General features: G+C 37.9%; 1 protein-coding gene and 1 long non-coding RNA gene across 2 annotated transcripts in view; both read right to left on the bottom strand.

Annotated features, from left to right (window-relative positions):
* The window catches only part of LOC115928799, a 10,774-nt gene extending 6,227 nt beyond the window's left edge, over positions 1-4,547 (bottom strand). The window contains exon 1 of the mRNA XM_030996716.1: positions 3,499-4,547. Within this exon, the coding sequence (XP_030852576.1) occupies positions 3,499-3,684 (186 nt within the window). The 5' untranslated portion in view covers positions 3,685-4,547. The remainder of the gene's footprint in view (positions 1-3,498) is intronic.
* Positions 4,548-32,405: 27,858 nt separating this feature from the next.
* On the bottom strand, positions 32,406-60,743 carry LOC115928659. The gene is made up of 3 exons (XR_004066148.1): positions 60,425-60,743; positions 57,570-57,626; positions 32,406-34,709 (listed from the first exon to the last, which is right to left on the bottom strand). It is a non-coding gene; the product is annotated as an uncharacterized LOC115928659 (long non-coding RNA).
* Between the last annotated feature and the right edge of the window lie 9,468 nt (positions 60,744-70,211).

The following is a 70,211-nucleotide window of genomic DNA, read 5'->3' on the forward strand; positions in this document are numbered from 1 at the left end:
GAGAAGTATGTGTTTTGGTATTAAAAGATTATCAAAAATTTGTGAGCTTTCTAGTTATATTTAATATCAGTTTGAAAGAATAACATGGTAGTATATCCTCTGAAAGTGGAAAGGGTTACCTTTTCAATACCCTCGTACTCAAAATATGACAAGTAATAGCTGGAAATATTGGAACAAACTTTCTTGCCATATGCTGTTGTTGTTGTTGTTGTTGTTGTTTTTTTTTTTTTTTTTTTTTTGGGGGGGGGGGGGGGTAGTTCCATAAACCCATTTCTGTGTTTGTGACATGTGATTTTTCAGCAAGACTGATGCCATTTTTTGTCACTGTGATCATTCAAAAACCTCAGAGTTAACATCAATTCTTACATTGTAGCCTACTAGTACATGTAGTTGACACTTCTTGGTCGATTTGTATTTCTTCTACAATGTAATCACATGACCAGTTCTCCACTTTATCTTTAAACAATAAAAGTAGGTTCAACGGACCATGAGAGATTGATTGGCTGGCTGGCTGGCTGGCTAGCAGTGAAAGGGACATGTTTGATTGACCGTTGATACAAAGAGCTAGATGAGGAGAGATCGGCTTGAATCAACATGTAGCAAATATCATGCAGAGCTTATTACAACTGATGGTAGTCTAGAGAGAGAGAGAGAGAGAGAGAGAGAGAGAGAGAGAGAGAGAAAGAGAGAGAGAGAGAAAGAGATAGACATACAGACAGAAATAGAGACAGACAGACAAAAGTGAGAGAAGGGAGAAAGGCAGGAGACAAAGATACAACGAAATAGAAGATGTGAGAGAGAAATAAATAGTGGCAGACAGACATAGACAGACAGAAGATACAGGTAGAAAGTGAGAGAAAGCTATGAGTGCGGAATTGAGGGCTTGTTAATGTTAAATCATTAACTAGGGGTAAGTTATTGATTCAATATAGGAAAAGGACTATACATTTCCTTCTTTTATTTTAACCTTTAAAATAATGTATTGAAATATTGAGGTAGATCAAACAAAAGCAATGAAATGAAGTAGGGCAGACAGAGGCTTTTTCATTTGATCTGAAAGCAATCATGTCGATTCAGACAGGAAAACATACAAATATGCCGAGAAGAATGAGAGTTCCTGAAAAACAATGGCAATATATTCTACAAAGAGATAGAGAGAGGGACAGAAAGATACAGTTTATAATACATCAATACAGCATTGTCATTACAGAGTCATCATACAAGCATTGTTTGCCCGTTATGGGGCACAGGCTATTTACACAGGCTTTCAGGGTATAGACTTAAAAAGTCAAATTAAAAGGGGCTTATTAGTCCTTCCATCATGGTTTTCGTTCTATTCATAGGAACCCAGGGCTTAATAGCTGGATGGAATTCAATTTAAGCTATCAACTCATCTTGCCAGTCCCCACCATGTGTGTGCACAGTTTAGAAAAGTCAATTCTTGACGAGCCAGGCAAACAAGAGAAAAGCACTTATGAATTTTTAACCATTGCATCCATTTTGTAATTAGGTTTTACACTAGGGCTCCCCCCCCCTTACTCTCTCTCTCTCTCTCTCTCTCTGTTACCCTCCCACTCTCATTCTCTCTCCATCTCTCTCTCTCTCTATCTATCCCTCTCTCTCTCGACTACCATCAGTTGTAATTAGCTTCAATTTTTTGTTTGTAGGGGCTATCGGTGTAGGAAAGCAATTCATTTATAATTGATGACAATTTGAATATGAATATTGATCTCCCAAGTCCAGCTGCATTATGCCTTAATTGGAAGCCAGCATTTAACGCTGGGATGCTTCCCCTGTAAAGCGCCAGAGTGCCTTTTTCTATTTTTTGGTCGAGACATTCATTCTCATGGCCGTTAGATTTTTTTTCTCCTCTCGCTCTTTCTCTCTACGGACGGACCATTGTTTGTGGAAAATATGATGACAGCATGAATATGAGCTTGGTGAACGTATGAAAGTATTATGCAGGTGTTATAACCCTCAATCCTTCGTATTTTGTAATCTTGACGCTACACAAATGCTTCAAATTTCACCATACTGCTTTCCATTCTCCATTCCGTACCCTCCTTGCTACGAGCTCTAAATTGCCCCCTTCTTTTGGTTCATAAATAATTACAGATAAATAATTTCGAAATATTATTCACATTTCTTGAAATTCAGGACTAATTTCAAAACTGGTCAAGGGAGGAGAATTTACCCATTGCACTAAACATGAAGATACAGTCAAACCTGTCTATAGCGACTACCCAAGGGAAACACAAAAAGTGGTCTTTGTAGACAGGTTCCTTTAGTACATGTTCCAATGAGAAACAATCTACAAGGGAAACTACAAATGTGGTCTTTATAGACAGGTAGCACTAAAGCAGGTTTGACTGTATCTATGCTAGAATATCAATATGTTATATATTAAACTTGCCGTTCCTTTTAATACTATTATAACCTTTTTCTATTTTTCAAAGTCCTCTCATGAAGTAGCTGGAGGTTTCTGATAAAATTCCTGAGGTAGGATGTATTGAATAAATGTCCATTTAAGAGTAAAGGAAAGGCAAGTTTAATACATAATATGGTTAATTAACTTTTTGCCTGTTTTTATAATCTTGTAACATACATGTAGGCATTCAATTCTATTAGTAAAATGGTGGTCTTAATAGAACATTAATAACTAATTATGATTAAGTGTCTCTCAGGACATGTAAATTTCCATCTCGCTAACGAGGGAAAATGCATGTACATTTATATCACTGGAAAAGTCCTCTAAATAATTGAGTTCGTAGACTCAGTGATCTCTCTCTCGAAAGTACAATGTGATCAGAGATGGTATGAGTGAAATAATTAATAAGAACGGTTACATAAAGGTCTTTAGAAATAATCGCAAGTTGTCATTGCATGATATGCCCAAACCGTTATCACATGAACAAAAGTGTAAGTGAACACATATTTTGCTTTAGAAATATATACGTCACAAGAAATACAAACTAACAAATAAAATGAATGAACATGTATGTAAATTGATGAATGCAGGCACGCCAAGTTTTTAGATTTTCATAGAAGCTTTAGATAGAAGTACATGGAGTAGCTTTCAAGCAAGTATGTTATCAATTGATGTATGCATGTAAGGAGAAAATGGGAACACGTGTAATGCTTAATAAAGCACACGTTTTGGGAGTTACCAGACTACTTCAATCATTGAATGGCATACAAATGCATGACGAGAGATCATTGAAAAGTCCCTTTTTTTGCCCCAATTACAGCGGCTTTATGAATTCTTTATGGCAGTAGAGGCAAAGAGAGAAAGAGAGACATGTACACATGCTGTCTTAAAACCAATCCATACAGTGAATGGTCGGTTGAGTACTTTCAAAAGAGTCTAGCCACACGAGCCATTCAAACTACATGTATTGTACTCGTAACACGTCGAAGCATGCATGTTGAATGGACGCAACAGTACGAGAGCGTAAAAGAGAGAAAGAGAGAGAGTAATAAGTGGTCATGGGTGCTTACCAGAGTTCGTTTGCGAGATGTATAACCAGCAAAGGGAAAGGTAATGTGATGAGGGTTGGGGATGCCGACGGGTACGGAGTAGGGTACGGTGACTGGTACGGTTCCTGTATGTCCTAGAGTCAGTGGGTGGGGGATCATAGACATGGGAGTTACGCCTTGCAATGCTGCGACACTAGCAAAGTCCATGGTGGTATCTAAATCAGTAAGGTCTTATGCTCACAGTCTTATGTGAACCAAGCTGGAGAGCATGCACTGAGAGACAGCCCCGGAGGAGAATAATAGGCCAGCGAAGGCAGGCAGCAGTGACGAAGGCACAGGTAGACAATGGTCCAAACACTTCAAGGCTACCTCGCTCTAATCTGTCTCCTAAACACCTGCAGATTTCTATAGGCCAGGGCACTGAATAATGCTTGCCGTCACTAGCCCCTGTGTCAATCCACCTCAGTGTACACTGTACATACACGGCGATTGGGTGGGGGGGGGGGGTGTATCCAATACAATAGATGAATGGATTCACTTTCTCTATCTCTGTCTCGCTTCGGGCATGTGTACACATGAATCTGTGTGCTCGCATTCAGGAGTGATCGTTTAACCAACTGATAGGTCAGATCGTAGCGTCCAGGAGCAAATCACCACGCTTGCTGCTGCTTGACAACCAACCACATTAAATCACTCTCGGTCCCTCGTAACTTCACTCTCAACCTCAGATCAAAATTAATAAGCCAGTCATCTCCTGCCCGACACAGTCCGTTAAATGGCACTCCACCCGGCCAGAGAGCACTTTTTAAAGTGTCGAACGACGCAAACAATTAAATCAATCCCTGAGCGGCATGGAGCACCTGATACCTCTTGTTTACGTGTGTCCTACGACTCCTGCCGATTCTCAGGACACTCAGAAGGAATTTATCTTCTGGAGAGCCCTACTGAGCTGGGGTAACTCTGTCTGCTAGATTTCACATAAAGGCGAGCGACGGAGTGGAACATGCTCGTCGGCCGGAACCAAACCAAGGCTTTGCCACTGCTCGGCTGCTACGCTGCTGAGCTCCCTGGCTGGGTACACTATCAAACGCCACCTGCTAGCATGAGCACCATATTTTACATGCATACACATTTCTCTCTCTTTCTCTCTCCCTCCCTCTTTCTTTCTCTTCACCCTACAATGCAAGCAAACCATTTCAGGTACAATAGAATGCTTTTGTTTGGGTAGAAACCTGTACAGAGAAATGGTTTGCAACTATACAAACATATTCCTTTTCTTTCTATTCTAGTCTATTTCAGTCTTTTTCTTTGCACTGCAGGAGAACTCTTTTGTACCCGGATTTTCTAGCTTGAAGATTTCAAGGGAAGGTATTAACAGAATAAACCACAGGCAATGTTCTCCTTTAATGGGACAAACAAGTTACACCTAGTAATAATCATACCATGACATTTGTTTTATCATGGGTAGATGAATACTCATAAATGAAATCAATACAAAATTAAAAGAGAAGGTCGAGATTGTGAGTACTACTTTTCACCTTCAGGCAGTAGTGATGTCACATACAAAATAATCACTCATGAAAATAGCTCTTGAGTTTCAGTTATGACTAGAGATATATGTACCTTCAAATTAAGAAATGTTGATGCCACCTGTTAGATACAGACACCTGTGTTAAGTGGTCTTGTCTTGTTTTGTTAACATTAGGAATTATTAGCCAAACTAAGTCAATTTTGGAAATGCTAATGATTAAAGAAACTCATAATACACCGTAGTTATTCTTTAATAAACAATTTAGTAAGTGCAACAACACAGTCATTTCAAGCTATCTATACTCTCCCCCCCCCCCCACCACCACCACCGAACCCCCCCCCCCCCCTCCCCTTCCTCACAAGCTCAGTAAGATAACATTACATTCTTCTTGGATCAAATCTAAGCTTTTCGACCAACAGTCAAATATTGAAACTTCGCTACCTGCCAAACAGCCAACACTCCAACCCATATTTTCTTATTCAAATTACGCACTCTTGATATTTTCAAAGAAAATATTTGCAGTGGGTTTCAGTTTTGCATAACAAGGGTGGGGTTCTCGTTCTCTATTATTAAACCCGTCTTCCCTTCCCTTCTCTTTACTCTTCGTAGTCGGCTCAATGCCATATTTCTCCACGGGGCAAATTAGGCTTCCCCTCGAAGTGATTTGCATAAAGCTTCCCCTGTGGGTAAGCAGCGGCCAATTTTTAAAGTGCAATCCATAGGTCTAATTAAGCATAACAAGACACAAAGTCATGAGAAAAAACACTTTAAATCAAGCCAAGTATATAAACAAGTGTAATGCACTTGATCTTTACAATGAATGGTAGTTCCCATGGGAAGTTTCTTCATAACAATTTGTAGTACTGAAAGGATTCAAATTGCAAATGACTTGATATAGTTTTAGCCTTATCTATCATCCAAAGTAATGTATGAACACACATACTTCTTCTTCTTTTTAATACCTGTATGTAACACTTACTCAGAAAATAAAAGATATTTGCCTGGTTGTCTCATCACTCTGATAATAGGGACAAGGACAAGATAATGACTAAAAATGATTACCAATCTTGTGATCTCATATTCAGTGTCACGCCACAGGGTCAGTACAACTATTAGCCTTGATCAAGTTATTCCAACCCAAGACTCTATTAGTGTTTACATCAGAAGTGAACCTTTCTTACAGTTTCTGTTAGAAACAATGCTTACACCTCTCTTTCTCTACAGAATGTTTCATTACAACATGTTCAGACTGGAAAAACATCATTTCTTTTAGTTTCCATTATGAGATAGCTATACCCATATAAATTTTGCTTGTCTAAACAAAAGGTTGAAAGAAACCTAATGAGTTTGGAAGGGTTGTGCAACACATGCTCCAACAACAACTGTTCCATGGTTAATATCATAGGCTATGCGAATTCCTAACTTTAGCCCTGGCACTTTAGACCCCCACACCCTACGTCTTGGACAAAACAAATCATGTAGCAATTGTCACAAGAGCATACCTACGTCAGAACACCTTTAGAAAAGATGATGAGCACTGATATCACAGTCCTTTTTGTTTTACCATTTCAAAGTTTATCTTTTTTTCTTTATCATTGTAAATCAATTCTATTATAGTTATTTCTTTCAGAACTGGAGCCAGAATTTTCAGAATTTCAGAATTCTCAGCGGGAAAAAAAAATCCGCGGAGGAATTTTCACCAGAGCATACGTCAGAGCACCTTTAAAAGTGATGTTGAGCACTAATATCACAGGCCCTTTGTGTTCTACCATTCCACAGCTTCTCTTTCTGTTTATAAATTTTGGTTCTTTATCATTGTAAATTGATTTTATTATACTTATTATTTCTTTCAGGACTGGAGCCACAAAGTTAACCTGGAAAATGAATAAAGTTGTCTAAAACATTTTGAACATTTTCTTCAGAGAATTGATCCAGTGTTTTTTTTTTATATCATGGGATAAAAAGGAAATGATACTGGTGTGGGTGAATTTTCAATAGTTCGAAATATTGATCCGAAGATATTATCAAAAACTAATCTGCTTCATAGCTTTGTGCATTGTGAGTTCTTGACCTGTTTACTATTGTATAGCCCAATTATTACGATCAAAACTACATAACATTCAAACACAATTCACATCTGTTTGTTCTCAATCTAAAACCACTGAACAAGTACACGAGAGGGAGATAGAGATCGAATTGCAGCCCTTTTGATTCTTATTGATTTTGACAAGTTTTCCCAGTTTTAATTTGCTCTAGTCTACTTCACACGAGGGCGCTATGACGTGCGAAGCGCAAGCATCCTATCGTTTGCGCTTCTCACCCCCAAACTGGAGCAAGAGGTGTTTCAGGGAGTGAAACTCCCAGACGGAAAAAGTCGAAATGAAGCTTATCGGGTCCAATGGGAAAGCCATTGAAATTACACTTGGGGGGCAGGTGGATAGGGATAATAAAAAAATGACTTAATATTTCCATCTCTTGTTTGTTCTTTTCAATTCGGAGAATATGAGGTAATGAGCTGTCCGACAAGGTCCCTTATCACATCGACCGTTTTGTTTTTTTCTTCTTTCTATTCAATACATTATCCTGTAGTCAAAGCCTGGATCGACATGCATGAATTCACAAGCTTGATTATATATGTAATTAAATTTGGTAAATTGTTTTTTTTTCTAGGTCAGAGTCACTCTAGACCGATGGCTTATTTTACCATGGCAGATTAACTTATCCCATCCCAAACAAAAGAAAAATCTAAGAAACATTGTAACTTCCACAACTATGTCATTCAATTACTCTAAAGCAGTATAGAAAATATCATGGCATAAAAGGGTTGCTTTTATAATATCATAATTTCGAGCAAAAGAAAATGAAATATCACTTCCTGACTACATTTGTTTATTTTCTTTGATTTATCAAAATGTAAAGAAAATGTGATGTACAAAATAAGATTGTCAGCCTTGAGGGTAGCATTTCAATCTAACCCGCTCTCCTTTAATAGCACTCTCTTCCAATATACAGACTTTAACCACCCCCTCCCATTTTCCCACCTTCTCCCCATCCTTCCCCTCCCCCATTTTTCCAACCTCCTACCCCCTCACTTGATTACCTCCATTTCAAATTACACCCATCCGCACTGCTCCCTGACACAATGGTCCATATCTCGCTTTCATATCAGGGGTAATAAAATATTTACGCCCGCCACGCCACCATGATGCTTCTCTCTTTTTGTCTTAACATCAGCAGCAGTCATCTTCGTGCAACAGTGGGAAAGGCTAGACAAAAAAAAAAGTGCAGCCCACCTCGTGCATGAGAGAGAGAAAAGATGCACACGGCATACATATACAGATGGATGCAGCATCCATACCAATGGGATATTGTTTTGTGGTGCCTCTCCACCTCTCTCTCTCTCTCTGCAATTGATCCCGTGACTAATGGGGATGCAGTATCGCCATGGCGACCACAATTCAATCACATTTGGGGTGGCGTATTCGGAAGCAGGACCTCGGAATGATATCAAAATGGTAATAACAATTTCAATTTCATATATGCACCCTTGACAATAGGAGGATTGCTGAGAGGTATTATTCATGCACTGGAAATAGCAAGAGTTTATTCCATCGCTGTCGATGTAACATTGGACATCCCTGAACAATCAATTATTTCAGGTTCCCCCTAAGGTAGCTCAGAATAGAATTAATTGTTAATTGTAAAATTAAATTGACGTACGAGTACGACTGCCACCGTCTGTGCTTTGCATTTGAAATGTTGAGTGAGTTGACAAGGGCTTAACCCGTGTAAAAAAATACAGATCATCCAAATAGGAGAGGGAGTTTTGATGGGGGTGATGGGGAGAGGGAAGGATGGAAGGGAGGAAAGGGGGAAGGACTGAGTGAAGTTGCATGACTAGCAAATAATTATCACACTATCACTGGACAAAATTTGATACGCATGTATTCTATAAACTTCATCTGGAAGTTCAGTCAATTAATTTGGACGTGGTACATAAAGTATGATGTGTTGCTTTTCGAATGATTTCAAATAGCTTTTTTCCCTGCTACAAGTAGAAGGCGCAATCAAAATGCTAATACCATCAATAGGAAATGACAAACCAAGGCACTTAAATCCTTATTTCTATAACTGCAAGTCCTCATCATCTCCTGAGATCAAAAAAGACATTAGCATGCTGTAACATAAGAGTTAACATCCTTCTGACTCTACGCCAGAAGATGTTAACAACTGCTAGAGGAGCTCATTAAATTAATTGCATTTCAAGTAGTGAGATCTACAGATGTTTTGCGCTACCATCCACACCAAGTTTGACCAATTTAAATGGAAGCAGAAGAAATTAGGGTCTCCAAGAAAGACTACCAAACTCCTTGAGAACTCCCGCCAAAATGAGGATGCTCCGCCCACTAGTGAAACCCTTCAGCCAAAGAGTACACAACAAGAGAACAAACAACAAACAATAAGTTCCCCTGCCCTCTCCCCCTACTATACAGTCTCACCATCGCTCTTACTTCACTTCACATCACAAAACATTCCAACATGATATTCACACTTTCTTCCAGTCTAGTCTCATCACCAGACGCCACGACACCTCGTTCGAAACACAGTTTGGCAAGTTTTTCTACAATCACCTGAAAATGGGTAGGTCTGATTAAAGAAGTAGCACACAATAGCATGAATATGGCATAAAAAACTTACATCGTACATGACGTTGTTGCGCAAGACGTTCCAGGAGAATTACACAGGACAGGAATTTAGAGTGGGGGAGAACTACCACCGGAGAGAGGAGAACCGTATGACTGTCGGGCTATTCATCTCTGCATGTAAATTTTGCAAGCAGCTTTCTAGCAAACAGATCAATATAGTAGACAATGCGTTTCAGACCCGGGAGTCCCGCTGTCCCCCTTTCATCAGCTCTTTTCAACCCTTTCATGATCACTTTTCATTTCTTTTCTTTCTTTCAGACATGCATGCTGTCTGACTGTCACTTCAGCCTTGTCTAATTTGGTCATTGGCTACATTTAAAATTTAAAAAACTGTGCTCCTTGTTCTTTCCGTTACTTTCACAATTACTTTTCTTTTCTTTTGTTTTCCTTACAGACATACTCTTTGACTGCCACCTCACATTTGTACATTTTGGTGGGATCTAGAATATTTCTAGTACTCCTTATAAAATTGAGGTGCTTAAAAAGAGACAATTCTGTCTACTTGGAGCCAGCAGGGCCTTTAACTCATACATACTTTAAGTAAACACAGAGTTAATGCCTGAACTGATAACTTCTTCTCCAAGACAAATACAATTCAACAGACACTTACGTCTCTTCGAAGCCAGAAGGGCATTAACTCATATACTAAACACAGTGTCTTTCTGGCTCTGAACAGATTTCTTCTCCAAGAATGAATGAGTATATAGCAGAGACAATTTTGTCTACAGCTTTGAAGCCAGAAGGGCGTTAGCTCGTATACTAAACACAGTGTTAATGCCCTTATGGCTCTGACCAGACAAGATTTTCTTCTAGACTGATACAGTATAGCTATGAACACGTGGTAGAATCCAATCCACCTTGCGATTGATAATCAATGCCGTCTTTTGATGAATCTCAAAGAAGAGTCTGGAGGATTATTTCGGTCTTTGAATGAAAGCCCTCATCGTATTGCAATGCTACAAAACCACAGTCTAGTCAGCAGTGATAGGTGTAGCAATGATCTTCATTGCTAGTCTGGCTTTGAAGACCCATTTTTTGGTATCATTTTTGGTACAACCTGTCCATGAAGATAGGCTACCTGATGGAGAGTGGTCCAATGGCCACTACCATCCTACACTTGCAAGATACAGAATCTATTTGCCAGAAGTAAAAAAAATCATTCAGGAATCCAGAGGAAATAAGCCTTTGAAAACTCATAAACAGCTGTGGGGAATTTGTTTAAATAACTGCGGAGGGGGAAAAATGGTATTACAAACATTTCTTTCAAAAAGTTCATTTCATTCAATAAGAAAACTGCTAATCCCAGGTCCATATATTCTGAAATCAAACACAATATCAATCTTTCTAATTTGTCAGGTTTTTCTGAAACTTGTTATGAATGTGTTTCTCAGCGTTTTCTTCTAATTTCATTCAAAACAACATTGTGTATCATCATACACCTAGGACAAAAAGATAAAGGGTTTCATCTTCTCTCAGTCAATGCCTCAAAATACTTGCTTACACTCATACCCTAAATTAACTGAAGATTAAGTCTGCTAGCAGAATTTCGTAAAGCAGAGCTCACTAAGGGTTTCTGAAAAATTGAAGGAAAAAAAGAAGAAGATTGTTCTGTGAAAATTGAAGGAAAAAAACACAGATTGGTCTGTGAATAATATATGCGAGATTGCTTCTGCCCTTTTCACTCTGCAGATTTATCCATCAAAATAATTACAACTAGAGGCTTCTGGGCCTTCAAAGAGACTATCAATCAATGTGTGGATGATAGTTTAGGAATTCAGACCTTTTCATCATTGAAAGTTGTCAAATGATGACCAAACCTTAAAAGGAGACTAAAAGAAACTTCTCTATATGCACTCGTTATCGATGCATTATCATTCCTTTGAAATAATACTAACTCAACATCAAATGTACATGTAGCCTTCTTCAAGCCTCATTTGAATAAAAAATTACCTTCTTTATTTTCTGGCATTAAACTGTTTCAAACCTGGACCATTCCAAAAATGTTCATGCAGTGGAAAGTTTCTAATTTTAGGGTTCATGACGTTTAACAGCCTGCAAACTACTCTACAGTGTCTGGTTGTTCAAGACTATACATCCACCAAACCTCAAGCTTCTTCCAATTCAAATCGATGTCCTCGCGATCTCTCCCGCCATTTTGACATTGCACCCCCTCCTTCCTCCTTCTCCCTTTTCCATCACAGACCGATTGATCTAGCATGGATTACAGTCGACCTTGATAACTTCTCCTATTTGTCCAAGGTACGAAAGATACAATATAAAGAGCGGTCATTGATTGAAGATCCACACAAGAGAAATAATCTACGGTCATGTGACCTCAAACCATGGGTAGTCTTCCTCAATACAATGTCCATGTATCTCATCATGGATACAACTCCTAAAACAGCATTATTTTCTATTTGATATTCCTTTTCTCCTCTTAGTTTGTTCGCTGTTTCTTTCTTTCACTCTCTCTCTCTTGCTCTTTCTCTCTCTTTTTCTAACTCTCTTGCTCTTTCAAACTTTCTTTGCATCATTTTAACACACTTCATCTTTCTCTCACTCTCCTCTGGCACATCCCTTCCCCCCCCCCCCCTCTCCTCTCTCTCTCCCTCTCTGTAACTCTCACTGTTTCTCTAATTTAGTACCTCTTATTCCATCACCTATCAAGTATATTTTAATCCACCCTTTTCTTCTCTTTATTCATCAAATTTCTAACTTGGAAGCTGATGAAAACCAGCTTATAACAAAAATTAACAGCTTACCAATAGCAAGAAATATTTATGTAAAAGCACTTTCCTACCCCATAAAACAAGCAATAAATATCCTATTTCTATGACAACCCTACTGGGAATGAATTTCAACAGTAATTAATTCTAATGAACACAAAACTCAGTCTCACAAAACTGAGGCTCATCTTCCTCCTTATCTTATTAGTTGTTTAGAATTTTGTCTCATATTGTATGGGTACTGAAGAAAAAGCATCATATTTTGGCTTATATCTGATAAGACATCAAATTTTATACATTCTCATCAGTGAAACATGGTCTTCCTAACTTCAATGTCACAGAAAAAAAAAATCTCACAGTTGGTACATTTTATCAGATTCTTGAGTTTTTCTTGTAACTTTTATCTTGACATAATGGAGTTTGACATACTGTCATATGAATATAAACTGTGCTCGGGATAATGCAGAATAATGCCTCATGGGAAATGTATATTGTCTGCTGAGACTCAGAAAATCATTAACAAGTGTTAGAGTATAAGAGTCCATGTCATTCTGGCTCCAAACAGACAAAATAAAGTAGCAGATATTTTAGGAATACATTACTCATAATAATGTAATTTAATTCAATAAACGTTTTTGTAGGTTTCCACTTGAATCCTTTAAAATAATACAGAAATACGGCAGGTTTAGGAAAAGTATGAGAAATGCAAGCAGTTATAACAAAACTATCTGTAATCTGTTTGTCATCACACAAGACTTTTTTTGACAATTTCATATCTTTAATACATTGTATAAAGTTAATCTTAAAAACATGAATTCAATAAAGTGAAATATATTAAGAGCAGACAGCATCCATAGCAACCCAATTCATCAAATAAAATCTATTTGACTGAACGTGATTTTGTTAAAAGATTGTATTACCTATATTCAACAAATCTTCTTCAGATAAAAACTACAAAATGGTCCTTTTTATGTTTTAACAGATTTATATCTCATTGCAATCTATCTGACTTCATGCGACAGAAGCCAAACATTTTCATCGCTCTTTTGTGAGAAAAAATCACATCACTTTGTGGGAAAATTTGAGCTATTGATCGAGCTCCACTGATTATATTACAACCTGACAGGTCAATATCAAACAGAGAATTCAGAGAAGGACAAAAGAGGTTTATTCATTCCTTTCATCATGACTTTTATTCTTGCTCTCAATGGATATATCGATTGTTTGGTTCCTTCGTTCTGGAACCCATTTCTTTTTGCGGCGCATTGTTCTCTGTTTGGATTATATGTATAGATGAGTGAGGGCAAAAAATGAGCATATTTATGCAATATTGTTAATTAGATCGGTACACTAAGTCTTGATTATATATTTTTTCTTCTCCTTTTTCTACCCCTCCTTCTCCTACTCCTCCTCCTTCTTATCGTCCTCCTTTGCTTTGCCTTCTACTGTAATTTCTACATCTTCTTCTCCCTCATACACTTTCCTTTTCTCAATCCTAATATTTGGTGATGAATATCATCACCTGTGCAATTGCTGAATGCTAATGTTTTGTTTCATATTTTAACTTGTTGATCTAATTTGGCGCCACTTGGACTCCTTTCTTTTTCTTTCTCTTTTTCTTTCTATCTTCCCCCTCTCTCTCTCTCTCTCTCTCTTCTTTTTTCTCAAGCCTTTAGCGATAGATATCATCATTTGCACAGTTGGTAAATGCTTTCACGATTTCATGATCTAATCATCTTTCAACCTGTCAGTCAATTTTTGCTCCGAATAAATGAGAAGCTCTTTTGCTGCTATAATCTGATTTAATCTTATCACCTATTGATCGTAATTCACAGAGAAATAAATCATTTGGACACAACTCGATCAATTTTCTCATTATTGTTCCAATAATTCCAACGGCATAATGTCTGACTGAAAGAGATGCTTATTTTGTTATGCTAGGGAGATATTTTTTTCAGAAAATAAAAAAATTAGACCACCCCTGGGAAATCAACTATTAATCATTGAAAATTGTTGTTTGTTTTTGTTCTTTTACATTTGTTTATTTGTTGGGCGGTTTTTCAAAAGTTCAAATCGATGGTGTGCTTTTGTAATGATCTCTGTACCATGTGATTAAATTCAAATAAAAAAATGTTTGGTATTCGAACAGCTACATGTATGTCAAATTTGTTATATTGAACACAAGAGAAAGGTAAGTTTGGTGTCATAAATGATATGTTAAGCTTTGTCTATTAAATAAGTCACAAACTTGCTTCAAAAATATTCTTTCTTCCATATTTTACCCATCTTCTTATTTCAATTCTTTTCCATGTCAGCTCCTTGAATATGTTAGTAAGATGCATGAAGCATATACCGGTATGCCTCCATGAGGCCAGTCATAAAACTTAACCATCTGATACAAATCTTTAAATTGGCACCTGCTGACACTTGGTAGGAATTCCTTTTCTCAACCTGTCTCTATCTTTGCTTTGTCTCTTTTTCTCTCCCTACTCTGTTTGTCTGTAGAAAAAAGGGTTTTAGGTGCTTGCTAATATACTTGTACCACTTTGCATCTGCATTCAAGCATTTCAAAAATCTGTACTGTGATTTTCTTAAACTAGATTTGATTTGTTTTTAAAATGTTGTTCGTTTCGGTCCTCTTTTCTCTGCACTTCCTTCTTGTCCAAAATGCTTGATTATTTTGCTTCCATATGATCATCAGTGCCTAATAAATTTCTAAGAAATGGCAGTAAAATAAAGCAAGCTATGAGCAAGCTGAGAGCTTTAAAGAAAAAAGCAGACAAACATGAAGTCAAGTTACATGATGCAACTTTGAAGGAACATCGCCCATAATGTATTCAGCCTTTCTTGCTAAGGGTATTCCATTTCTTGCACAATCTATCACCATCTTCCCCACCAACGCAAATAATGGGACAAATATATCACCCGCTACCGTACACCCAACATACTCTGCACTTCCGAGCCCCCTTCCTATCATAACTCCCTCACCGTGTAGTATGGACCTAGCCGTATCTCACGAGACGCGTCCAAACGCATGAGATATGAGAAGCGATCTCTCACGCTCGTGACCGACCCACCTCCCTAAATCCTTGGTGGGATGTTCCTTCGTGACTCCGACAGTATCATGTGTCATCGTCCGACTCGCAAAATTAAAAACCTCTCCATAACCTGAGATCGCTTTCCCTCTTCTCGCTCATTCCATGCACCTGTTCACATAAATGGCTATCAAGTTTATGTTACGTTGCATGTGCAGCATGTGAAGTATCATCAATGCTGGAGGGATTAAGGAAAAAACAACTATACAATCTGTTCAGAAACAGAAGGACATTAAATAACTACCTCCATATTAAACCCTAAGATCTCTTTCTCTTCTCACTCCTTCCAAACATCTGTTCACATGCATGGCTATCAAGTTTTTCTCTCATGTTTCAAGAGCATATTATGATCCATTTTCCATACCCAAACTGCTGGTGAGAACAAGAAGGGCATTTACTTTTAACAGACAATTATCACAAGGACTTAAGATATCCATGTTACGATGTGCTCGTTTTTAAAACATGGTTTTTAATCAGTCGGAACCAATCCAAACAAAATGGATGCAAGAAAGATGGATGGGGTTTTGTCGCCCTCGACTACTCTTGCGCAGCCATCGGACGATTGGATATATATCAGGTAGTGTCATCGCTTTTTAGAGATCAACTTTTACCATCAAGAACCAATCAGCTCATTAATTAGCCAAGCATTGCAGCCAACAGTAATTAATCAAACATGAACATTGGATTTCATTAATTCAAGCTAATTTGCCTAATTGTCAAAACTCTACAGGGAAATGTGAGAGATAATTGCTTTAATTCAATGAAAGGGTAATGAATCTTGGACACGATACATGTTTTTTCTCTAATTGAAATTGTAGTCATATATAGCATCATTTCATGGTAAAATTGTGCATTTTACGATCAATACCATGCCTCAAACAAAAATATAAACTTTTTTTCGCCAGAAAAGATTTTGAAACCTTTAAAAGACAGTTCTCCTTTCAAACCCTACATTACAGACCTAATACCACTAGATGGCAGTATACACCTTTCATTTCTTAAGAATTCTGAATATCTCTTGAGTTATTTCTACATTTACAAAAAGGTGAATAACCATAAGTTTGACATACATGTACCTTGTACACTGGATGTAAAATAATATCTTCCTACTATAAACTTACACACAGATAAAAGTGTGCTCATCTTTATATTTCTTTTTCATCAACCATAACAAGTACATTTTACAGGTGTCATGAAGTTTCTAGAATGTAACAAATCTACAAATAGGAGCTATGAGAGAAAAATACACAAGACACTGCATCATATCCTGTCATATTATCGGCAAGAAGCAATAAAAGGGTAGTTTGGGGGAAATCCTTTTAAAAGAAGACGACTATACATCAAATTTGCTTCTTTCCTCTTAAATTGTTTGAGATGATAAAAGCGATAGCCTTTGATGGACAGGGTTTGCGATCCCGTTATTAAAAAGCGGTGCTCTCCACCGTCGATGAATTATTGACATGAATCCTAGACCCCATTGCGAATAAATTATACCTTCAATGTAGGTTAATGGATGACCCTCTTAGTCTATCAAATCAGACCCCATTCCCTGGAGGACCGTGCAAAGGGATTTTCCAAGAAATAGTTTACCCTCTCTGTGGTTATAAAAATGATGGGGGTTTAAGTGCTATGACAATCATTATAGAAATCAAAACCAAACTACAGTATATTGCGATGAAATACCACAAAAACATTCCACAAAATCGTAATCTTATCAAAAAGATTATAACTATTATAGTTACCAGGTAAGAGCAGGTAAGACTAAGTAATAATGCAAGATTTCCTCATGTAATATATCATTGCAAGTTGCCTACATCCATGTTTTTGGAAGTAACTAACATACATTTTGTTATTATTTTTTGTAAAGCTGTTAAATGTAAAGAGGCATATTCTAGTAGATTAGCCACATCCTGATATTTACAACTTTGTGTTTCTTAAAGGAAAGTCCACCCCAAAAATAAGTTTGTTTCGATAGAGGCAGAATAATAAGAAAATCAGGTGAGTGAAAGTTTGAGCAAATTCTGAATGAAAATAAGAAAGTTATGAATTATTGAAGTTGTGATCAATCAAATACAAATTGGCAACTCTGTGACTTACTATACGAGCTCTCCTTCATTTGCTTTGTGCATAATATTCCATAAAATCGTGTTTTCTTCGTTATTGATGACGGAATATATATTTGTTCCTTGCAGGGGGAGTATAGAAACATATTTGCAATTATTATACTTAGGGTGCATGTATGGTTGAAATTTTTCTTGAGGGAAAATGAAAATTTTTGATTTTTTTAGTACTGAGCAAATGGAAGTTGAGCTCGCATGATACGTCATAGAGTTGCCAATTTGTATTTGATTGATCACAACTTCAATAATTCATAACTTTCTTATTTTCATTCAGAATTTGCTCAAACTTTCACTCACCTGATTTTCTTATTATTCTGCCTCTATCGAGACAAACTTATTTTTGGGGTGGACTTTCCCTTTAAGTAAAACTGTCTCGAACAATATAGTTAATGAAGTAAAAATATATCCCATGTACACATTTGAGTTATCTTACTAAGATGTTAAACTATCAAAAACAATTCATGATTAAATGACTCAAGTGATTGGTTCTGAGTATGCGATAGATGCTGGCATAATAGAAACAACAAAAAGACATCTTTGACTTTCATCAATTTAAAAGGTACATGTAGATCAGAAATGTTATAAAATATCAATAAGATGGGTAATTTTTCCTCTAAAAAATCAAACTATGGACTTTTAAAATATGTACCATGAGACTTAGTGAAAGTTAAGGACTCTTAGTGGCCAGGCAATCAAAAGGATGAACAATGTCTGATGAGACACAGAAAGGCATGAACATATCAGTTCACACAGAGTTGACGCCCTTCTCGCTCTATCAACAAACAATATCTAACATATTAAAAATTGTTTATCAAAAAAGTGACCCTTTCCAGTTTCAAGGGATCTGAAATATATTCTATTACTGTGATTAAAATACTGTACACCAAACAGTGGCACTTCAAAATGTCTATCCTATTGATTGAATATGAATTCAATGGTGGATGAAATATTGAAATGGACAAGACATACAGTAAGAGCCAGGACAGACTACATGGCATCGACCAATGTCATATGAACAATAGAGCTCGGCATATGAAAAGCAGCTGGCCAATTAGAATGGAGGAAAAGGTTACGACAGGAGAACGCAGAAGAGTCAAATTCAGAGAGACGTTTCAGAATAACAATGGACAACGCTAGAGATGATGGAGGATTCGGAAGGTCTTGTCACATTTTGTAAGCATCTTTACTTTCTATCGCAAGAGTAATATTCTCAAAATTTTTATTAGGCTAAAAGATTCAAACTTCATTCAATTTGAGGACAATGATCACAGAGTAGCACAGAGTAGCAATTTTGTCCAGGCCCGAAATAATATGATGATTTGTATTGTAAGGCTGAAACTCGTGTTTTTAGACTTCATAGAAAATATAGACGTCTTCCACTGATACCTCAGAGTGGACTTGATCTTTCATATGAACTGGACGATAAAGGGGATAAGGTGGAGGGGAGGGGAGGGGAGGGGAGGGGAGGGGAGGGGAGAGGGGAGAGGGGAGGGGGAGGGGGGAGGGGGGAGGGGGGAGGGGAGGGGAGGGGAGAGGGGAGGGGAGGGGGAGGGGGAGGGGGAGGGGAGGGTAGGCGAGGGTAGGGGAGGGGTGTAGGAGGGGTGCTGCAAGGTGGTAGGATGACACCATGGGTCACCTCTGATCATTTCCACAGGTAGCCAAGCCGGCACTTGTGTGAGAAGTGCGAGTGAATTTTGAGAGTGGGAGTGAATTTTGAGAGTCAATGATGTCTCTTTAAGGAATGAAGGACTTTGAGACAAAGATATGGTATCACAACAGTTGTCCAGCATAGAAATAACAGGGCATTTGTAATGTAAAGCCCATGCTTCCCTTTCTTCAGCTTCAAGGTACATCTCCAGCCGCAGCTTCAGAAATACTTGATCTCTAAGACAATCTGGATGACAAGGGGGTAAGGAGGGTCAATGTCAAGGGGGTAGGACGACACCTAAAGTCACCGCTGATCGCTTCTACAGGCAACCCCGCCACTTAGATGAGAAGTGGGGTCGAGTGCGAGGGCAGCCTCAGTGAGGTTTAGAATGGGGCACTTTGCGTTACAACAAATGTTAGCCCTTTTCACAGCAAGAAAATTGTATTAAAGCCCCACTGCACTACTTTTATCTACTTGTGCCCTCTATACAGCAAACAATGCCTTATCGTGCCCTCTGGTCCCCCATGATCCCCTTTTTCTTATGTTAATTGAGAGCTGATTTGATGAGATAACCACCTATCGGTGACCTTGCAGGGAGGTCTAATCCCCTCTGGCCAAACTATTACAGACAGGCTTTAAGTTCTAATCTGCAAGTCCACAAGAAACTGTATTATTATACAGCGATATTGTATATACTTTTGTACAAAATAAATGCTTGGCAACATCCGAATTGGAAGGGGGGATAACTGAATTTCGATGAAGTAACTCTTCTGTTTTAAAGAAACAGATGGAAGGTACATGTATGATGCAGCAAGAAAATCACACGAAAAAAGAGGCAATAAAGTAAGAGTCTGAATTCGCAAAGAGACAATAGATTTCCTGAGTGATTTGTTCAATACTGCATCGAGTCATTCATTCAAAAGAGGACTTCTACTGTTCATTTCTTATTGCTAGTTTTTGCTACCAGTACATATTGCAATTTTTTTTGTCCACAGGCACTCTTGTTGAATTCTCATCTTGCAATACAATTTTGACTTGCAGATCACAAAGACGGATTTGCTTTCCTCATTTACAATGTATGATTTTTACTTGTTCATAACCCTCTGCCAAAACTCTTCAGACTCAAATTGTGCTAGTTCATTTTCCTATTCCTATATCAAATATGCGCTGAGAGCCAGAAGGATTTTCATTCTACCTGTATTTAAAATCATGCATTGAGTTTGTGCCCTTCTGTCTCTTGCAGACGATACATGCATGTAATCATACAAATTTACTGCGCAAATTCTACATGTATGTACATGTATGATATCTTGATCTTTGTCTGTCCATCCCTCCTTCCATCTCTCTCTCTATTTGTCTTTCTTCTGTCTCTTTCACCTTTGACCCTTTTGCAACTCATCATCTCTGTTTAATACTGCCTTTCATGTAGTCAAACATGTGTATAAAAGCCACCCAAGAGAAACAGGGTAAATGGTCACTGTAGACAGGTGGCCTTTCTATACAGGTTTTACAACACACATTTCTGCCTAGAGAGAAACAACATAGATGACCACTATAGACAGGTAGCCTTTATAGAGAGTTAGTCCTTAAGACAGGTTTTACTGTATTCACAGCTCACTACCATTCTCTCTCCATCTCTCTCTCTCTCTTTTTCTCCCTCTCTCTCTCACTCAATCTCTCCTCACTTGACTTTTCAACCATGCCTCCTTCCTCTTCCCAGCTGTAACCTTCACTGTACAAAATGTCAAAAACCTTATCTTTGGGACAGCTCTCAACGTCCACTTGCTCTCCTTGCGTTTTACAAGTACACCACAGCCCAGCAACATATTCACGATGATCAAACTCTCACAGGCAAACAAGTAGAGAGAAGAGTTTACATACTTACCAATTTACGCAACACGTGTCAACTGGAAGAGCCTGTTGTAGTTTTCTTTTTAGTCAGGAGTTTTTTTTTTCTCCTCGGCAAAGGAATTAACCCGCAGCTATCGAATGGGAAGAACAGCTTTTCCTCAATTGGCGGCAGGATCTGCCGTTGCCATTAGGGTAATGGTAGTTTGCAGTAGATTGCTACGTTTAGGTTCATTATTGGCTTGCACTGGCGTAGCCGCCATTTGCATACTGCTTTTATGGGCTTGCATAAATTATGAGTTTTGAGCAGGAAAACCTGTGTTGCTGAGATCCTACACCTCCCCCATGGAGTATTTCACATCAATAAATTAAACCTTATCCTCTCTCTCTCTCTCTCCCTCACTTTCTCTCCCTCACTTTCTCTCTCTCTCTCTCTCCTCTCAACCATAGCCACTCACACTCTGCGTAACATGAAATGCGCTACTCATGTTTTGCGACGATTAAACAATGGGGCATAGGGGTAGAAAATTGAGAGAAAAAAAAGAGTTAATGATCTGTTCATACTTTAATACAGCTTGCATCTTCATGTAAACATACATGTATGCCTCAACTCTTTCGTTCCATATGTTCACCTTGTCTTCTTCAATCTAAAAGTTCCAAACATTTGACTGAGGATGGCTCATGTAAACAAATCAAATGAAGTTATAAAATGTGCATGGATTGACAAGAGGGGAAAATGCATTTTCCTTGGTGTAGGTTAGTGAGGAGTCAAGAAACTGCATCCAATGATTTTATGCATAACAGACGTCAAAGTATCATTTTTAACTGATCCACAGCTATGTTTCAGATATATAGTTATGAGCATTTCATCTTCGAACAATATTATTGTTGCATTATTTAGATTAAATCTATGAAATATGGCTCATGCCCCCCCCCCCCCCTAACAAAAAGACTGTATTCTCACAGTAACATTCTGAAAAGAAAAGGCTGATATTTTTATCTTATTTAAAGAAATACTTACAGGTGCTCATTCATTTGTAATTAAGATCTCAGTATTAAAACATGGAAAGCAAAAGATAATATGAGAATATGATGGAACAGATAGGTCAATAAAATGATGAGCAGCACCTACTATCACGACCCTTCCATAACCAAAGGTGCAGGGGCACGATGGATCAACAAAAATCAAATACCAGCCACCTTGCGTGACGGATGGCATCTATTTGATGGGATATTCTACTGACTTGTCTTCTCGCTCCATCACGACACCTCTGACGGAACGGTCGAACACGGTCCCAGGCTTTAATATCCTCTCCTATAAAGGAATGTCACACAAACGGGCGACGAAGGAGCTTTATGTCAATGCGATGCCGTCGCTTCCAGGGTCTGCCGTTTGCTTATAATCCAGAGTAATTGATAATCGGATAATATCGTCTGCAGAACCTTGGAGAATAATCAACAAAATTAGTTAATACTGTTGCCCTTTTCCTCTCTATGTTTTGCTTCTATTTCATTATCAATTTCCCATTTGATTAATTTTTATTAACTTTTTATTCTTATCAATTACCTGATGGGCTGGCATTTGGGAAATTAATCAATTTTTCAGCACCATTTAATGAAATACCAGCTTTGATCGTTTAATTGAAAATATCAAAATGGAAATAAATAATTAATTTCCTGGATAGTGAAGCGATTGACAGTAGAAGTAATTTCTTCAAATAGGTTTGCCTACTGAGCTAGCTTCAAAATGATATATTTAGTGACAAGAAATCGTTTCAATTGAACTATTTGAACTATTGAAGTGGGGAAATTACTCTTATCCCACCAACAATCAAATGTATACTAAAATGTTTGAATTGCACAGACAGCAGATATTTATTTTCATTTCATTGTGTTTACTTTGCTTTCCTGGATTGTGATTGTTTTAGTAGTTTGAAGGAGACCCAACATTTGCTCTTACCACGAATGCTCTTGCCTTCATTTTGTCAATAGTATAGGGATGCAATAAAGTTTGAAGTTTAGGGTTGATGATACCCTTTGAAAATATTTGTTATTCCTTCATATTTGTATTATATATTAATTCAGCTTCCCATTGCTATAAATTTGTATTTTCATCGGATAGGATCTTTAACTGTGATTGCTTTATAGGGGTTTAGAATAATACCCTAGCAACTTAAAAATGTTGTGCATAGCCCCTCCCATTCCAAACTATGTTGGGATGGATCAAATAATAGCATCTTCGCTCCCAAGCCTGTTTGCCTCCATATTGAAGAGGGCCGACTACCAATATTTGCCCTCTGTCTAAAGCCTGCTATGCTCTTTCTCTCTCTCTCCCTATCTTTCTCTCTTCTCTCTCGCTCTCTCCTGGCCAATTGTCATGTTGGTTGCTAAGAGATACCCATTTCAAAAGATTGGACTATGGTCCCGTTTAAGATCTAAAATCCATGATCCTCTCTCCCTTTCTCTCTATCCATGTTTGCTCTCTACTTTCAGGATTCCTTTTCTCTTTTTCCTTTTTTTTTCTTGAATGAAAAGTTTGCTCAGGGATTTATGGCCTCTGACCTCACTTGAATACAACATTTGTCTAAGATTTCAACAGCTTTTAGGTCTCTTTCCCTCACCCCCCCCCCCCTCCCCTCTCTCTCTCTCTCTCTCTCTCTCTCTCTCTGCTCCCTCTGTCTACTCTTTTTCTCTTTAGGTTCCTCTATTTTTTCAACATCCCCACACCCTACCTCTCACTTTCCTCTTCTGTAGCCAACTAAAAAGGTAATTATAAATTAGCACGGTCAAATATACCATGAATTAATATAAAAAATTGATGCTTTCTTTTGAGAACATCACGCTGTTCATAGTTTCTAAAGGAGATTTCACAATATGGCTAGCACAGTAGACTATAACTCTCATTGAAAGAAAATAACACAACACACAAAGAACAGAGACTACTAAACATGTACCTGTAGCTCTGGAATTAGTGGAAAGCTTTTAAAAAAAAGAAATTACTCCCCACATTCCATTCCACATGTTTGAGTAGTGAGTGCTATGAACATACAGGGAGTTTTGCAATGGTATATCCACAGAATATTGTTATCATGAGGGGCATTTCACAGCCGTCAATCATTTCTTAATCCATGCATTGTACATATTTGTACAGCAAACATAAACTATATCTCACCCTCCAAAATAATTGGCATTATTAGAAAATGAAAATATTGAGGCTCAAAGAATTGGAAATGTACATGTAAATGCATCCATGAGACTAGACATACAGACATAAAATATGTGATGGTAAATCAATGTATAATAAACACAAAAACTACCAGGATTTGTGTTTACATTTACAATTGAAAAAGAGCCATTATGCTCTCATTCTATTGGATGTTATTTTTTCTTACCAGACCCGTTTCTTATTTAGCTTTCAAAAGCAGACATGCAGACTTGTGATGGTAGTCAATGTACAATAAACACAAAAAAACACCAAGATTTGTGTTACCAGTTACAATTGAAAAAGAGCCATGATCCTCCCATTCTTTATAATGGATGTTACATCTTCTTAATACCAGACCTCTTTCTTATTCAGCTTTCAAAAGCTCTTTTGGAGTTTCCAGAGTCTTCTCTGCCCCCCCCCCCCCCCCATTTTCATTTTCTTTATTGATGGTAATGTTGCATCATGCACATACATAGGTAAAATCAAACAGCCCCACCTTCATCAATAATAGAACAACATACACGTAAGTGTTTATTCTGCAAGCAGTGCCATGCAACCTGAGCTAACAGGCAAACAATGAACTGTATGCTCCTTATTGTCTCTCCCTTTCTATTTGTCATAGACTGAAGCCTGGGGGAGAATCCCTTTTGTCATATCTTCTGGCTTGACTTGTGATTCTCTGTCCTACTTTCTCAAGCTACTTTACTCCTCTTTGCTGCATGGTTGACCATGGAGGTGAATCCAAAATGGAAAGCTGAAGTCATTTCAGTTTAGCGCAAGATAGGAAGTAATTTTTCTTGTCATTGATTCATTCCACAATCACTTTCCATCTCTCCTGAAACCCCTGTCTCTTTCATTTGCTCATTTACGTTCTGAACTTCCCTTTATCTCTATAATCCTCCTTTCTGTTTGTTCTTCTGTTCTTTCTTTGCCCCCCCCCCCCTCTAAAAAAACCTTTCACCCCCTTCCCTTATCTCTTTCTCCTCTATCTCTTTCTCCTCCATCTCTTTCTCTCTATCTCTTTCTCTCTATCTCTTTCTCCTCTATCTCTTTCTCCTCTATCTCTTTCTCCTCTATCTCTTTCTCCTCCATCTCTGTCTCTCTATCTCTTTCTCTCTATCTCTTTCTCTTCTATCTCTTTCTCCTCCATCTCTTTCTCTCTATCTCTATCTCTTTCTCCTCTATCTCTTTCTCCTGCATCTCTTTCTCTCTATCTCTTTCTCTCTATCTCTTTCTCTCCTATCCCTATCTCTCTCCCCCTCCCCCCCCCCAAAAAAAAAAACACCCAGATATCTCTCTCTCTTTCCCTCAATCTGTGTTCCTTTCCCCTCCTTCACTTTGTACCAAATTAACGGGATACTTTTTTTTAATAATCTAAGTAAAATTTACTTTGTCTTATTCTGAAATGTATCAGTTGCTATCTACTTTAGATCAACATGTTCTTTCCACTTAAGTGCCCTGGTATTTTCTAGGGGAAAAAAGTGTACATTATGTAAAGTATGGAAAATAAGAACTAATACATAAGAAAAGCTTTTAAAAGCTTTTTATACACCTGATCAATCAGTCTGGCATACTTCCTTCACAAACAAACATAAGATGATCCATCAATTTGTCTCTATTTAGGTTAGAGGGACCGAGAGATTTCAGCCTCCACAAAATGCAATGTGGTGGGACTGAACACATTTCTTGCCATGACATCTTTATTCCTCGTGACAGAATCATGACGTTAAAGGATTCACAGTAATTATTTTGCAATATATTCATTTTCAGGTATTATTCAATTTCACTGAATTTCTGATTAATATACCTCAGATAAAAAAAAATTCACTATGCTAAAAGGAATGATTTTTTTAATTTTAATCACAAGAATATTCAGACCAATGTACGTGATATACATGAACTGACAGATTAAAAGAGGTGCTGGAAGCTTTCAGGCGTCTACCACGACACCAAAAGGATAGGATGGGACTGAATGGCCAGTCATAATCCATACACCCAGGTCAATATGATGGGACTGCATGGGATAATCAAGCTTGTCATAGCTGATCCCTTGTCATAAACACTGTTTTCTTTTTGTAATTACCTTGGACAGGATTTCTGGATTGGTTCATCTGGAATAACCATTACTATCTCCATCTTTTGAGGGGTGGCGACTGGTGAGGCACAAAGACCATCTGTGCTGTAAATTTTGGATTGGGCAAAATTGACACCTCTTTTCAAGAAAGGATTTTATTCTTCTCTCACTTTTCATCAATGTCTCATTTCTTACTTATTCATTTATTATCCTATCCTCATCCTCCACAGATAACTCACATTATTTTACAGATGAAGTATCAAACTACAAAAGAATTCAAAGTGTTTATTCCCATGTTGATGAATTTCTCTAAAAGGTACATGTAATCCAAGAGAATTTGTAATTTTCAAAAAGTATTTATAAAATGACCAAAAAGATTCAAAACCTGTAAAAGTCATCATCTTCCAAGTTTAATTTCGTTCAAGTGCATGTCGATTTCATGTTGTGGAAATGGTACATTTTGATATTTGTCATGTCCAAACAAAAGACCTAAAAAAATAGGCATTCAGGGCCATTCACCTTTACACATACAATACTCATACCCAAGTAGTACTTCTTCAGGCAGTATCTACCCGACAGAAGTGCTTCTTGATATGATAATTACCATCTTATCTTCACCCCAGCCCATCACCCATCCTGCCAAATCAGAGCACTCATCACCCACCCATCATCCACCATCCAAGGGACATTCAGACATGGGATGCTTACAGACGGAAGACAAAAGAACCCTAAACATCTGTATCATGTGTGGACGACCCCGCGGGGGATCAATCGCGACCACTTTAATTGCAATTTGACGAGACATCTTACTCCGTCGAGCACATGTCAAGCCTGGGTAGGACCCGCGGTTGAGCATGGCCGATCGTGGGGTCCCAAAATTGCAGCCGTGCACCGCTTCGATGCACACGGCCGGCTCATGGGTAAAATGGAAAAGCAGATGTTCAGACATGATCATCATATTTTGGGGGGTAGCAACATGACCAGAAGGCACATACATGTAAAGATACTTGTGGGACTACACCTATGAAATGTATGCATGATCTTTGGTTGTTTAAGTGTACAAGTGTTCAATACCTTACACAGTCAGCATATCAATATCCCTCTGGGTGCAAATCAATGATATGTGTATTCATTGTGCAATTACTGAATAAATTGTTCAGTTGATACAGTGCACAGGAGGGAGGGTTGTGTATTAGTATTCAAAGGCTTCTCAAGTGAGGTACGAGAAAGCACTTACGGTAAATCTTTCAATATATTCACATGCCCAGTTACATATTTCATCAGTCTCATAGCACTTTCCATCTACAGGTAATAGTATCAACTCAGAATGGTGATCTAACAAAATTCCAAGATTTAAGTGGGACTGCACTACTTATACTGTACATGTAGCTACTTGCGCTCTCTATATATGTAGCAAACAATGCCAAAGCGGTACCTGTTAGTCTCCCATGGTCCCCTTTTTCTTATGTTAATTGAGAGCTGATTTGATGAGATAACCACCTGTCAGTGACCAAGCAGGGAGGTCTAATCCCTCCTGGTCAAACTAGAGCAGACAGTTATCAAAAGAAACAGTTATTATTATTATTATTTCCCTCAACCTCATCCTCTCCCCATCCACCCCTCCCTCCCACACAACCTGTTTGAGCCCATTCTCCCCGAGCCTCGCTTACAAATTAGCATCCACTACTAATTACAAGCAAAGTATCCCCTCTGTTTCAGCCCAGCAGTGACTATCCATGCACATCTATTTGTCGTTTAATCATTCTTCTTCCCCAGGGTTAATAAAGCCTCGACTCCGACATCACGTACGGACAAACAATACGACGACCCACCGACGGGTCAGACGATTCATGATTTCATATATTCCGCGGAGGAAAGCAACATATGGACCTTGGCAGGGAGGAAAAGAGCATGAAACTAATTAAGACTGAAAGTAGCGGCTCGGTTATTTGTCCGGTGATAGCATTTTCCTCTTTCCGGAGATTTTATCTCATTTCTTTCTTGCATCATTGCTGTCCACGATATGCTTCATGACAGCAGATTATATCAGTATAATGATGATCAGCAGAAGAGATACTAGTGAACTAAAATTTGCTCTGTGTTAAATAAAAACTTTCAAGAATTTTATTGGATAGAACAAAACAATGTTGTATTACTGTGACAAAGAGGAATTTTTAAATGAATATATTCTGAAGGTTCTCATAAGCTAAAATGGACTTGAATATTTAGTCCAATGATTTTAATGCAGTGAAAAGCATTGATGAGAATTCTCTTTTAGGGACTCTCTTTAATCATGGTGGCTTTTTAGACTTTGAGAGAACATTACTATCAGCACATTTTTATTTTTAATTATTTAAGAGAAATTATACAAACTAAGCAAGAGTAGCTTAATTACTGTTAACTAATAATGCCACAAAAATGATTACATCAAACACCAAACAGGGCTGGACATGAACAGCTGTCAGATACACTCTTTGACTAACAAATTCACTTTGGGCACTTCAAATGTCCCCCTCCCCCCCCCCCCCCACCCCTCTTCATTTTGATTTGAAGCCCTCGGAATAAAGCCTTGTATCTCTGCATAGAATTGTATTATGTGTAGCTATAGTAAAAACTTGCCTCTGACACCACCTGTCTATTAAGAGTACCAAAGACCTTTCTTTTAAAATTTCCCTTGAATAATATGTTACACTGGTAAAGAAGGGCAACCTGCCTATGAAGAAATCTTTTTCCTTGGGCAGTCTTTACAGACAGGTTAGCTGGTTGTTTAGGTTAAGGTGTTCAGAGTAGTAACAAATCATTTGCAAAGCTAGATATGATATCCTTCGACTCAAAGCAACTGCCTTTCTGTTAATGGATTGATCACATTCCAGGTCCCTATGAGATTTGTTGAGCCCCGGGAGGAATAGCAAGTGCATTAAATCCCACTCCCGCTTGACATGCCCCGCCATTGTTTTATCAAAATATTTACGGGATGCCGAAACAAACTATCATTCTGAGAAGCATCCGAAATACACATGCCCTATCATCAGCACCTGATGTGGAAGTAGCTGGTCGTAAGCCAGCACTAGGCCGCGGGAGGGGTTGTGTGGGGAGACTGGGTAGGGATGTGTGTGGGCGATTCCTCTTTAGGGCAGGTAGGGGTTTCAGGCAGACTCTCTTTCTCTCTCTCTCTAGCTCTCTCTAGCTCTCTCAGACGAACACTTTGAACCAACGCATGGCAATAATCATAACAGTATTGGGAACTATGATTGAAAAGTGATGACGTGCATGTGGCCAGGAAATGGCAGCCTCTCACAGCACTTATGTCACATACTCATCAAAAACTAACAACGTTGGAAGTGCCTGCTGAAATCACCCTTAAATTACTAAACAAGGAAAAAAAGGGCCAGGTATTCAATTCCAGTGGAGAAAATGAGTTTTTTAAGAACACATTTCTATTTGTTCGGAAAGAGGAATGGATCTTACAGCCTGGAATACTCAGAATCTTGCAAACCAATACAAACTTGAATGGACTTAATTGAATCCTCGCTTTACACACCCGCAACAGATCGATGGTAGTCGAACCAGTGAATGACACAGATCGTACATGAAGAATACTGCTTAGCACGTGAGGTGCATAATTAAAGTGCCTCCAACACTATCACTGCCAGGCTCCAGCAAGAAATAAATGGCTACTGTGGAGACGCAGATGCAAAGCTATTCAACGCCAGAAAGGCGTCATCCTATCAAACAGTTCCTACATTGTCCGCAGTTGCGTTTGCCCGTGATACGTGTTCCATCTTCATGGTTAAGTTGCGCACTGGCCAGGTGTTTTGGCTTTAATACCTCTTTACTATTTTGATTTATTCAGAGAGACTTTAATAGCCTTTCATTGCCAGATGAACACATTCTTTTTAGTGAAGGTATTACATGAGGGTGTCAGCTGTTTCATTGTGAACCATCACTTCATCGTCAATATTTCATCACCAAACACTGACCACTTCAAGCCTAATGCCAGGTGGAAATACATCCAAGTAAACAAATAACAAGTCAGCCTCAAAACTTTGATATAAAATAGTAAGCTGTTAGTCCCAATTACTCTTCAAATCAAGGCATCTCTTTCCATGCTTCATTTGTGGTTTTACGTCTTAGCAAAACACATGACTGCACATGCCTATACATGCCGATTTAAAATTAATTTAACCGATTGACAGACTTCAAAATCAGGTCTCGCTTTTAATGGCATTCAAACTTCTTTCAATCGAATTTGGAGCAGTAGCTCATTCCATTCTTTCCCCTAGAATACAATAAAAGACCATTGATAGCATCACGTACAAATATCATCTTCAAGACTACGGGAAAGGAAGGGGAAGGGAGTTGCAATCATGCTTTCTTCATCACATTAAGGATCGTCTCGGCTGGCATCGTGCACTGTGGAAAGCAAGTCAACCAATCGCTGCTGCGCAGTCAAGCGCGAGTCGTTATGCGGCGTCAATCTAAATCACATTACTTCCCGATCACACTAAATGCTTATGAAATATATAATCCGGTGCTATGAAAATTGGATTGCTCACGATTCTACCTTAAATAATTCTGGGGCCTCATTGCAACCCCCCCCCCCCCTTTCCCAAATCTAATTTCTAATGATTATGTTGCAGTGATTCTCATTTTCGGGAAGAGGGGGGATGAGGATTTCTTTCTCCATGAGCTTGCTAATCTGTGGTGGAATTTCTGGCTCATACAATTGGCAAATTGGCAACATCACTCCTCGAAAGGGAGGCGACACAGTATTAATGGAGCACAGGCTAATTCTGTTATTGATCAGAAGAGTAGCTGGAAAATGGTCATGCAACCTTTTGCAAGATGCAAATGCAATCACATCGTCCAGAGTATTAAAAGCATTGCCATACTTTCTCATTGCCATATTGAACTCCATGTAACTTTAGTTGGAAAAAATGAACAAATATAATAGATGGCTTTGGAAACATAAATACTTTAAACAAAATATGTTGAATTTGACATTAAAAAACAATAATAAACACAGAACATTAAAAGATTGTTTTGAATATTAGGGTGATGAATATCATCAAAGGGTACATTATAATTTCCATTATCTACATATAATGACTTATTTGTCTACTTCATTATTCTAGATTTTGATGAAATAAAGCAGCATTGTTAATGTTACCTAAATTTATCTCTACCTAGGTCTCTACCAACTGTACATGTACATATAGATTGCATTTATATACATGGGCAATTCCACGGTAACGGAAGGACACTCAGACAAGATTTTTGAACTTCAGGTTCATACTAAAAGAAATGTTTTATTAGTATGTATTAAACTATGGGGAACAAAATGTGTTTCAGTCAAGTGGGAAGCTTCATCAACTTCACAAAGTTTGGATAAACACTAATTAACTGGAAAAACCATGTCCATTTTTATGTCCTTCCGTTACCGAGATAATTAATATGCACATTCTTAAACTACTTAACTATAATGACAATTTTTTGTGTGAAAATTAAAGGCACTTATATAGGTATTATATCTATACTGTTTCACATCTTATACTAATAAAACAGTTCTTTTAGTATGAACCTGAAGTTCAAAAATCTTGTCTGAGTGTCCTTCCGTTACCGTGGAATTGCCCACATGCCAACATTTGAAAATCAGAAATCTGTACAAATTATGCTATTTTCAAAAAAAGAGGAACAATCCTAACTCTCCTATTCAATACTACAGACAAATTTGTACAGGAAGAGGAACACCTGCATTAAAATTATAATTATCTTCTCCCAAAAGAGGAATGTTCCTCTTTAATCTGAACAGTTGGCATGTATGCATAAGTATTGATTCCTCTGTCCATCTCTCTCTCTCTCTCTCTCTCTCTCTCTCTCTCTCTCTATCTCTCCAAATGTATGTCTCCTTCTTTTGCTCATTCTTATCTACAAAATCTCTCGCACGTATTCCTTTCTGTTCCAATTTTTTTTACAGGTGACTGTAGCGTCACATTCATGCTATGAAGGAGATTACATAGTGCCCCTTATAATCCCCTTGAGATAATCTCCTTTAATCTCATTTCAAGGCAAATTTTGAAGTATTTAAAAAAAAATCAAAAAAGAAGACCTCCACAGTCCGTGTGAAATCACACTGATCAACCCTTACATTTATTTTAAAAAGACAATAATTTCTGTTTCCAGGAAATGTACAAGTATACCGGTACCTATCTTATACTGCCATTTATCAGCTAAAATCAAATCAAATCAAATCAAATCTGAAATACATTCTGGTAGGTCTAAGAATACTCTAAAAAAGCATTACCCAACATGCAATTTATAGCTGGAGGGGGGGGGGGCCTTGGAAACACTTAAATAATCCTTGGGATTATGTGCATTGTATGTAGTAGAAAACTCACTTACATAACTGAAATCCTCTTCTTCAGATTTATGTTTGGACTTCTGCTTAAAATCTTAACAGGGGGATTTTGAGATGTCACTTTTTTTGCTTCATAATATGCTTTCCATCATGCTCAACAGATCGATTCAAATAGAATTGTTTTGGCATCAAATCATTGGGTTGACAACTTGGACAACTGTGTGCAAGCAAACGCCACTCAGGCTTTCATTCTTCTGATAGCGCCATCATCGCAAAAGAAGTTTTGTCAACATCTCTGTGTTCATGGTCTCCATGACGATGATGGCTAGCATCATCCCTACTGTTCTATTATTGATAGCGTTCTCCATCAACGGCGGATGTCATGAAGAGTAATTTTGCCCATTATTCTCTTTTTATTGCTGCTTCAAACACGCAAAATATCAATAACTTCTATCGCCACCTGCATCTTCATATAATCTTGTTTTATCTCTTTAAGTTTATACAGCCTACTCTCCGGCTTTTATTGTGAGGAGATAAACTTGAAGTTTATTAATATCTATGACAGTCTTGAGTTACATCCTTTAAATCTTGTAAAATTCTAAATTGTCAGATCTATTTTTCATCATTATCATCTCCACCAGCATGAGAAGTATCACGTATTTAGGTTTCATCTTCAAACCATTATACCTAGCAGCATCATCTTCACCACCACCACCACCATTCCCACCATCATCCCTACCATCACCGTCACCACTACCAACAACAACATCCCTACCATTACCATCACTATCTATCACTCTTCTCAGCATTATCAACATCACGATCATCACCATCATCAATATTATCATCATCCCCATCATTACCCTTAACATTACCATTAACTACTACCACCATCATCATCATCATCACAATCATCACCATCATCATCATCATCAGCTGGTAACTGGTAACTGCCATCATCACCACCATCATATGCAGAGGATTGTTGTAATGAAGCACAACAGAGAACCTCCCTGGTAACTTCAGAGATTTGTCTACCATTACTTACACTTTTTTTTCATTCACTCATTGTCAATATCACTGCAATCATTTACGAAATACAAAAATGGTTACAATCAAAACAGATAATGGGATAAGATATGAGGATAGGAGAAAATATTATCCAGAGGTATGAGAAAGGTTTAGAACAATTACTTCATATCGCATTTAGACACCCTGTTTAACCTGCTACCACCATGAGCTGCTTCACAAACTCACCTACTAACAAGCAACCCACAATTTAAACAAAAAGACAAATCCAGTTTCAGGGATACCATCACAATAAATTGTATGATTCCTTTTTTTTAAGTGGATGTTTAAGAATTTCATTTATATATAAAGGACAAAGATTAACCGATCAACTCCCAATCCTACATCCAAAAAGATTAGGCTATCTACATGATTTGACTGTATGGTCTATCGTTTTACTCTAAGAAATCATTTGAACACAGGTCCCATAAACACCAAATACAAATTGTACTGAAGACCCCCAAAAAGTACCAACCATTGCACTCAAGCCCCCACCCCCCCCCCCCCCCCCCCCAAGATTCTGCTCCCAAGATCTATAACCCTATAGTTAATATGGAACACGACTTCCAACCTGTGGTCCTAACCATGATTAATTATATTTCACCAATCCGTGAAGTTGTTGCCATTCACAAATTACATCATTACATGTAGTAATCCCACATTCAGGAACATACATGGAAACACACACAAAACAAGCAATCTATGAGTCAGAGTGAAGAGATGAAAGGAGACAGAAAGGGAAACTATGTAAGCCATATGAAAAAAGAAAGAAGGGGTGGAGGGAGGGGGGTCAGAGGGGGCAATGAGGTCACCTACCTTTAGGCCAGATCCGTTTAAATCAGGTGAAGACCCGCTGTAATCAAGAAAAAACAGAGAAAAGTATGCAATTAGTCATTGGTAATTTGGAACTATAATTGTATACAGAGACTGTGATTGTAAGTGTGATATACTTGCTCATTTACAATTTAATTCATCATCACTATGAACAATAAATGAAAGTGCTTCATTTATTCATGTATTCAAAGAGCAAAGAATATGACATCATATTCCATGAAACTTAGATCAAATAAAGCATCAAACACGTGTACATCTGTTTCTGAACAAAAATATAATGATTACAAGAAAATTGCCTACACTCCATGGTAGTTTCCTCATTAGGTGAACATACATGTACATGTGATTGATAAAGGAAGATCACCCAAACACCCAAACATTCAAACAACAGTACCTCTTTAGGCACACATTACATGAATGACATTTCGTCTCTTGAATTTCAGTTTTCTGCAACAGAAACTAAATACTAAATCTGTACATATCAATTGCAATATCATAACAAAATGAATAGCTATCTAAATTCAGCATGAATTACAAAAACATATTTTAAAACTATGATTACGCATAGATACTCAAACTGACAAACATTGCCTAAACGAGCACTGTGAGTGACGGCCTCAATGTATGTACCAAATTATTATTAACGTTTATTTTTCATTTTCTTGTAATCAATTATCCTGCCTGGAGGCAACTAGAATCGGCATACTTTCTAATTGGTATCTCTATCATTCTCATCTCCAAGTGCCCGTCCCCCCCCCCCCCCCCTCCTGGTCACACGTATCCCGCGGAGCTAATCTCCGCAAGTAGCCCATAATTTTCAGCCAAGAGGCGTATCATCTCGCCTAATCTGATAATGGATAGTTTGATATGAAATCTACCCAACATGTCGTCTGCTTAAAGCCACAAGGGCATAAGGAACATGTTAATGTGAGATAATGTTCTTTTAGCATTAAATATCCTTCTTAGCGCTTATCATATTGTGTTTGGGAAGAGGTTTACGAACATGTTAAGTTGAGTAGTGTTTAGTAAAGTGGCTATCACAGATAATGGCAACTCAGTGGAGTCTCTCATCTTGCTTAATCTAATAATGAATACTTTGATATGAAATCAGCGAAACATATCGTCTGCTTAGAATCACAACGGCAGAAAGAACATCATAATGTAAGATAATGCTCTTTTAGCTTGAAATATCATTTGTTTAAAGCTAATTACATTGTGTTTGGATAGAGGTTCATGTACATGTTGAGTTAAGTAAGTGTTTAAGAGAGTAAGTGTTTAGGAAACTGGTCATCACAGTTATTATGAAATGTGAGGAGTAAGAGGGCCTCTCATCTTACCTAATCAGTCCAAATTTTGGATAATTGTGCATGATAATGTCACAGGGATGTTGCATTTAGCTTTGTGTTCAAGTTCAGGATAATGTGTTCAAAACTTTAACAATGTAAGGCTCACAAGATGATGCATTAACACAGCTCTCAGCAGACAATGTATTTTCCCGCTGAAATACGTGCAAATTCATCTTGCTATCTTCAGTTTTCTTCAGGTGTGTGTGTGAGAGAGAGGGTGTGTGTGTGAGGGTGTGGGTGAGGGTTTGTATTAGGGGGAGGGGCCATCAAAGATATTAACATCATTAAATTAGAAGGGAAAGAGAGGAAAGAGGGAAGAGAGCATGACCTGACCTGAACTGTGAGGGCAGCATCCAGATTTCATAACATGACATTATACATGACATTTTGGTATGTGCAGTGTAGGTAAATGTTAGCATTATTGACTGTTGAATGAGGTCTAACACCCCCTCAATAAACATTTAAAGGTGGTATTAAAATCTGATCTGGTAATGACATGTATGTACATTTAAACATATTCTACTGAAACTCACAGAAAACATATTCTTTGCTTTACTCAAATAATTGTATGATTTACTTTACCATAAAAATGGATATAGTCATACGATATTCCTTTGCAATGTTGAATGTTTCATCTCAATATTTGTATGTGATTTGGATCCTGCTCGAGCTTATTTTTCATCATTATCAGAACCCAAATCTAAATTTGTCTACCGTAATCACGACTCTAATGTCATTTGGCAAGGCATTAATCTACATTTGCCACTCCATACCCAGGAGAGATATGGGGACCTGGTAGGATGACGAAAGCCTTTGTTTAATCAACTGCCATATGCCATCACAGTGACCATACATGTATGTTAGTATTCCCTTGAGAGTGGAGATCGTGCACATTGTTTATACATGAATCCGATGACCGAGGTAATAATATCTGTGAGGTAATAATCTGTAAAGCGCTTAGAGACGGTGTTTCGTATCAAGCGCTATATAAATCCAGATTATTATTATTCAGGGGCATCATAAAGATAACATGAACATTAACATAAACGTGTTAACATATATGCGAGTTTGTAAACCCAATTGATTCTACCAGTTCAAACTCATTGTTTGACTCCATGAATGCTGTATGTACAATGGAGCCTGATTTGGCAACTACTGTACCTGTAAGACCAAAATTTATTTATACCATTCATTTTTCCTCTTCGCCAGTATTTATAGCCTAAAGGAACCTACATGTATACTTACGTAAATACATTCACCTGTACATTTTAAGACCAACAGCCTATAAAGATCACTTTTTTCCACCTTGAGCAGTTTTTAAATACAGCCAGTTATCTCTGTTCTACATAAGTTTTTACCAAGACAGGTAAATCAAATCTAGCAATATGTTATGAATTTCTTCATGTTCGTAAACATACAAGGGTATATTATTGCAAGTTGCAAGGGGAAGCCAGATTCATGCACATGGATGCCTACACATGCATTAGATGAAAAAGATGAAAATAACAAGGTCTGTGACCTTGCACAAACCATAAGGCTCTTTGATGAACATATTGCAAAAACACATGCCAGGCTGTGAACAACAATCAGTGATGATACATGGCTGGTGAGTGGGTATATTCATAACTCGTAATGATTGTGTGTGCACTCTTTACCAAACCTAAAGGCATTGGCTATGTTCATACGGGATCATCGTAGTTTAAACTCTAAGTTTGTTCAGTTCAGATCAATTCACTTTTTTATTTAACCATTTAAAATCAAATAGACAAAGCATGTCATACAAATAAGAATCGTTAGGATTCCCATAAGAACTTCGAAATTATAAACCGGTATCCACTGACAATGACGGGGTCCACATGAGACCAAGACACGAAACAACGAGTGTTCAAGGTTTTAGACTGTCTGTACAAGCCAAGCAAGCGGTCTTTTTAAACTACATTGTGATGAGTATGTGACCTCAAGTTCATTCTAAATTTGAATTGAATTAATTCACCACTTTCATAAAAATGTGGTAAGTCAAAGAATACGATAAAATATTTTTTACAAACATGGATAAGCCAGCAAAATGGAAAATACACTAAAGCACTAACATTAAGATCGCTCTAGGTTTAAATAATGTCAAGTGCACACAGTTCCGAACTAAACTGAAAGCTAATGAACAGTCATATGAATCTATCTACCTATAAACAATTACAGAGCTACTTGAACGCTCGATCCCCTTGATGAATATTTTGCTGCATTTCCAATTTTGTCAACACATCAAGTGGATATGTATCAGCTTTGGCATCGAGGTAAAATTATTTAAAATATCATACACAATGCTTCGTGTCCATGGCGCAAGGGGTTGATTAATTGCGGATAAATTTAGACAATTACTGGGGTGGATTGCTTTTGGTAGTTGCCTTTGCTGCTTACATGTCCATTTGTATTTCATCTCCCGTGAAAGATGAATTGTCAACCTGCAATTGCAATAAATGTATGGTAATATCTCCCACATTGTTATGTGTTGCTCATGGAGTAGAGATTCATTACTTGGGCTTTAGTGTTGTTCATGTAGCTGATTTATGACTTCTGTTTTCCTCCTGCCTGTGGAGTAAACATATGATCCATGAGCAATGAATTTTTAATCAATGTGTAATTAAATTCTTATTGCTGTACCCCGATCCATTGCACCCCAAATTATTACCATGTGTGTACAAACTGGCAGCTTTTAACTGCATGTTTTCATTTTCATACATACGGGTTCATTTAATAACCATGTACATCCAATATTCCTGGATGAGCTATGAAAAGAATAAATGATAAGAACTGGTGCCAATTTGAGGAGCGAAAGCTGATTCATTTAGACCTTCAGAAAATTCTGTACTGAAATAGGCAGCTTTGTGGTTTGGATCTTCTTTTCTTCATGCGCCTTCGTTTTATTCTGTAAGAATTAATTTTACATTTACCAGAACTCAGTTTATCTTTAATTACATGTACATGTAGGCCTGCTGCTTTTCCGATGATATGGTATGTTGGGAATTTCACTGACAATATGCTCTATGGCTACACAGCTGTTGCATGATAAATATTATCTTACTACATAGGTCTGTACAGCTTTGATTGGTATTACATTTACCGTTGTTTTCTGAATCAATTACATAGCCAGGGCAGCTGTTGCATCTGATTTTCACAATTTGTTTTGTTTTCTGACCTGACTCCAGGCTTTGTAGGTCAATCTAACTTTTTTATTTCTCTGTTACAACGTGGATAAATCGTCACCAATTAGATAAGTCATGAACCGGAGAAAATGGAATTATTTCAAAATAATTCCCTTTAATTACTTCTTCTTATTTATTTTCTATAGGAGGTGAAAACGAAGCATATAAATATAAATCTTCTGGTACTTGTAAAAAGTAAATGTATTTCCTTGTTTTAGGTTCTTAGCAAGTCCTTAATTTTACTAGAAATTTTTCATCACTTTCACTTTGATGTCAAGAGTTAAAATAATTATCAACTCTTCTGAGTTTTGCTCTTAAATTTAAGATCTTCAATCTCAAAACTCAATCCAGTTCTAATTTCACTTCAGCATCAACTTTCAATGTTATCATACTTGGTTTCGCACTCTTCATCAGAGAATTTACCTGTCTTGTTTTTTTTATAACGATCCTTTAAAATATACTTCTTCCCTCTGTAATTTAAAGGGGAAGTCCACTCTGGTATCAGGGTGTACTTCCCCTTAAAGGTACTACATGTATGTCCCTTTTGCAGCCAACCTCAAATTCTGTAGAACTTTGCAAGAATTATGAATATGTCATGTACGTCCTATCTGTGAAATTTAAACGTTAGCAGTGTCCTAATATTCAAATTATGCAAGGAAACCTGTTTACTTGCTAGGCTTCACTGTCAGACACTATTGAGTATTAAACTGACTGGCTTTCTTTTCTTCTTTGGTAGCAACATACATGTACATAAAATGAGCTGTAAAGGGTATATGAGCATTTGTCTACATCAATAACCCACTTCTTGTGATGGCCAAAATTAAACTGATTTGACAACTAATCTCGTTATTTTCCAACTTGAAGACATTTTCAAGCCCCACCTTTTTTAGGGAAGTTCTAAATTAGTATTATCTTTCAAATGCCGTTGGAATTTAACCTTTTCATTTTTTTTGGCCTGCAAATGGGACATACAGGCTGTAGTAGGCTACCTTTAAAAGGCAGTTCATTACCTGCACTGTACATGTACATTGTAAGCCATAAGCAATTTCAGCCATCAATAAAAATTGACAGGAATAAATACCTAGACATTTCTACAATACAATCCAATATCATGCATTATTCAGAGCGAAAGTACTAGAGTGATCAAAATATGAAAAAATTGATCAACGATGGCGGCTTTTGATGAACAATAGACATAACTCATCAATATGTATGTCAATTCGGCCACAGTTACAGTAACACAGCCAGGGCAAGAGGGATGAATAGAATCAACCAAGGTTGGTGAACATTCTCCACACAAAGAAAGAGTAATTGGAAAGAGGAAAAAACAGCATTGATAGACTGATAAAGTTTTCATTAACGCAGGTCTTCACTTCTCATCGACAATTTAGATTTCATAATACACCACAATGGCTTCAATGTTATTGCAACCGAGGTAATATTTGCATGACAATCGAAACGGGCTCACAAAACGGTGGCAGTATTGATCGGACTTTGATGCATTCATTGTATGGTTTTTGATCAACTCAATTCTCTTTCTCTCTCTCTCTGTCTCTCTCTCTCTTTCTCCCCTTCTCTCTCTCTACCCTCATATAAAGTGCTTTCTGTCGATGAGGCCCGTCCTCGCTTGGTTACTAATTGATGAGCTTCTCAAGCAAGGCATGAAATATTGCTTTTTTAACTCATTGAAATAAAGAGACCTTTAGCTCTTTTAATTTACTTTCTTCTTCCTCTCACCCTCCCTCCCTCCCTTTATAAAGATGCATGAAGCCATGTCCAGCACAATGCATGTTACAGAGACAGCAGAACATTCAACTACTCACACAGAGTGCTCCTTCAGTCTTTCTGCCCCTAAATACATAATTTGCAATCAGCACATTACATGTTGCTGCCTGGTCAAACATTGCTTCACTTCCGTCTTTCTGACTCTAAACAATTTGTAAAACACAAGCTCTAAGTCCTACAACAATCGCTCCATGATATCTAACCGAAATTCCGAACATCAACCCTGGATTAAACAGTATACCTGTATGTACATGCAATTCTAATCTTACTCATAACCTAAACTATGTTTAACCTGAAACCCAACTGCCACTCAAACGTTAACCCATCTAGATGACGAAATAAAGCCTAAATCTATGATGTATTGCAACTATAGCATGTGTAGGAACACATCTCAAAATGTAATACACATACAGCACATACAGTAGCATGTTGCATAGTGTTCAAGCAGTGTCTTCCCATCGCATTAATTTGCATCGAGATGAGTCACTACCAGACAGGAGTGAGAACTACAGGTGTCGAAGCAGCAGCAGCCCTCTCTGAATCACTGCACGATCAATACCCATCACACGACCGACGTTCCTCCTTGCAGCCAGCGCGTGGGCCGCCACGGTGCAGGGTGGGACAGGGAGCAACAGGAAAGGCAGCAGTGATACCAATTAGCTACTAGCCACAGATGAAGGGGGACGCAAATGCTCACCCTCTTCCTATCATGTGTCTAGGGGTGAAGGGTGTGGTGATCGACGAAGAGTGCACTTCCAGAAGAGGCTGCAAAGTACAAACACTGTAATCTTACATGGACCTAGCTCTCTCCTTCAGACAGTGTAGGTAGTATCAATAATTTGAGCAATGAAGCTCTTATGGCTCATTCACACACGACACGGTTAGCTACCACTGAGAGCAGCGATATAAAAGGGGTAAGGGTAGAGGTAAGGGTAGGGGTGGCGGAAATCATCGAAATCCATGGATAGCACCAACAAACTACACCTTACAACAACAGTAAGGAAATGGCATCAGCGTTGAGCAAACACAACTTATAACTTTCAACAGATAGTGATAGTATATTTAAGAGGTTGCATTCAATAAAGCTTTTTGAATGAAGAGGCTCTTGCTTCATAATAAATTTAGTACATACAGCTGATGGAAGCATCAAGCACAATGTAGGCCTATCTCAAAAAGAGACTAGCTGTAAGATTTCATTTTTTACACAATAATTTAACCAACCTCAATTAATGAATCACAAATGTATAAATTCAAAATTACCTTCAATGTTGATGAAGAAAATGTGTCTTCTCTCTCAAAAAATGTAAATGTATTTCCGCCAACTGCATTGAGTACAAGTACACAAAAGCACTGAATACAGGTAAAAGTGAAATCGGACCAAACTTCGACACCAGATTCGATCACTCACTAAACAGATCTCCTCCTGGTATTCTTGATCCTCCCCTATCCTGCAAATTTCCAGAATGACTAGAAGCAAACAATGCAATGGCTCCTACCAAAAACTAACCCCAAATCTGAGGCTCACAAGAAGAGATAACAAACGGTACTATTCAAGAGAACAATGAGCCAATGCTGATTGATGGTAGGAGAGAAATGGTAGAAGCATCCAAAAGAAGTGCTGGTACAATCAAGTTTGGGTTTATGCTCAGATTACAAGAGCTGTAAAGAATATGATACACATTTAAAAACATGCATATTATCTGTTTCTTCACTTTCCTTTCTACATGTACTCTAAAAATGCAGTAATAAAGATGGGAATCATTGGTTTTCACCACTATGTTTTTACATTTACATTAATCTGTACAAGATGAGTCTGTACATGTACATGTAATAGGCTGTACACTAGGGCTGTGCAAAACAGTGTAATGAGGTACCTGAGTACACTCCCAGGTTCACAGGCGAATACTCGAATATTCGGACGCCATGTTTCTTTATAATTTTTTTGAATTTTTTTGATTTTTTTTTAATTTTTGGATTTTTGGATTTTTTTTCTTTTTTTGCCACTACCATACCACTCAGCAGTTTCTCAGGTCCCTCGCTGAAAACGCATGCAACTTTACTTTGAGTTGCAGTTGAAGGTGCCGATTTAATAAGAAAAATAACAGTAAACAATGGTGTTTTAAAAACCAAAGATTGCAGAAAAATCCATTTTCCTCCAAGTCCAAACAGAAATCTGGACATTTGGTCCCAGTTTCTGAAAGGTGAGTTTGACAGTGCTTGAGTTGGGAAACATTTTTACCGACGGTACCATGCCAGCGGACGCCGCTCTCCCTGGCACGGGTAAGCGTGGGCCTGGACATTTTTTTTTTTTTTTTTTTTTTTTTTTTTTTTTTTTTTTTTTTTTTTTGTTTGCGGCCGAATATTCGGGTACAAGAAATCGTACCCGAGTAGTTGTCAACCGTGCGGGTACTCGAGCATTCGACTACCCGTCGCAGCCTTACTGTACACATCCACAAAGTTGGATAAAAGCTTAACCATCTGTTCAGTTTTCAGTTAAATGATTTGTATCATTTTGGAGAAGTATTACTACATGGTATGTACATGTACATGTACATGTAGGTATGCTAATCAATATACTGACAATAAGACCAAATGTTGATCACTAATAAACTACATTCCCATCCATTTCTAATAAAAAAAAATATCTCACATTTGTTTAATCCTTCTTAGAGTTTATTGATTATGATTTGTGAATGAAAAAAGTGTAGATAAACAGAATGATGCAGTAGGATAGAGGCTGTTCAGAAACATAAAGCACACAACCAGAGCAGTCTCCTCCTTCCCTCTAGAAAACCATGACCCACTCATTTGCTTAGAGGTTAGATGGAGCCCTTGTGACATTAGAAAGTGATTTTAGAAGAAAAAAATTGAAAAGAATTAGAAGGAAAAAAAAAATCAAGCTTATGGTCAACTACATGTAAGTCTTTAAAATCTGATGGTGCCAAAACTCTAAAAATAAATTTGGTAAGACTACAACATCTTGAACACCAGATGGCAACATACCATAATTCCCAGTAGAGTGTAAAATGGAACCTTGCCAGAAGATTTGCCTGGCATAGCATAAGAGAACGGTCTAAGATGTTATGAGTAATCGGTCCATTACTTCCCTCGTCATTAACGCCCAATTATGCCCTCAAAACATTGGCTATAAAAGTACAACATTAACATTTCCGTACAGATTACGGATGATTTAATTTTTCAATTAGGGGATCAACATAGGGACAAGTTGTTTAGTGGGGCTTTTACCAACTAAAATGATCACTTTTTATGCCAATTCTCTTACTCAAGACACTGACAATTCTGTTCTCTTCTTTAAAAAAAAAAGGAGTAAATTCAGGGTGGAAAATTATTGTTTTTTCGGGCAAATAAACATGAATTGATTGACACAAAATATCAGTTCAAATGGCCCATTTAATTTCCCAGGAGTATCAACAATGTCTGTTTCAGTTCTGGTAATGAGTACTAATGACCTAAAATATTCTCACATGACTTTAAAAAAAGATGATTTTGTTTAATAATGAGCAGAGTCTGCACTGTCTGCAATGTCAAACTATACTGACAGCATGTACATGTATAGGAGAAATGCCAACCTTCTTCAACAACAAAAAATATCTTAAGAGCAAAAAACAGTATTTTAGGACAAAAAACAGTATTTTTGAAAAAATCTCTCAACTTAACATATCGCCCAATTGAGCAGCTTAAAAAACCTGGCAGTACCACGTATACGTACCCGGATCGGAGTGCGACGTGCATACATTACACGTGGGTTGTTCGCAATGTGCGCAGTTTGGGTGCATCATTTGAAGATGTAGGTGCATAATACACTTACGGCACAAAGCCCATGATCGAAAATTAAGACAAACGTCATAAAAAAAAAAATTAAAAATATATTTTTTTTTAAACGTAACAAAACATACAAAAAACGTAATGCCGTATTGATAGCGAAAAAACGGAACAGTTGGCATCTCTGGTATATGCTTTATACTTTTGCACAGCTGGATACTGACTTAGCTGGGCTCCGCTCAAGGCTTTAGGAATTGCGGTAAAACAGTCCAAATTAGAGACTGGGCATGCAGACTATAAACCCCCTTTAGAAAAAAAATCTGCTAAAAGCCAGAAGGGCGTTATCTTCATGTAAAATGCTATTGACAATGATATGATAAACATCTTTCTGGCTCTCAAAGGACAGTATATCATACTTGGAATGATTTATAACACAATTCAGAGAACTAGTGTTAGACTATTATTACCTTCTCAATACCACATTCAAACCCGATGTATCAAAGTCAATGTCCTGTGGGTTTTTTCCAGCAACAAGAGGGTTAAAGTGCACTTCTACATACATGTACGTAAGCACTATACCAGTATCCTGATATTAAGTAACTAGCTGCCGCTGTACAGCTACATGTGAACTCCATATGGTGTCAAAAACACTTCAGTACAAGTCAAGAGGGACCATCATAAAAAATATGATCTTCACGTTGTACATGTTACTAAATCCCAAGGTTAACATTTTCAGTATTATCATTTTATGTACATAAATTCTATATTTATAAGTTCCCTGTTGCTTTTACATTCCATAATTCATACCATGGTTTGGGGGTTCTTTTGAAATCTTGGTCTGTGCTTGTGTATGTACTATGCATTTTATTCATCATTAAAGGGAAAAAAAAAAGAAACATATGGTACTGGTAGACAGCTCCAATAATCTCTTATACATGTACATTTCTTCTTCTTGGTTTTGTATCTACATTTTTTTTTTTTTTTACTCCTGTCTCATTTTCAGTCTTTTTTTATCTACTTCTTTCTGTCTTCACTTATTTCCTCCTGGTCCTGTCTGTATCAGCTCTATCTTGTGTTGATTGAAGTGGTGCGAATTTGATTTTGTTTTGAAAGCAAATTTTTAGGTTTCTTCATGTGATGTACTTGAGTACTTGATTTCTAAGTGGCAAAATTCTTAAGTTTACAAACTATCGAAAGCATGTAAGGTGCACATTGAATTGATTTCATTTAATAATCACAGTAAAACTCACATCGGCCTAAAAGGACTGCTATGCAGCAAGTCTGTGTTACAAACATAAAACAGATCATATAGAACCCCCAAATTGAATATAAATACATAGAATAAATAACAACTAAAAGGTACAAAGTGAAGAGAGAAAGCTAATAAACAAAAAGGAATTACAGATATAAACATACACTGTATATGTACAAGTATATGATATAAAAGTGTCATATGAAATAATAAGGGAACTACAAAATGAAATTAAAAAGCTCACGAATCATATGAAAATTGTAATAGGTCTCCAGGTATACTCTATGAATAAAAGGCAGTTGCCACAATTTTAATCTGAATGTACATGTATAATTACACTAGTGCAACTTTGGGCTTGAAATACAAAAAATTAAAATCTCAAACTTGACCTTTGCATTGAGCTCTGAACTACAGTATGTTCATAATTTGCTTTTTTTTTAATCAAGCCAGAACATGAGTCAGTCATCAGCATGTTGGACTACACATTCAGCCGTTGAGTAAAGTAAACAATGGACTTCCCAGTAAGTCATAAGGAGTACAAAAGTCAAAATACTGACTAACATTGTCAACAAGATCATTTCAATGTTGACATTTCAACAGGATCTCATCAACACCCTTACAGGTGCACTAGCTACTTGTCGCAAAACTATTACCCTTTTTTTAAATGGCCATACTGGATTTATACAGAAATATGATTCAGAACACAATGATCCCCCTTTGAATATAAAATTACGGCACATTTGCTTGTATGAATACGTACTGATACTGGATCTCCACTTTTGACAAAAATGGACGAAATGTTAATTTAATGCAATTTCCCACTTCTTCATGTAGGCCTACAGGTGTACATTCTCTCAAAAAAATTATCCATCTACATGTTTTTTTTTAAACAATTTATTTATGGTGCAAAACAAAATATGATTACCGTAGCAGCCTATGGCTGAATTGTTGACATTTTACAAGCTAGTTTTAAAAATACATAAAATGCGATTCTAAAGTGGTAAGAATATACAAAAGCTACAGATGTAGGTGATACTCGGGGTACAGACTGTACATGAAGACCACTGTACTGTCGATTAAATAATTTAAGAAGAAGAAAAAAAACTTCCTTCTCTTCCCTCTCTCTTTCTCTTTCCCCTCTCTAGCCTGTGGGTTGTTGGCAGATATATCAATAATTTGGTTGCAGAAATTTGGTTTAATTCAAAGTTCAAAGTATTTATGATACCCCATAAATGTGATGTGTAAAATGCTGTACATTGCTCTCTTTGAAGTACCGGTACATCATTGTAATGGGGAAGAAAATCATATTGGATGGGTATAAATGATTTGAGGCCTTGGGGGAAAATGTGAATCATCTGCAACTTCCAAAGCTGCATTCTAACTAGACAGAACTTGAGAAGATGTGCATACAGGTCATTTCATGCATCCCACATGAATGCACTGCTATAAACGCTGTGTACAATATACCATTGCACTCGTCTTCACTCACATTATAAATCTGCTTTGAATTTCAAAGTAAACACGATACAAGCCCCTCCAATCCAATCGAAAGCATGATAATGTATACTGAGCCAAAAACTCATTATGAAATTGGCAAGCCCCCAACACTGAAATTGAGCGTGTATAAGGAGAATGCGTCTGGATCGATGTTAATCGTGATTTGATCAGTGTAGGAGAGATACAGGTACATGTGTAGGTGCAGTGTCACCTGTTACAAGGCTGAATGCTAGGATAAAATAGCTAATTTAGCTATTGTAGCAAGTAGTCAAAATAACCACATTTTGTAAATTGTTAAGAATAACTTTGGAGAGGAAAGATTCCTTATCCTTTCCTTATTTGAAAGAATAATAGCAATGAACAAATATCCACCTGTAGACTGAAAATCATAATACGGCAGATCAAAAGACCTGGATGTGAAAATAATGGTGTATCTCGTCTGAGATATAGCCAGCATTAGCCTAGCCCCTAGCCCCTAGAGCCACCCCCCCCCCCCTCCCCTCCCCTAGAAAAAACAGAACTTGCAGTAAGACGCACAGGGCAGCCAAGATATATATGTACATGTGCTTTCCCTCCAGATGGAGAGGATTCCATTCACCCCCTCCCCCCCCCCCCCCCCTCCACCCCCTATCACCTGTTAACTAATTTCTGGATACGCCACCAGCAAGTTGGTCCATAACATGTTCCAGCTGCAGGCTTTCACCTTTCAAAGCTTGAAATCATCCAACAAGATTATTTCTAAATATGCATATCAGCAGGTTGACTGTGGCAGTCCTACCAGAATTTTTTCACACATAGAAAAAAAAATCTTCAGAGACAAGACTGAGAAGTTGAATAAATGCCATTATAATGCAGGCCTGCTTTAAATTAATTGTTTTCTGTTTTCACATTCATCTTGATGTATACCAACAATTCTTCATGACATGAGACGTTGAGCATACACCCATGAACCCATTCTAAATCTTAAGAAGAAAGACAACCTCTTCCACGGCCTCACTTATTGAAAACCTGTTCTAATTTTCTTACAGTTGAAATTACCTCATAAAGCACTCAACAGGTAATAAAGCAAAAGTGCTCCTCATATTTCATAAATGTTCATGTTTGAAATATGACACTTTGTATGTCTCAATTCATAATCCAGTCCCAAAACCTGTATGCTCTCTACACTTCCTTCCTCCTCAAATATCATGAGTCAACTATTAGGAACCAGCTTCCCACGATCGATGCAAAAAATGAAAAGGTCAGTCTGAGGCGATTCACAAGATGATATCTCAAGCCAAGCGAAGAATGTATGTTTTTACCTGCAAACTTTGCAGATAGAGGAAGAAAATATAGATCAAACATCTTCACCTGGTTATGGAAAAGTTGCAAAAGATGAATGCTTCTTGTTTGCTTAAACCTGCAACCTGCAAGCAATAAGCGCTCTTGTTTGGCTAGCCTTACAAACAGAGCTCTCGACGAGGATGACGCAATAAATATAGCAGCCGAAGCTTGCAGATATAATTTGAGGTGGTAAATATTGCATTTTCTTACTCAGCGTTCAGACCAGCAGCATTCATCGTATAGCTACAGGGAATAATTTTCCTGGTATCGCATCGCAATTTGCTATGCATTTTTGCATGACTGCTATACAAAATATCTTTTGTGTAGCAGTTTTCTTCCATAGAAATGTACAGAATTTCATTTGAAATATTTATCCATCGGCTGAAATTGCTAATCAAAAAATTTAAGGAAAATTATTCCCTGAGCTAGACGATAAGCAATTAAATTAATTCTTAGTCTGAACATGGTTTAAAGAAACTTTGGATAGTGAAACGCCTGTTTGAGTATTGTTTTGAACGAAAAGACAACAAAGAATCAGGGTGCCACTCTAGACTGCTCTGAAAACCATATCAAATGAAAATTGTACAGCTGGGTGGCGCTTGGCATTCGAACCTCATGGCACAAAATGTTATTACATTACATTACGATTGTGGCACAGTGTAAACAGGCCACTTGGTGTAGATTCAGATGCAGCTTGCATCTATGGAGGAACCTTTCCATTCCCTCTGAAGGTCACACACAACTTTTCAGCTGTTTCCCCAGACCTCTAGAGTCTACAACACATCCCACATCCGATCTCGATTTGACACTTCTCGAACGAGCCATGCAAATGAAGCATAAATGTCTTACATTCATACTTTGCATTTGCATATAAGCAGCAGTCCAATATCAGGCAATGTTCACATTTTTGGAGTATTTAAACAATAACAGTAAGAACACACTAGGTAAATGCATCTCTTCATTAAAACATCTCTTCATTAAAACCTCTCTGTCCTACATCAAGGTTACACAGCGTAGTTGCGCTCTAGGGTCTACACCACCAAACACACATCCTCTCTGGAATTGAGACATCTCCTGGCCATGTTCATATTGACAGAGACAGGAGTCTTTCAGGATGAGAGAAAATGTGAGAACAGTGTAGAGAGATGCAGCCCTTGCTCAAACTCTAAGTCCCACTACAAACCCAAGGTCAGAAAGAACAAATCAGCTCCTCTCCAGAGTCAATGCCAAAGACACATCCTCTCTGTAATTGAGACGTCTCCTGGCCATGTTCATATTGGCAGAGACAGGAGTCTTTCAGGATGAGAGAAGGATGTGAAAACAGTATAGGCAGATGCAGCCCTCTCTCTACATGTACAATCCCAAGGTCAGACAAAACTACTCTCCAGGGTCCTCAACCCAAACCCACATCCTCTCAAAAATTGAGATGTCTCACTGACCATGTTCTTCACACTGGCAGAGACTTGAGTCTTATGGGATGAAATTAAGATTTTGTGTGAACAGAGAAGGTATAAACATTAATGTACAATGCTCTTGAGTGAAGTTTCTGTCACACCTACAGGTAACATGTAGAGCAGTTGCTCTCAAGGGTCCACAACACCGAACCATTATCCTCTCAAAACCGAGTCTCACTCTGAAGGCCATGTTCACATCGGTTAATACTAGACGCTTTCTGGATGAAAGTTGGATGTATGAACATGGTTCGTTTGTTTGTGTCTCCTCAGATCAAGATAAATGTATCTTGATCTTTGAACATGAACATGGTATACACTGTAGATGCAGCCCTTGATTAAAACCTGTCATTCCTACCACAGGATCACACAGAGCATTTGCTCTCCAGGGTCTACAACACAAAACACACATCCTCTCTGGAACTATAATACTCTTGGCCATGTTCACATTGATAGAGACTAGTCTTGCAGGATGAAAGAACGACGTGAGAACAGTGTAGGCAGATGCAGCCTTTGCTTAAACGCTGAAGTCTCGCTACAAGCCCAAGGTCAGACAGAACAAATCAATAGCTCTCTAGGGTCTAGAACGCCAACCCACATCCTCTCAAGAATTGAGATGTCTTCTGGCCATGTTCACATTATCAGAGACAAGAGTCTAGCTGGATGAAAGTACAGTATGAACAGAGTACGTGTAGATGTAACTCTTTTGATTGAAACCTTTCTGTCCCACCTCAGGGTCACGCCAAGCAAATCAGCTGCTCTCCAAGGACTACCCTACAACACAAACTCATATCCTCCCTGGAATTGAATCTATGTCTCTTGACCACGTTCACATCGACAGTTTATTTTAGAATGAAAAAACACTCACAATGCTGAACAAGCCTACTGTATATGTATGTACACATCCAGGGTATAGTGTAAATGCGGGCTGATGAACACGTAAATAAAGCTCTTTATGAAAGACTTCCTTCCCCGTGTTAACCTTTTTTAAGCCAGGGACATAAGATTTAGATCTGAACAAATCTGACAACACTGACCTTATGGGCAACAATCCCACCCCAAACCACCGACTTTGATCTCGATCTTCCATCTCCCTCAAGGGTCTGAGGGGAGACTACCAATTTTCTCTCTGGCATTGATCATTTTGCCAGTGGACCTCGATCTCTATCTCTGAGGAGTCATTTTGGGGAGAAGCATGACTTACACGGTTCAAGTTAACGTTGACACCTCAAGGTCCCTGGCCATGTGTCTGTGGGTCTCCGAGGAGCTCGTCCTGTAACAAGCATTTTCTCTCTTCAAAAAAGAAAAGAAGATTGTATAGCCATGCAAAAAGCGTTCCATGTAATGCATCCCGGCAAGAGGTTTCGAGCAAGTTCGGATACATGCCCATTCTATGCCGAGGAAACGGGTTGTAGATGTCGTGTAGCAGAGATAGGGTGAACATTGAGAGAGGCAACTCACCGTGTCAAATGATCTGATCGATTTTTCCAAGTACACCTACTCTACATCGTACACTTTTCTTGTTCACTGCATACATGTATATTATTAAGGATACGCATGCCGTGTAAATTGTATATACAGTGTACATGTATGAGATGCATTTTCTGGCAAATTCATACAATTTGTCCATACTGTTATTTGGAAAAATCAATTTCAATGGAATTATATACATGTACCCTGCTGGAAAATGTCCTAAATGTAGGCATAAAAGTTCAATTTTTCCATTAATTTGGTTTGCAGTGTATATTTTATAAAAAGTGGTATTTCAGTCCTTTTTATCAATATTTGGGCAGGTCCAATGTATTTTGTCTTAAGGATACATTATTATTTTATCTATGTGAAAATTGATTTGTCCCGGTTTATGTTTCTTGAGAATGTGACATACAGCTTACATCCAAAAGTATTCAAAAAGGCCCTAATTCAACGAGTCCACCTTTAATCCTTAGGTTACGGTTACGAAAACACAGAAATCATCAAATTTACAAGGGGTATGAATACTGGTAATTTAGTTGTATAGTATACATTGAAGAAGATCAAATGTAGCCCAAGTAAACACTAATGACTAGGCAGCTTTTTTTAACAGTAAAATTACACATAATATGTGTTACTGCGTAGCATAGCATCAAATGAAAGCCATACAAGGATAGATCAAAGGTGAACGATTATGGTAAATTTAAGAGATGGAATTAAAACTCCAAAGGTTGCTTGCAGATGCCATAAAGACATTTCGTTTATTGCTAATGTATTTGAACTCCGCACACGATTTATACTCTTTTGTGACAAAGTACATGTACTGTTAACGCATGCAGATGCATTTACAGTTATTTACCACATACAAAACCTAATCACAAACACAATTCACAAAAATCAGGGAAAATTATCCACAAGGTCTAATGAAGAGCTCTACAAAAACAAGTATATTTTATACAGTAGGTTTGCGGGTGCACCATGCATTATTTTTGTATGCCATCATATTGATAGTCTACAACATACTATTTGCCATGACGATGATCATGCATACTGTACATATGTGTACTATTTGTAAATTTATAATTTGGCAGTTCAGATCCCTACAGTTATAATGTCTACTCTGTCTAAGATCTATTTTCAGACCTCAAAAGCAAAGATTGAGTTTTGGTAAAGTGGAATTACATTTCAAAACAAACTGGTTTAAAGTAGTTCTGAAGTGTTTATAATACAGCAAATGTGTTGTTGTTGTTTTGTTAAGAAAATCAATAATGTATTAAATCACATGGTCTTTTCAAAAGTAGAGTTACAGAAGTGAAGAACACAACCTTACATTTGCCTGCAATACCACTTCTTATAGGTTAAGACTAAAGGCTAAACAGGCCAAGCAAAACTTCATCATCTTTTGATAAAAAGTACTCAGTTACAAAAAAAAAGAACCATGATAATTGACAGAACTGTGGCCTAGTACAAACACAGCAAGTTCGGTTTGATCATATTAAAACTTATTTCCTGTCATTACTACAGTTGAAAAATTACCTCACTGCATCTAATCAGTGCAAGTGCTGAAATGAAATGGAGACTTTTTCTGTTTTAGTCAAATGGAAGATTCTACATGGGGTCCAAATTCATAGCAAGCCAAACAAAAAATGTGAGCAATACCAAAGAAAGTCTCCAATGCGGAACAGCAGACTGTTTACTCAGTCCCAGACAAGAGACAGTACATTCGGTTCAAAAGTCGCACACTGCGTACAACAATTACCATTGTGGAGCCTGCAAAGTGTGTACACGCCTCACTGCACAGTCGCACAGCAGTAAGAGAGCAACGGCAAAATGCAATATCTATAAAAAGGCGTACATGGAAAAAGACAATGCCATGACTACATTAGTGCAATTGAATATGACTCTATGGCGGAATAATTTCAAAATTGCCGTCCCAAAAGAGGCTCTGTGCCCCCCCCCCCCCCCTCCCAACAAAAACACACACACACCAATAACTTGGAGGAATCGTGACCTACATGAATAATAAACGACACATTCATACGCATCACGCGTTCACGGATTGGAAATGCAAACCGCGAAACGAAGATTAGGGAATTGAGAATATGAATATGAGAAAGCCAAAGACAGGCATTGGTTATCCCTGCATCGCGGTATGGCCACAGGTAAAAATCCACAGGAATGCACAGCAACACAATCAGAGCAATTTCATTATTACCCACTTCCTCTATCCAATTGACATTTGATTTGGCTACATAGCGCACCTGTTCAATGATAGTACATGTATGGACTATAAGTCCAAAGATGATAGATACACATACACGAAAATCAAATCCCAAGCTAGTTGGACTGTTCAAAATAGCATACTTCTTTGTCATGGGACCTCTTTCCAGATATGAGTTTGAGTGAGATATTGGCACTGCACTCTTTCTGAAATTCCTTGTTTTACTAGTAACTTTTTTTTCAGTTTTCCGGCACTCTTTTCAATCATCCAGTTTCGAGAGCTACATTACATCATTCACTAAAAATCCTCATTAATGTATTGCTATCTTGTTAACAGGCTGTGATGCCTATGAGAGCATTTTATTCCAGAAGGTGAATCGACGGCCTCCGAGCTATGGGACGTAGATACATGTAGATGGACATTGTGACTCAGGTTGTTTATAAATCTTCAATCAAAAGAAAGTAACATTACAAGAGGTAATAAGCAATGAGTCATTATCATACTAATGATTCTCTATTTACGAGTCAGATCTTATAAAAATTTGCAGATTTACCGGTACATTAAACGTTGTACAGTATGTATTCCTTGAAAGCTTTCAAGGTGGAGGTAATTTAAAAATCACTCTTGTTGGTATGTCAATGCAAACATTAGCAGTTACATGTACATTAGTTAAATGGCATTATAAACTTTGAATTGCTTATGTTACTATCTAAATGCAGTTTCTAAGGTCAAGAAAGACATTACTCAGGAAAGGGTTTTAATTATGACAGTATAAGTGATTTGCAAAACAAATATCATATCCTGAAATAGAATACAGAAGACATTTGAACAGGAAAAAGACCGAGATTGCTACTTTAATGACACATTTAATTTGATATAATTGATAATCTTGATAAATTAAATAACTATAAACTCTTTGCTGATGACTCAACAGCATTATCCAGGGTAGTTTTCGTAAGTCTATTTTCATTTTTTTCATTTTTTTTTCTTCATCCTACATGTACCTCATTCAAATAATTCATTTTTTCTTTTTATAAATTTTTGTTTCCTTTATATTTTCTTTCTGATAAAGCTCCCAAGACTCAATTTAAGTCAAATTTTATTCTCAATAACAATGAAACAAAGAATTAATGTACCTCACTTCTTTTCACTCTTTCAAACTTCTTTACAGGGAGGAGGGGAACTAAGGACTTCCTATTAACAAAAAAATAACCAAAGTGATTTGCTCTTTGCAGACCTTGCTAGACCAACAACTCCACAGAAAATGCTTGAGCCAAAAGAGCAATAATTCATCATTTTGCACAGAATTGATTTGATGCCTTTGCGGTTCCAAACAAGGCAATATGCTTGCCCATCTGCCATTAAAAAAAATGGGCATGTTTTCTGATCAGGGGAAATTACCCAACCGTTACTACATTGTAGCTTGAGCTACTTCTTAGTGCAAATCAGGGCTATCAGTTGCCCTTAGGATATCTGAGCCATTTAGTGTTGCCCTAAGGAAGCGGGCTAGCTGAGCGGCAACCCTTGAAGTTGTTTCCTCGATCACCTTCTTGGGGGTAGTCAAGTTTTACACCATGGAATTGCCAGCTAGACACATTTCAAATCAAGAACACACAACACAAACATCCCACGGATTAGGGCTTAGGCAAGGGCAACGTTCTTGCTTTCATTCAAAGGGAGCACATCTGGCATTCGCATAATGCCCAGAGAGGTGGGTGGAGAGAACAAAAAATATCTTATTTTTAAGACTGGCACAGGTTATTCTCTAGGTACTTCTACAATAAATTAACCAGCTGTGGGGGAGGAGAGGTGGACCCATTTTTTTTCTATTCTTTATTATTGAACGATTTGAAGATTAAACTGTGCCTTCTAACACCGCCTCCGATTGGGAAAGGGGAAGTATTGCAGTTAGAAATAGAAAAGAAGCAAGTCGTGACATACAAGCGTTCACATAATGTCAGGTTTCATCACTAAAAAAACTTGGCAAAAAGCAGATGTATGCATCCCAAAATTCATGTACAATGTGGCAAAGGTTTATACTGTACCTAGAATTATATTTTGCAGTATTGGGATTTGGAGGCATGGGTTGTGCTTCTTTCACAAACCAAAAATAAACATGTTGTTGTTGTGGTTTTGTTTTTATCGTGGTTTTGTTGCTGTTGTTGCTGATGTTGTTTTCTGTAACAGTTCTTTAAAGATGTTTCTCAGAGGCAATTTCTATGATATTTCACTTACAAACATTACCACGGATTCAAATTTCCTTTTATTCAATTTTCTGATCGTGTCTGGTTATTTCACAGAATTTTACATTACAATTTAATTTTTATTTCCTCTTCTGTTACAAGTAGTATCTTAGTGGCAAACTTACTAAAAATTTCCTTTATTCAATAATATCAATCGCATCATCTTCTCAAAGGCTGTATCCGGGAGCAAAAATGAGAGACGGTGCTCTTTCAATAAAGTTTAATATGTGGGAGATTTCCCGCCACAAAGCTCTGCTCTGAATTTACTCCAATGCTAGCAGACTACGCAAACAATAATCACTAGCCCATCAAATAGAATCACTCAGCGATATCGCAAGCTATTCAACACAAAGGTCATGAGCCAGGTCATTTAATTCTCTGTATTTAAGCACAATTTATGAAGCGTCCTTCCTCATTCTGATAAATGTTATGGTATCTGATATGTGGCATGACCTGTATGAGGAAAAATGAATGTGCAGATCATGTGACATGAAAACCTGAAATAGTATCATGAAAATTATTTATGTCTGTTTTGAGCCAGAAGGGCATTACCTTGTATATTTTAATACAGAGTAAACAACATTTTGCTCTAAACAGATTTTTACTGTCATATTAGTGAAAGGAAAATACATGGGTAATTATCATTACACATTCAAAGTCAGCCTTCTAATTGGTGTTTGCATCTACATTAGATGCGCATAAAATATGTCATTTGTGAAATATCTGTGTTTGCAGCCACAAATGCACAGTCATTAACCATGCTTTGTCATAATTTAGATTTGATATGATTAAATCATATTGTCACTAAAATAGAGAGATGAAATAGTTTCTATAAACCATCAATTGGATCATTAGGTGTTATTTACAAGCAATAACATGATGGTTAAGACTAATCAGCAACAAAATTCCACGTTATTTGATGACAGCTTTTCAAGCAACTGTGCACACAATAAATCAATTCTTCAAAGAAATGAGACAGAGTCTGAGCCCGTAGACTACAAGTTCCAATAGACATACTCACTGAAATTTACATTACAAGTTCAAGCAAATACCCAACTCCCCCTCAACATCATGCATCAATATTGAGTTTTGTAGACATGTCACCTACTACTCTGAAATACTGTCTAAAATTGCTTGCGAAAACATATAGATCAAATGGAGCAACATGATGGGATTCACAACCTTCAATAACAATTTCTAATCAAGGTTCATGGAAATTAAAACCATATGTAGTCCCACCCAATGTCCAGTTCAGAAGGTATATATCTAGGCTAAATACACACAAAAGGTATTGAATTATCTACTCACAGTTGAACTTCACTGCACAAGTCAGTTTCAGATGATATTGCCAAGATGTCCGTCGATCTAAAACACACAATGTACACATGTACAGGTATGAAGTCATTATTATGAAACCTTTCAACTGACTTTGATGGGTTGCAAAGAAAGCTTTTGAGTATAATTGGATTCTGTTATAAATCCTGGTTTGCAAATCTTTTTTAGAATGTGATTTGTTACATTGGGGGGGGGGGTCCCATAGAGATACAACCAGGGCATCTATAAAATTAAAAATAATGAAATGTTTTAAATTGATCAGAATTTTGGTTCAGACAGTGAGCTCATACTTAATCATGATTGTACTTTGCAAGCAATATGGCATACTGGATCAGATCATTCAGAGCACTAAATAACCTCTGGCATATATGTTGCCACTCACAGCCACACATATTTATAACTTTCTCCTCCACTTAACTTAGGCCCAAGTGAAACAAAACTGTAGTTCTTGATAGAATATTGCTAAACAGTGAATGATCTCCATGTAAATTAGTACACAATTCTCTTATTTTCTGCATGAGTTCTGGTTATGATAGAAAATATATTCTCACAGAATGCAACAAAACTTACGTTGAAGATTACAAACAAATGACACAACAAACGATTTTGGTAGGAAATGTACAGGGGCTGAGTAATGAGTATAGAAAGATAAGGAAATCAAGGTAAGTAAGCCTGATGCCATGTCTTAAAATAACACAGGTCACAGATATGTGCAAATGAGAGTTGTGGTTTTTATAGAAGATAATGGCCAGTAAATTCTTGTGAGTTTGTTATTTTACTGGTTCAAACAATCGATCTACTACAGGATAAACAATCCTGAATGAATTACAGCCATATTCTCCAGAGTCTCGATATACGATGCCCCTACCTGAGCCAAAGATTAGCTTTAAATACAGGAACCAGAGCCAAGAGCTATGTGTTTTAAATAGCAGTGACAGCCTTCTTGCAGAGCAGCTGACGTAATGCTCTAAATGGGTCACTGGAGACTAACATGTAGATAGTGCTTCCTTGAATGTTGACTATAATATAGTATACAATGTAATGTCCCAAGTTCCTTCCTTCTTTTTTTTTTTAATAAGTGGATGGGGAATACCCTCTTGAGCTTGCTCGCAAAGAGATCTTTTAGGGGTCGCAATACCCCCACCCTACCCGCCACCGGTCCTTTGGGGCTTGATGTTAGATGATCATTGCCCACATATTTCCTTCACATGCAACTCAATATAATGACCAAAACTTCAAAATCACTTTTCTTACTGATCCTGAAACTACCGGTATGTAGGAAAACAGAAAAACTGTTTAAGACTTTGAGTTTCTTACAATGTACAGGTTTTAATGTAATTTTTTAACATTCACTTCATTGTTTTTGTTTGTTTGTTTGTTGTTTTCATTATCATTCTTTGGACTTAACTGTGTAGAATGTCAGGGTTTGTATAGTACGTTTCCCTTGGGGTAACCTCGCTAGTCATAACATTTTACTTCTTATACATGAAGGACCGCTATTCATAATGTGGGATGAGGGCAGTACTAAAAAGGACCGCTATTTATAATACGAGATCGGGGTCGCTATTCATGATTTATATTGGGGGGTCACTACTCATAAGGGCCATTACTGGTGAATAGCGACCCTCTTCTTGTATAATGAATAGGGACCCCTATCATAGCGACCCTCTTCTCATATTACGAATAGCGACCGTCTCCTTTGACTATGAGTAACGGTCCTTATGAATAGCGGTCCTTATGAATAGTAGTCCTTACGAATAGCAGTCCTCATCTTATGTCTTTTTAAATAGCGAGCAGCCCCCATTTTCCTGCCCCCCCCCCCTCCCCTACATGAAACTCCAGCCTAGAGTCTATGTCATGTCTTGCGGCTAGGGGCCTTCAGCCATAGCCAAGACAGCACAGGGTACACCCTCACTTGAGCAAATACCAACACCCCCCCCCCCCTTAAATTTCAATATTTTTAGGGCAAGGCCACTTTTCTGTAGACCCTACCAAGGGCACATTCCTATATTACAGCACAAATAGGAATAATTGGAAAGGGCACAAAAAATCTCCAAGGCCAATGAAAAGGCCAATCAAAAGGGCATCCACGGCCATGGCCTTGGGATTAATTTAAGCCCTGCCCCCCCCCCCAAAAAAAACACCATTTGGCAATTTTTAATTTTAATTATCATCTCAATGAAAATGAATCAAATTTTAGTGACATTCTTCAACTCAAGTTGCACGATTTAGGCATTTAGCAATGGAAAGAGCTGAATTTAAAGTTTTACATCTCTCACTGTCTCAGCTCATCAAAAAGAGTGTTTAGCTTCACACACCAATCGTCACCGACACCGACACATTACATAGCACATCTCATGGCGAATGCAACTTCCAATGCATGCACCCACATACTGTTCAAAATGTCCCGCATTGTCACTCGTTTTTTTCGTGCGAGACAGAAGCCAATTAATCCCGTCAACGAGCAGTTTTCATTACAATTTGAGCAAGACAGAGGCGCAATTTTAAACTTGATTTATTTACATCATTTGATATAATTTTTGAGCAATTCAATCAAAATAAATACCGCACCATTTTGTTGGTTATGCAAGATAGTCACTCATTTTCGAATGAAGTTTTCCCGCTGAACGTTTTGGATCGGACGCGGTAGCAGAATGCCTAGATCGAGTGTGTGTATACTACGGTGACAATGCATTCGTTTTGCAATGAGCCAAGCTAGCCCCACGCATAAAGCACGAGGCATGGAAAAAGAAGACACGTTTTGGAAAATCATGATTTTGGGGTGACGGGATAGTGGAATTTTGTCCACTCCCCTTCAGGCTACTCACCCGTCCATTTCTCAGGGAATGAAGAAGAAGGTGATCAGGATAGAAATGTAGAGAATAGAGATGAGAGAGGCTACAGATCAGAAGAGCTAAAAGACTGAGGCAGGTAGTTGATACATGAACGGGTTGCGTACTGTCCGTGTAAGCAATCTAAATGCAAAATTGAATCGCACACATAAATATACACACAAACACAATAGCTGTAGCTAGCATACGACGCTCGCCTGCGCAACGCATTCATTCAGCGAACATTCAATACGCTCCGTTTCGTAGTACCGTGCGCACTGCACTGTACGATTGCGGCCGCGGTTTCAGGCGAGCTAGCCATACAGAATAGAGGCGACGATTGTGTAGCGTGTGTTCGTAACAACATTCGACCGAGCGAGGTCGAATAATGGCGGCGACGAAAAGAACAGAGGATTCTGGGAGAAGCGAAACTTCGCCGCGCGAGTTTGAGTCTCTGCTCCCCAGATCAGCTATAAATGGGTGCAATTGCCCCCCCCCCCCCCCCTCCACCCCCGGTTGCCCCCTCCCTCCAACGAGAAGAAGCCTATCGCCAAGTAATATGAGAAGGGATACCTCTGTGTAATTAATCATTAGAATGCTCTTGCTCTTAAACTTCATAAACAGAAATTCCTCTCCGGATGAGAAATTGCTAGAAGAAGCCAAACTTCACCAAAAATGGCCGGGGGCTCTACTACTAGGCAACGACACCTAGAGCAATTCAAACATTTCGACATGCTCCTGACTTGGAATTTGAAAATAAACATAAACTCATTTATTAATGGATAACTCCAACATTATTCAAATGAAAAGAAAATGCCCCACCTTTCCCCCTCGAGACCCCCCCCCCCCCAAAAAAAAAAATAATAATAATAATAATAATAATTAATGGCTCGTTTGGCGCTTTCATTGTTAGCTAAGATAAGCTGTTAATGCTTAAAAGATTGCAGTAATAGATTAATTGATAACAAAACTAAAAATAAAGAAAAACACATTTCCTATCACTTTTACAGGGTCGATATAAACGCTAGGAGCTACGATCAAGGGCGGGGGTAGAGAGAGGGGAAGGGACTGATATGGGGATGTGATAGGCCCACCCCTTCTCAGAATTGCTGTCAGTAAATCTCTTTACTGGTAATTTGAAGACTTCATGACCTTTTTCCCCCCACTAAATCTTTGATATTTTCTCTAATTTTTGAGAATTTATTTATCGTATATCGCTCTCACGATCAGCATAATAGTTTCCGAGGACATATTTTTGATTTGCTTTTATTTTGTATTGAATGGTGGTAGTTATTTTACCTGACTGCTAAGAGAGCATAAATGCTTGTATTTTTTCAAGGGGGGGGGGGGTTTAAAATCTGGCCCAAAATATTTTGCTCCCGAAAATTTGAAAATCGCGCCGGCCGAAAAGTTGCTCAGTGGGGGGGGGGGGGGTTTAGGGGGTTTACATACATAAAAATACCAAAGGGGGGGTTGAACCCCCAACCCCCCCCCCCCCTGCGTACGCCCCTGGACTGAGCTATCGGGCCTCCTGTGAGTCTTTCTGTTTGTGCGTTTAAAAAATAAAATAAAAATCTCAAAATGAAACCATTGTTTAAAAGCCCGGTTTAAAAGACATCCAAAATGTTATGGGGAACGGGCCAAGGCACCCTGGCCCCCTCTGAATTTGCCGGTAGAGTTTAGTTTGGCTTTGATACTATGTGTTCCCCAGTGATTTATAAAGTAATCATCCTTTTTAAATCATAAAACTATATTGGTACTTTTTGTTTGTACCTGTTTATTGAAGGTATAATTATTGTGAATTCTATTCAAGTTTACATATTTGATTTTGATTTGATTTGATTTGATTTGATTTTAAACATTATTATGCAGTGTAAAGGCCAAGATGATGATAATTACCTTATCATTATGCCCCGGTCCCATTTTCCCGAAAGTTAAAACTTGTAATACAGGTAGGCCCTAAGCTCAATAATCAGCAGAGGCAGTAAATTGGACTTGTAGTATATAGTGCAAGTTCTAATCAGGGACTTGGGATACAGTCCCTGTTCTAATCAATGAATCTATATAACTGTAAACTGCTTGAAAATATAATACTGAAAAGACTTTGATGGGGTGAGAAGAAAGAGAATACCAGATTGTAGTTGAAATTTAAATCTTCATGTTTTTTGTAAAAAAAATGTATGTGCATTGTTTTCTACATAAATTTGTTTCCATTTCTCCATCAAACTCCTTTTCTTTTCCTTCTATTAATTTATTCTTCATTTCTCTGTTTTATCGCTTTAAATGTTAAAGGTATTACAAAGTTTTGGGAAATTTTGAAAATGGGTGGATAGTGATTCTTTACAATTTTGATATATTTGGATGCCCCTGTGGTTGTATTAAAAACACCAGAAATGTTAACCCCTAAAACACTTCTGCTTTCGAGAAAAATTGAATATAAAGATTTACCGGTGCTCCCGGTAAATTTCAATAAATTTCAAATAGCTCCTACGGCCGTACAATGGTAGCTGAGACCATGAAAATCTCAGAGTATGTAGTTGTGGTATTTAATTTTCGAACGACAACAGCTAATCGGTTGATTTTAGTCAATAACCATTGTTTTATAGCTTAATTAATATATTGACCTTGAGAGGGAGCTATTTAACATAAAATGTTTATTATTTACAATTTCATAACTTTAGAGTCGATTTCGACCGCGACAACGATCACTGAATATAGTAGGATCGTATATGCTTCCAATATATTCATTTGAACCAAATTCATGACCCCATACCAAAACTTTGTATTACCTTTAATCCTATTTTGTTTATCGTATTTTATTAAAACAACTTTTAATGTATTGTAATTTAAAAGACGTTTTTACTCTTAATTTGTATAGGCCTACATTCAATTTGTTTCAGCATTATGTCCCCTATTTTTATTTTTATTTTTATTTTTATTTTATTTTTATTTTTTCTATATTTTTTTAATAGTAAGAACTCGTAATAAAGCCGGGGTATCAAGCCTCTAGTCGAAGAGCACCAACGAGTGTCTGACCAAGGAGGATATCTCTTTGGTCAGACATTCTTAATAAGCCCTATATATAAGAACCCATTATTATTATTATTATATTGTTATATACGAGGGGAGTATAAAATAATTCACAGATGGGATTTCTTTTTATATATAGATAAATGTATCGCAAGGTGTTTTTCTTTGTTGAATATTTAGTCACAACCCAAACAATAAATTTTGAATACATTTTACTTTATTCAATCACGTGTACTTTGGAAGTACGGTAATTGTTATTGATATAGGTGAGACTGTGAATGACTTAAAGGTAATATCTCATCCACTCAGGCCTGCATCCACTCTTACAAAAAAAGTGCAAGTCAAGAAGCAATCGCCTTTTCTCCGCTCGGTTATTCAACCGCAAATAAATCCGAGTAAAGAACACTAATTCTGGTCTGCTCTGCTTTAAAAAAAACGTCGCCATTAAACCCTCTATAAGAAGAAATTTCGTTGATGAAGCATTGTTGAGATTCAACAGTGTGGTTATGTTTTTACAACAAAACTTATACTTAACGACTTACAATGGGAGTTAGAGCTTACCACTTTCTTTAATCTAGCAGTCTGGCAAAATACGACCTGATTTCCGACTTCCAGTCTAAGTACAACGGATAGAATGACGTCTGTTTACGGTCCGGTGAACCCCCCCCCCCCCTCTTTCTCCTAAAGAGAAAGTTGAGTTCTGGGGAGAGGTGGACAATTTTGTGAGCATTATCATTGTTATTATGCAAGTTTGGAAGAACATCAGAGAAAATATGTTTTCTGAAAAGCATGGTCTTCAAATGCTTTCATACTTTAAATATAACAAATAACATTGTCGCTTTCTATTGCTTTTTTTTCTATACCTTTCCCGCGCTCTTCCTCTTCAAATCTCTCCCACTCTTAATTCAAATAATTTACATCGAATTTGCAAACTTTCCTCCTCGTTTTTCAGTTCTACTGTCGATATTTTCCACCACATATACAGTCTTGCTCTATTCACCGTTTACTGCTTACTTCAGTCCTTTTTTTTCCACATGATTTCAATGTATAGAATTATGTTACTTTATGCTAATTCTGATTACTTTCTAATTTGTGTTTCCATAATTATGTTGCAATAGGCTATATTTCTCGTATTTATACTGATTTATTTTTCAGATTCAATATATCATTTTATGCTATGTTATATATTATGTGTTATTAATTTTGTTTGTAAACTTTTGTAATTCGGCTAAACGCCCGTGATGAAAGTTTTATTTGAAATAACCAATTTTGAAAAACAGCTTTAAAATGAGGCCTGATATTTATGCCACATGTTTATGTTGTCTAATAATCTTTCTGTGTGTAGTGCTTGTTACTTTACCAAGACTAGGTGGGCCAATTTTTTTATCATTTTGATGACTTCAGAACCTCGCAGTTAACACCCCAATTCTTAAATGCTACATGATCAACTTTTTCTGATCAATTTCACATCGTTTCTTTCACAGTGCAATCGCATGACAAGGGGGCGTTTCACAAAACTTGTCATCAGTGACAACTGACAAATGACAGTTTTTGTTATAAGCTAGTGAAATCCTTGCTTCTGATTGGTCATCAGCAGTTTTGTCACTGATTTTTGTCATTTGTCATAGATAAAAGGCTTTGTGAAACGGGTCCCAGAACTCAACTTTATCTTTAATAAATATCAACTTAATCTGGAGGTACTATGTTACACCCCCAATTAGCGAAAGTGCCATACTTGAACACCCGAGCATTTCGTGCTCTAAATAACTCTATAATTTGACAAAGTCTTTTAATGAATATAATTGTGACTTCACAATCAAGGAGTGTGGAGTGACCATTGGAATAATTGTATTACTGTTGGTCAATCTGTTTACAGCTCAGCTTAATCTAAATATTCATAATTTTGTAAACAGCTGTTTTCACGAAGTGACGGTAGTGAAAACAAATTGCATTCACTTTGCGTTACGATTTTCCTCACTACCGTCACTTCGTGAAAACAAGGACGAGCTTTCTGAACAACAACAAAAACATACAAAACATTAGAAAGACATTCATTACATTAACTTATCACAATACTAAACTAGCCTCATTCGGGTGCTATGGGAATCTTGCGTTTTTATTCTAAATTTGATCTACCAATTATCAGTTTATAATGGTTTTATCTATGACTCTCAAACATTGATCATATTGTGGTCTTTGCATGTTTATTGGTGTTGTTCGACCTTTTCTGTTCGGCTATAAAATGCTCAATATTCATATGATATTTTATGAGATTGACCAGTGATCAATCTGCATCAAAGCTTTGTAGGTTATCAATTTAATTCAACATTGATCATGGCCTTGCAGTAGTTGGATGTATACAGTGTACCGGTGTTATTCAACCTGTTTTTGTTGCCTTGTTTTTTTTCTCGGCAAATGCTCATTATTAATGAGATAGATCACTTAACTCACAAAAAGATCAGAAAGATATATCATTGCCCTCCCATAAACTTAAATACTAGGCTTATTCGGGCGCTCTGGGCACTTTCACTCTTTGATCTGTCCAAGCTTTGTATATACTATAGATCATAGGCGCCGGAAGTGGGGGGGGGGCAGGGGGGGCAGTTGCCCCCCCCAGTCAAAAAAGTGGGGGGGCAAAACGCATTTTTGCCCCCCCAAAACGCCCCCCCCCCCCTCCAAAAAAAAAAAAAAAAAACAGTAAAGGAGTAAACATGGCTTGTATTTTTAATCCAAAAGAACGTAACAACAATAAAAACCTGAATTAAATCACATATACAATTCCATTCAAAGAAACGGAAAGTTCACAGGAATTATATTTCATAAACATTGCGCATGCCACCTATACGGTATTTATCAATGGAGGTGTCTATAATAGCGATACGCGCATATCGTGGACATATTGTGCGAGAATGGGAAAGCGTGTCCGTTTTTTTGTTATAGGGGTGAGAAGACATGAGCCCTTGAACGCTGGCGTACTGATGGGGGGGGGGGGGGTGATGTATTTCTTATTCGAAACAATTGATTTACAAATGTTGATGTTGTGACATGATTTTCCGGCATTTTTTCTCCATTTCTTTTGTAAGTCATACCTTTTTATGCGTTTGTTGGAAAATAAGAAATTCCCAAATTACAGTCAGGCGAAATACGCTAATTTAGAAGCCTTTATGTCATGGTCTGCAAAGTGGCTGGGCTCGAGCCCCCCCCCCCCTCCTTTTTGAAAAAGTATGTTAAAGAAAAAAAGAAAGAAAGACGGAGAAAAAATAAGTGACCTGCCAATGTCACAAATAAGGTATAAAAAATGCTCATCTGACCGTAATTAAATGCTTAAAACCCCAGAGCTTACGGGGGCTCCGCCCCCGGACGCCACCAAGGGACCTAAGGCGGGCCCCTGGATGCTCATCTGACCGTAATTAAATACCTAAAACCCCCTGGACCCCACCAAGGGCCCTAAGGCGGCCCCCTGGATGCTCATCTGACCTTAATTAAATACCTAAAACCTCTGAGCTTCCGGGGGCTCTGCCCCCTGGACCTCACCAAGGGCCCTAAGGCGAGCCCCTGGATGCTCATCTGACCGTAATTAAATACCTAAAACCCCTGAGCTTCCGGGGGCTCTGCCCCCTGGACCCCACCAAGGGCCCTAAGGCGGCCCCCTGGATGCTCATCTGACCTAAATTAAATACCTAAAACCTCTGAGCTTCCGGGGGCTCTGCCCCCTGGACCCCACCAAGTGCCCTAAGGCGGCCCCCTGGATGCTCATCTGACCTTAATTAAATACCTAAAACCTCTGAGCTTCCGGGGGCTCTGCCCCCTGGACCTCACCAAGGGCCCTAAGGCGGGCCCCTGGATGCTCATCTGACCGTAATTAAATACCTAAAACCCCTGAGCTTCCGGGGGCTCTGCCCCCTGGACCCCACCAAGGGCCCTAAGGCGGCCCCCTGGATGCTCATCTGACCTTAATTAAATACCTAAAACCTCTGAGCTTCCGGGGGCTCTGCCCCCTGGACCCCACCAAGTGCCCTAAGGCGGCCCCCTGGATGCTCATCTGACCTTAATAAATACCTAAAACCTCTGAGCTTCCGGGGGCTCTGCCCCCTGGACCTCACCAAGGGCCCTAAGACGGCCCCTGGATGCTCATCTGACCGTAGTTAAATATCAAAACCTCTGAGCTTCTGGGGGCTCTCCCCCCCCCCACCTTGGAACACGTCAATTGCCTTACAGAGGGCCCCTGGATGCTCATCTAACCGTAAATAAATACCTAAAACCCCTGAGCTTCCGGGGCTCAGCCCCTTGACCCCCTGCCGAGGCTCATTCCCTGGACCCCACGCCAATTTACGCTCTACCTGATCGATAATACTTCACTTTGAAAAACGTTCCGCGGGACCTGCATGTAACGTGTAAGACTGGTGGTGATGCAGATTTTTCGTGTGCCCCCCCCCCTTCCGAACTTTTTGTCTCATTACGTCACTGCCCCTTGAAAGTGAGCCCCCTGGAATGTTTGCCCCCCCAGTCCCAAACTGCTTCCGGCGCGCCTGCTATAGATTATCACTTTAATGATTGAAATCATAACTCTGCTGATGTTGTTCAACCTGCGGTTTTTTATTCAATATTTATAAATATCATTAGATTGATCATTTTACTCTTAAAAGGTCAGAAAGACATTGCCCCATTAAAAACTTATCGACGATTATTTTTTTCCAAGGTTGCACTGAAATAAAATATTCATTAAAGTCAGCGTTTGTTTGTGAATACAAGTCATAACAACTTAGTTAAAATTATAGGTCTACCTAATATACCATAAAGGTACTATGTCCCTTTTGCAGCCAACCTCAAATGCTGTAGAACTTTGCAGGAATTATGAATATGTCATGTATGTCCTATCTGTGAAATTTAAACGTTAGCAGTGTCCTAATATTCAAATTATGCAAGGAAACCCGTTTACTTGCTAGACTTCACTGTCAGACACTATTGAGTGACTGACTGGCTTTTTTTCTTCTTTGGTAATAACATACATGAAAAGAGTTGTAAAGGGTACATGAGCATTTGTCTACATCAATAACTTCTTGTGATGGCCAAGATTAAACTGATTGAATCTTTGCGCAGCATAAAACGTATGACCATTCAGTACAATTATTGTCTGAAAATCAAGACTATTACTTTTGGGCTCTATAGCCCTAAAGTCGATTTGACAACTAATAGTCGTTATTTTCCCACTTGAAGACATTTTCAAGCCCCACCTTTTTGGGGAAAGTTCTAAATTAGTATTATCTTTCAAATGCAGTTGGAATTTAATTTTTCATTTTTTTGGCCTGCAAATGGAAATAGTACCTTTAAAATACGTTAAACCAAAGTTTATCGTCAGTACAAGACTTACATATAAGAGAATTAAGAAAAGTTACCTGACATCTTTTTTTCTTCATAAAAGCCCTCAGAATGAAATATGAAAATGGAATAAAGTTACATGAGACAGGGGCATATTCAACATTGTCAGGTATAGAAGGCGAAATATCTTATCACCGTCCCTATCTTTTTCAAGAGATATACATCTCCATAATGGGAGGGGGGGGGGGGGAGATGCGTCATTTTTAAGAAAATGTACAGCACATGTGCTCCGATAAGGCTGCATAGCTCAACAACAAAAAATGTAATAGGCCCCGATAAAAATGATTTTCTTAAGGGGTGACCCTTTCAGCCACCTGTACCCCCCCCCCCCATACACAGACCTTCGTATTCTGGCCCAAAGCAGTGTTACATGATCCTACATAGTCCTGGTACCATAAATCCATCTAGCCCCCCCCCCCCCCCCCCCCCAAAAAAAAAAAAAAAAAAAAAAAAAAAAATATATATATATATATATATATATATATATATAAAAATAAATAAATAAATAAATCAGCAATGATCCACGCTGCGCTATAGTATTAGGTTTATAGGGCTACTTTCATCCACACCCGCCCCCCCCCCCCGTTTATTAAACTTATGCAGTATAAATGGCATTCTTTGCACAACTTCAGTCTTTGATCTAGGTTATAGCTTCGCCAAAAGGCAGTGAAGGTTTAATACTTGGATGCTTAGAGCTGGGATGGATTACAGAGTTTTTTTTGATAGGTATTAAAACGATTTCTCATTGTTCATCCTGTTTTACATTCACATAAATATCCTAAGTTTTCTAAATCATATGACATTTATACCAAATAGGAACAATACCACTGTCCAACAAAATGGCAGATCGTAACTTCTCCTCCTCTCCTTTTCCCTTTACGATTATATTCAAAAGTAATTTGTCACCATAACATGGCCGTTTACCTCTATTCTTTCTTCTCCGTTATCAGTTACTCTGAACGTACGTGAATCCCTTATTTATAAGAGTTCTTACATTAATATTGGGAAATATATCATTTTGTAACCTTCCAACAGTTACAAGAAGGCCGAATAAGCTTTGTATCGTCAAAGGGAGTGACGGTCTTTTTTTCTTTTTTTTGCGGGAAGCCAACGATTTATTAGGTTATGGCTCTATCATTACCAGAAATATTATATGAGGATGAACAATAGGTACTTCAGCTTTCTAATATCATTTCTAACAATTTCACGAGCTCAAAGTAAAGGCATCCTGTATTTCTCGAGACACCTGCATGAACTTTATGCATAATTTGTTTGGCGGCAAATCTCAATTTTCAAAGAAAATGACTTCTATGATAGGTCATCGCTTAAAGATGTCATTTAGTTGATATTGATTGTGCGTAGTGGCGCCTCGAGC

The sequence above is a fragment of the Strongylocentrotus purpuratus genome, unplaced genomic scaffold, assembly GCF_000002235.5.
Source record: "Strongylocentrotus purpuratus isolate Spur 01 unplaced genomic scaffold, Spur_5.0 spur5_scaffold_3, whole genome shotgun sequence".
Lineage (NCBI taxonomy): Eukaryota > Metazoa > Echinodermata > Echinoidea > Camarodonta > Strongylocentrotidae > Strongylocentrotus > Strongylocentrotus purpuratus.